Source organism: Meleagris gallopavo, chromosome 14 (assembly GCF_905368555.1).
Source record: "Meleagris gallopavo chromosome 14, MGAL_WU_HG_1.1, whole genome shotgun sequence".
Classification (NCBI taxonomy): domain Eukaryota; kingdom Metazoa; phylum Chordata; class Aves; order Galliformes; family Phasianidae; genus Meleagris; species Meleagris gallopavo.
Genome location: NC_139417.1, coordinates 18,562,700 through 18,613,399, shown reverse-complemented (window position 1 = coordinate 18,613,399; position 50,700 = coordinate 18,562,700). Strand labels below are relative to the sequence as shown.

The following is a 50,700-nucleotide window of genomic DNA, read 5'->3' as shown; positions in this document are numbered from 1 at the left end:
ATATCCAACCTAAACCTCCCATGTCTCAGTTTAAAACCATTCCCCTTGTCCTATCACCACCCACCCTCACAAACAGCCGTTCCCCTCCTGTTTATATGCGCCCTTCAAGCACTGGAAGGTCACAATGAGGTCTCCCTGCAGCCTTCTCTTCTCCAAGCTAAACAAGCCCAGTTCCCTCAACCTTTCTTCATAGGAGAGCTGCTCCAGCCCTCATGTGAAAACAAAACGATCCTTCATTATTTCTGGTGCTTGCTGGCAGACACATTGAGACATACATTGCTTGGAAGGACTCAGAGGATATACTGGGAAACCAGAAAGCTCCACTCCTGCCAACAGCTTATCCCACGCATCTCACCGGAGGGCGATGGCTGTAAAGGGCTGCAGGCATTGATGGAGGGATAAATGCACGGCCTCTGGGTTTTGGGTGAGATAAGGTGCCAAAGAAGCTCTTTGCTCTGACATTCATGCAGAAACGGGCTCTCTGCTCTGAATATTTTATACCTGTATGAAAAATAAAAAACATGTTCATTTTTTATGGACTTCTTAAGAACAAAAAGTATAGAAACTCTTCCAGCTGCTTAAAGCTGAAACCAACTCCAAACTTTGGTTCCCTGCCCCTTGGATTATGGCAATTTAAGTCTTATAAAGGAAGAATTGCTATTATCCCCTAATTGCTCGGCTCCTCCACGCTTTGTTCCTAATTGAAATGTACTGTGGCAACGTTCTGCCCGCATCAGTGCTGTGTTGTGCTGATGCCTCCTGTCCCCTGATGGAGTATTTCCTTAGATGAGAGGGAAGCAGTATGTTTAATAAAAGCGTCTGAGGCAGGGGCTGAATTTTTACTGCTTGCACCGAGGCTCCAGGTGCTGCTGTTTGCTCGGTCCAGCACAACAGTTTGGTCTGGTCCCTGTGCTGTCCCAGCAAAGCATGGAGCAGGGGATGGTTGGGTTTCACTTGTAAACCTGCAGGATGTGCAACAAGCTGAAATACGCAGCAAACTCACTCACCTGACCATAACATACAGTATTTCTGGTACATTTTATATATTTACCTGCCGTTAAAAATTGGGATGCACCTCGCCTGTGTTTAAATGGTAGAAGAGAATTCGTCTCTGAAACACCAATATCAGAGCTGTGATTTCAGTATGCTCTTTCATTAAATATACAATAGGAAACGAAACACAAGGGGTCCTGTGCTGCCTCTAACACTGGAGATAAGCAGCTAAGACAAGTCTGAGCATCATTTTCTCTCTCAAAGTGGCTCAGCTAGTGTGAGATGAAAGACAGGAGAACCTGGAACAGGAGAAAAGGGAAAAAATGGAGGTGTGGAGAAAAATTGAAAGTACTTTTAGGGATAAAAATGAAAAGGTGTGAATTCATGGGAAAAAGGCCCCACAGCTGTGGACACTCTGGGCTCTTCCTTCAGCAACCTGCGGTGAGAAGGAAAGGAAATGGCTGTTCCACACAGCACGGGAAGGTTAAGCACAGAAACAACTGCAGTGTTTTCAACCAAATGTTTTCACTGCAGAGCACGATGCCCAAATGGCTATTGTTTATGTGCAAAACCTGGCATAAAAATATGGCCAAAGCAATGAGACCAGGAGCCTGAATAATACTTTTCATTTTGAAATAAAAGGTTAAGATTCCAAACAGATATGATTTGAAGCCCTTTCAGTTGTCCAGCAAATGCAACCTGTTGCTTTAAGAAAAGCAACATTAAAGAAAAACCTGCTCTCCCAACTCTGGATGAAAGGTTATAAAAAACCAAATTCCTTATGACGAGTTTGTCAGAAATAAGTTTGAGGCCAAAATGTTCTTGCAGAAAGGACGGGCAGGTTGGTCAGCAGGAAGCCCAAAAGAAGGTGGGATATTGACCTTGCTTACATCAGCCCTTAGTGGGCTGTCACTGAGATGGCCTTGCTCCACAAACGTTAGAGATGCACTCAGCCCAGCCCAGTCAGAATGTGCTTTTTGTTGGTCCATTATGGGCACCTGAAATATTGTGCAGGACAGGAAAATGACTTCATTCAAAGGTTCCTGAGGGAACCAGAAGGAAACCAGAGATTCAATTTCTAAAAGCCAGAAAAGAACCCATTGTGATATTACCTTTGGCTATGAAAGATATAAATGAAAGTAAGTCCAGAAGGAGAACAATGGCATTCAAACATTCTTCCCCATTTTATGGCTGACATGTAAAGTGGTTCATTATGCTCCCCTGCCACGCAAAGCCTTCTGTGCCAGGAATCAGTAAAAGTTAAATGCCAAGGTACAAAATAGGCAATGTGGAATATGAAGCTCTATGGTAAATTAAAACCCTGGTGGGCTGCAACCTCACAGCAAATGACATAGGCATGTGAGGTGGACAAACATGCAGCAGCTGATGTTCTAACAGAAGAGCTGGGAGTAGAAAGTGTCTCAATTTAGTACCAGTTTGTACTATGTATGTACACATCAAAGTACTGAAAAGGTGATGGGAGATTTTACCATTGTTACTCAGGGGGTGAAGCAAATGTCCATACAGGCAAAGAGAGATATCACAGTGTTCTGGGACACAGAGCTGCCAAAGGGCTGAAAGGGGAGGACTGCACAAAGCCAGAAGGATGCATGCAAGATGCCAGCACCTCCTCCTGGAATACTTCAAAAACAAATATTTTAATTGCGTTGAATTTTGAAAGTATCTTAAAAGCGTATGAATCTGGGTATTTGCACAATGGAAGTAACGTCACGCCTTGCTAACCCAGTTCACCTGCATGCAGGCATCCCTCAGAGCAGTGCCAGCCTTCATGAACTTGGGAAGGTCCTTTCAGTGCTGTGTCATTGTCCTGCTCTGTGCTTGTCTGACCTCACCCAGGAGGATGGACCCTCCTCTGCACCCCTCTCAGTGCCCACCCAAACAAACACCCCGTGGCTGATCTCGCTGTGACCCGGTGTGCTCCCACACCAACAGGAATGTTGTGTCATATAAATTATCTTCTTGACTCCGGCCTGGTGGTTTTGCTTGGCTTGCTAGCTCGTTTTGCTTCGTCCTCATTTTGTGGTATCTATTAAATCAGTATGCAAGTAACATTTTCTGTCATACTAAAAGATTAGCTGTAAGAAATAGAGAAACAGAAAAGTTCCTTACTGCTGTACAGATTTATCATGTTCTGGGAGCACATTTGGCATTATAAAGGAGATCATATACATTCAGAAAAATGGTAATGAAATACAGCTTGGAAATGCTATAAAGGGTCTAGTTTTACCACAGCAAAAATGTAAGCAGGAGGAAAAAAATGATAGCTGATGGAATGACCGCTGCAGCTTCTGAGAATTATGCATGGTAAAGCAGGATCAGGCTTGAACAAATAACACATACCAGAAGGAGAACAGAAGATTAGAAATATGCCCATTTATCCATTTGCTGGCTTTTTCCATGAGGTGGCTTTAATATTTCTGCCAGTGCCCAGCACTTACGGAGACCAGGAGCAGAAATTCCATCCTCCTGCTGCCAAGGGCCCTGGGAAGCATAAGAAGCCCTGTCCTGGAACAGCCCATGGGACAGCTGGCCCAGACCCAGCACATCTCAGTGCATGGGATGCTGCTGTCCCTGCAGCTTTGGGGAAGAATGCAGGAGAAGGCAAATTCAATCAGTGCGAGCTGGGTTTGAGTGAAGGCTGGGGGAGACCTACATTTGAGTAACCCAACCAACATGTGAGCGTGATATATTCTGCACTAGTATTAGAATAATGAATAAAACATCCTAAAAATGTGAAAGTTTTGTAAAAAATATTTCAGAGGGTGCAGCTCGGGTAACAACAAAGGTAAATGACAGTATTATATTTGTCTATTTCCATCTTAAGTAACCAAACAAATAGCTATTTAAAAGAAATTTAGGAAAAAACGTCACTTTTGCCCACACATGACTTGAATTCCTTGAATGAATCTGTCTATTCTGGCATGCACAAAGCAATAAGGCTTACATAAATGCCCTACATCATCCGAGTAGTCACTTTCTGATCTTCAAAATCCAACAGAATTATTTATAACTTTGTATGAAATATTCATGGAAAAGTGTCCATTGCCTGAAATTTCTGCTAAAGAGTAATTTAACTTGTTTTTTTTGCATTTCTTACTATCATAATAATTTAGGTCAGGCAAGAGCTAACAATATCATTTGTTTGACAAAAAATTACCTGCAACGGTCGTTATAATGACTTCAGATTTTTAGTGAGCTTTTTATACAGAGTGTGATATCAAATGGGCCCAATCCAAACCAGCTGAGACCAACAGCAATATTTCTACCCATTTTAGACTGGATGAAGCCTTACAAGCTATTTAATTGCACCAGCCACGTCAGTTCTTCAGCCCGTACCCAAAGCTGTTGCTAAAGGACATCACACTGTGCAATAGCATGTATGCTAATGTATAGCATTTCCTGTGGCTGCTAATAAAACAAAAAAATCTTGCCACATCTGCATCCCACTGCCTGCAGCCTGCGGAGAGATTCCCTCTGGTTTAAAGCCCTTGGGATGATGAACAAACACAAAGGTATGGGGGAAACACAGCTGGCACTCTTAGGCTGAATGCTGTAAGTGATAACATGGAATAATCTCAAGTGGGCTGAATTAAGGAATCTTTATGTGAAAATATTTTACACTAGCTTCCATTTCACTTCCTGGCTGAATAAAGAATACATTTTCCCCCATCTATTATATTTTATAGTAGGTTTTGGGTTTTTTTCTACTGAATATCATCATCCCTAACTCCGTATAGTAAATATGCAAAAGACCAGAAGCAACAGATGTTGGGGAATATTCAAATCCAAAATAACACATAGATATGCATACACAAACGTGTACACATAAGGTGCAAATGCGTGGGTACGTACGTACGTCTTACAAGGAAGAACTTTCTCCAGGAGGTTTCCCATTGCCACTTCCACTTTCAGTGGCTGTGAATTTATGACCAGCAGATGTCATAAAAACATCTCCATTCTCACTAGCTGGAGCTGCCCTCGTTCCCATTCTCCACGCAAGCCCTGATTTGCAGCTGCTTTTTCTTTCTGCAGAAGGACATCTCTGGAGTTAACTGGATACCATTAGTCTGGTGAGGTGTCTGTGAGGAAGGAAGGGAACCGAAATGTAGCAGGGAACGTTACCATACCCATTCATTTCCAGAACTTACCGCCGCATATAAAAGCACAGTGGTTTCAAGGCTCAGATTTCCAGTTCCCGCTCCCTCATTGCTCAAGTCAACTTTATCTTTTTGCATATTTCATACGTATTTATAATTAAAAGGCAGCATTTGCTGCTCAGAAAGTCCTGAAAGTTTTTGCTTATTGTATAGCTCATGGACGTAAAACTTGAAGAATAGTATATGTTTAGTTCAGCTGGTGAAAGCCATTTGCACCTGATTAAATGGAGCAACCTACCCCAATGTCAAGCAGGGGAACACGAAGAATAAAAAGTTACCTATTTTTCACATCAGGTTGTCATTACTGTTTTAAATAATGCATCTCCAAAAGAATTCTTATGGATAATTGAAAGGAAGAAATGTACTCAGCAAGCAGGTGTCCTCCCGTTGCTACCAAATAATTTAGGATGGCACATAATATTCTGACAGCATATATATGCATGTGCTTGTGTGTGTATATGTCAGCCAGAAATGTTCCTTGAAGACAAGGGCTCTCTGCAATGTGCAATATGGAACATCAAAGGCTCTCAGCCCCGAGGAAATCTCACTGAGATCAAAAATGGGACACTAAGAATCACACGGAAATATCATCTTTGTTGCTTAACAAAATGGGGGAAATTAGTTGTAAATTCCAACTCTGACTTCTCAGCTTCAACAAAACATGCTTAATGCAAATGCCTGGGAGCAGAAATTGTCCTGTGGACGAGGCATTGAGAAGGTTTAGGTTGCCAGAAGCCACATGTTCTGCATGTTTGAAAGCCTCTAGAGTCTGAGTCACTCTTCAGCTGCTCTGCGAGGAGGCCAGCTAGGAACCTGGGATTCCTGACATCAAGTGCAAAACAAGGTGAGTGTATGCAGGTAATACTTCTGAAAGGATGAGCCAAAAGTTAGCAGGGAAACTCCAGTCAGTGTGAGGTCACGACGTCAGACCTTCAGCAGCAGCGCACCGACTGCCCTCATGTTGTTTCACCGGCTCAGCCTCCAGGCCGTTCCCTTGGGCTTGGTTTCCATCACAGCCATTCAGCACTGCTCACCTTCCTTCCAAACACAGCAGGAGTTTTTGCAGTTCCCTCCTGCGGGCAGGAAAATGTGCACCAGGTGATGTTAATTACACTGAAATTGCATTCCCAATATTCTGATTCTCTTCTTTCTGCCTTCTATCCCCTTTCATCACCCAGAAACTCAAAACCACTCTCTCCAGTTACATGGAAACCTAAGCTCACTTTCTTGTGAATTTTTATAACAATTTTTAGTAGGACACTGTGATGCATAAAATCTACGGTTCCACCAAGTAACTTTACCTGTTCATATTCCACTAAAAGCCCAATTCAAAATCATGAGCCAATGGGTGGTAAAGGGACAAATCAAAGTTAGAATGTTCTCCTACCTGATGGAGAGGAAAAGAAGGAGGACAGCTCTGTTTTGACAAACTGTGAGGAGTTTGCAATTATTCGGGTTAAGAAACTGTATCATAAGAGAAACACATTACAACTCCTTATGTAAACAAATTTCTACCCATTCTCCCATCACCTTTTTTTTTTTTTTTTTTTTTTTTGCATGAGAGTAAATAGCCTCAGCATTGAACTCTGTTCAAAGAAAGAGTTACCATTAAATAAGCAAAGGCTTTCCAAAATATAAGAACAGTGTTCATGGTGATATTATGAATGCAGGAAAACAATTTCTAATTCAACAGTTCTACTCTCAGATGACCTCTGCGATGCATCCTCACATTGCTTTGAAATACAAGAAAGGGATATCTACCTGTTTGACAAACAGACTGAAGGAATCACAGCTGCCCCTCGCTGGAATGCTAAATGGGGAGTCAAAGAGATCAGAACCTCAGGAGACACAATTAAAACAAACAGGAAAATTCTTAGGTGGAGCACAACAGGCTTTTCCTTCTCTTTTCAGCATCCTACTCCCCTTCCACTGTATGTTCTGCATTCTTTGCAATGGATGGGAGTCTCTTTTTTTTTTAATTAGTTTCTTCTAATAGACGATGCAATATTTCTCCAGCAAAGCAGAACAAAAATCTGGATTTTTAGCTCAAAAAATCAGAAAAATCTGAAGTTGAGGTTTCTGCATAGCAGCGGTTGTGTGCAGCCCTGTGCTGATAAGAACCAATGCAGCTTTCTGGGAAGAAACAATGCACCAGGCTGGAGCATTAATTAAAGCATAGGAAACTCAACCTCCATAGAAAAACATCACTGTGCTCCAAAATTCCTCCAGCCCACCTTGCCAAAGTGCACAATGGTCTGAAAATGGTCATTTATAAAACCAGAAGAGAGGAGAGGAGGCTTCGGGGGAAAAGACACAGGTCACAGCAACAGAGCACAGAAGTGCTGTGGGGAGCAGAGTGCACAGGGGATGTACAACAGCTGCTCAGGATAGGTTTCTCTGGGTTTGGCCCCTTGGATTTAAACGTACCGGTTGGGCTGGAGAGATCAGAACACAGTTTCAAAATGCACACGTTATTTCATGGTCCCTACACACTCTAAAATTCCTTTGTTTGCAGGATAACAAGGTGTATTTGAATGCCCCTCAGACCAAAGCATCTCTTTGCAGTACAGCATCACTGCAAGCCCCAGATAAGATTTAGCTTTCCTTCCCCATCAGAAGTAAGGTGCTGGGCCAGAGCAGCACACCGGGTGTCTCTGTGCTCCCCCCTGCCCAGCTTCCCTATGGAGCACCAGGGAAGAGCTGATGAGGTGCCAAGCAAGTAGGAGTCAGCAGGTTGATGCTGAAAATAAGAAAAGAATGCGTTGTCAGCCCCGCCTGACACTGCACTGCCTTCCATTTACTTCTCCTGAGTGAGGAGACCATTACTGAGGCAGAGCTGTGAGCCCCGTTACTGAGCCAGAACTGAAGCAGAACATGTGGCATCCCAGGCATGGGGTCCAGCATTGCACGAGACACCCTGCATACACACCTCAAGGCAACTCCTTCTGAGAGCACCCACAGTACCAAGATGCATGTGATCAGCTCATCCTGGGGCAAGCATCACACTTTTCAGGTGCCCTTCCTGAAATCTCCTGGCGCCGTCAGCTCAGCTTTCTGCCTCCATCTCCACTTAAAGAAGGCAAAAATTGACCGAATGAGCATCCCAAAGAGCTGAGCAGAGTGTGGGAGGAGAGAGCAGTGAGCCCCAGCTCCTGGCACATCAACACCGTGTGGGAGAGGAGACAGCAAGTCTGTGCCTCAGCCTGGGTCAGGTCTGGAACTGCAAGGGCAGCAAAATGCAGCTTTGTCTCCAAGAAATAGAGGGCACAGAATAGACACAAAGAACAGAAACAGCATATCCAAAAAAAAAAAAAGAAAAGAAAAAAAGTGTCTCATTAAGCCAAGAGGAGAGAAAACCAGTGACAAATGCACTAGGCTGAAAGGAGATAATGGAAAATGTAAAGAGTATGTACGTTACATGCAGGACTTTGTAATTCTTTACGCCACTGAGTTTGCACTGTTTGGGTGAAACAAAAGAAACCCCCAGTGAGCGCTGCTTTATCTGCATGGTATGGGGAGAAGGCAGCCTTGTGAGCACAGACTTCAGGCTCTGAGACTCCCAACTACATAAAACAAAAAGGGAAAGGAAAAGAAAAGGAGATCAGACTGCGAAATATGACATTATTAAACAATATTATGATACTTCATAGCGTAAAAACACTAAAAAGCAGAATTATTGGGATGTGAGAGTTCTTTCCGCAGATAAATACCTGCTATGGCATTACCTGGTCCAGGGGGAGAAAGCTCTTGCTTGGATAGTTTTTCTAATTTACTCAATTCCTCCCAGTGGGACTTTGGTTTAAAAGAGGTGGGAGCTGCCATAGTACCACGCTGAGAATCTGATCTGTTCTCCCAGGATGTGGAAAAGATGCACCACAGAATGGGGATGAATTGCAATAAATCACCTAAGACATCCCACAGAATGAGTGAAAGATTCTCAGCCAAACAAAAATCATAATCACAGCCGTGTTTTGAGGAGCCCAGATGTCTGGGAATGACCTGGAATTAGCTGTGAATAACTCCTGTAGATCCAACATCCACCTGAACAAAAGTGAATCTAAATAAAGAAATAAAATGTTTTCCTAACAGCTTTTGAAATTTATTTGAAGAAGGTCTCAGCTAAAATAAAACATTCTTAAAGGGAAGTGGAAGACTAGAATGCTTAATACTGGAACAGTCTAAGCATGAGGGAATGACACAGCAGCTCATTAGGAATGGTTCACAGAACAATCTTATCAGCAAAAAAGATTTTCTCCCTATATTTTAAGAAAGTATCCATTTAATAGGAAAATTAATTCAGAGCGTTGGCTAAATGAACCCTGGAGACTTGGCGGAGTTACAGCAAACTTATAGGGTTCTCAAGTCCCAGTTTCTGCCCCAGATGAATCTGTCATGACTCACAGGGGAATCTTGACCCCGTAGCTCTCCCCCGTCAGCCCAGCACAGTGGGTTGATGTCTCCCAGAGTCCCCACTGGGCATCCCATCCAGATCTACGGATTGCTAAATGGAGTGATGGTGCACGATCCCTGCACAGCCTCAGCACCCAGCACACAGCCGTGCTGCTGGAGAATGGAAACAGAGACTTCACATCTTCATTGGTACTGCCACCACTTCATCCCAGAAAAGTGTGGATGGTTTCTGTTTGAGAAACACGTGGAATTTTGCTGTAAGTCCTCTTTTTGGGCAGCGCAGCAGTTTTTAATAATCTGCCATCTGATTTTTTCTAGAACTGAAATAACCGCATTCGTTTGAAATTGAAAGCTGAAACATTTCATTTTCTTTCTTAAATATGGGCTTTTGTGCTAGTGATGGGAAAGGCTCCAAAGGGTTTGCAAGTCAGGTTTTCATTTAGATAAGCTTGCCTTGGCCAGAGTAGTTATTTCAGCTTATCCTCAGCATCACAAGAGTCTCCGCTCAGCTGCCCAGGGCTGGAATCCTCCTAAGGAGGGCTCTCCTCATGGGTGTCAGCACATCTAAAACATGTGACACATACAGTGAGATTGTCCTTTCTACACAGAAATGCACAAAGGCACTGTAAAATTCTTCTTTCTCAATACTTATCAACCCCACTTTAATCCAAAATTGCTTTGACAATAATATTTCCAACGTCTCCTTTCATGAAAGCTGCTATTTTTAACCAACACAGCAGAATTTGATCCAAAGTTAATTAAAGTGATAGGAAACAGAATAATTTGATTACTATAATTTATGACAACCCGTAAAGGAGCCAAAGTCTGTATCTGTGTTTGCATTAGCATCAAGAAGAAGAGTGATCTACTCACTGCGCTGATTTTCTATTTAGCACTTCCTTCAGGAACTTACCCAGCTCTTGCATGCGTTCCATATGTCCATATGTCTGCCTTCACAGTGACTTCTGCAGGAGAAATGATGTACTGACTATGCCTGTAAATTCTGCTGTTGGCCACTGCTAACCCTGGTTTGCGAAGGGGGATCAAGTTGTTAGCCCAAAAATAGACAGAAGTTAGGAAGAAAACAAACCAAGCAAAACCAAAGAAACAAAACCCAAAGCAGAGGATCTCCAGTTCCTTCAGCCTATTCCAGGATTTGCTCGTGTTGGCAATCTGGGTCCCCCATATCCCTATGTTTCAAATAACACACAAAGTGTGCAGCCTTGTAGCACAAAGATCCATGATTTAATTATGCTTCGTTAAGCAAAGTTCAACGCTCAGAGATGGAAGCTACAAATAAATATGCAGTCCCCTGGACAGAAACTGGTGAGGCATACAATAAACATGTAATAAATCCCAAAGCCGTTTGACAAGCCAGAAGAAAGTCAATCTTGTGTAAAAGGTACACATTTAGTCCTGGATTATCATCAGTCTTCTGGATTCTGCAATCTTCAAAGATTGCAGAATATAAATGGATGTGTTTTGGGCACATGTTTCACATGGCTCTTCTATTATCTGACCATGGTGGTCCTTGCTACACTGCTGGTCATTGGCCACCAGACAGAACTGCTGTAGGGAAAGCACTGCAACTCACAACTTTATGACACTGTTACCACTTGCTTTAAAAAACATGAAATATGTGAGGAATTGGAGGAAATTAAGCTCCTTAAATGCCATTCTACTTTTGTATTTGCATGTAAAAACACCTACTTGTAAAGACCTTCTTAAAAAATAAAAATTACTTCTGCAACATTTTTTCACAGATCGTGCTGCTTTCTGCACCCATTTTTATTTTAAAATCTTTATCATTATTATTCTAACATGAAAGGAAGAGTTGTTTTGTATTTAAGTGCTTTTATTGCTAAATCTCTCGTTTTAGGAAATCATATGTTTTCTGCCTGCAGCTGAGGGCTTGTTTTGTTTCACAATGCGCTTTGGAGAAACCTTTGGCTTCAAACCAAACTATACATATCAACATTTATATAAATCCTATGTATTATCCACTAAATCAATGAAAGCCCTTCTGCAATGGTTTATGGATAAGCTCTTTTGATCAAGAAACTTTCAAAAACTGCACATTTATATTCATCCAGTGCATTTACAACAGCTTTGTATTATTCATACAACAGCCATTGCAAAGTAGGTTTCCACCAGCACTACCTTTCCATGTGGCAGTTGTAGGGAAAATAAAAACAAAAAAAGCAGTTCTAGCCCACATAACTTTATGGTCAACCATATGGAAGCATTGTGTGCACTTCTTGGTGGACATTTCAGCTCATAAGAATGGAAGAGGAGATGGGGGCACAGGGCAACACTCACTGCTGCTTTCCTTCTGTGTCTGGTCCCACCTCCAGACCCCCAGGGCTGAGCCTTCTGCATTCAGTTCAGTGGGAGAAATTGGCTTCATTGTGCCACGTTGGGGTTTTTTGCAAACACAGCCTGGAAAGGAGCCAGGAAGCTTGCTGTGGAACTGGAGTGGTCATAAAAGGAGACAATTCAAATAAATTTCCCCAAAATCTTCTTGCATAGGTACTGATTCTAGTGGGTCAGCTGGGATTACATTATCTTAATTGCTTATTGCTGACCTTTTTGAAAGTCTCTAGTGATGCTGCTTGGCTTCGATACTGTTTGAGTTATAAGAGGTCATTGATCGTTTATGGAAATGGCTTCTGTAGTCAAATTGCATAAATGCTTTCAATTCCTGCTAATAGCAGAGAGCAAGATACACTTTTCTCCCCCAAACTACAAAGGCAATCCAACTCCCTTCGCATCCCATGGTTCTGAATTCTTTTGATTCACATCTAGTTTATTATAGATACTGCTGGCAGAAAAAAAAATAAAACAGCATTGAGATAACTGAAAATAGTCTTTAATTAACACGGAGACACTATTGAACTTGCAGCATAAGGAATGATGATGTGAACACAGTCCCATGCTCCAGCATAGAGGCAACAACATAACAGTAATTACAAGAGCACTTCCAATGGATCTGTACCTTCAAGGAATTTCTCAGGTAGGACATTTCCCAAAGTAACCTGCTTGGATTCTGAAGCTGGTCAAATTGAATTTGTCTCCAAGAATTAACGTAGAGGCAAATTTTCGTAGTACAGACAGCATTTATTTCTCCCTTCTCTTCCCAACTTCTCTGTGCTTTTTCACTTCCATCGTGTTACTGCCGCGTGTTAACATGGAAGCAATCTTCAAGCCAGCCCTCCATTTTAATTAAAGTGCGTCAGCAACGACTTTTTGTCGCAGAGCTGAAGTTCCTTTGGTGAAAGAGAATTCTACACAGCAAAAACAAAACGTGAGTTAACGTGACTCATTCCCAGCCTATTGATTTTGGTGCACTGCAAATAGCCAAGCACTCACGTTAGGGCTGAACACGGAGTGCTGAGGCCGTATGACACGTGAGCACTGATGGCACTTAGGAGCTGATGAAAGAATTCATTGCTTTGGCAGCAGTGTTGGTGGTTGGCTCCATCCTCGGTGGCATGGGGTAGCTGAGAGGCGCAGAAGAAATGCTGAAAATACGATGTTCCCTTCCCAGACATTGGTACATCCGAGATATTTCCACCAAGTGTTTCTGGAGGAAATGATCCCAGCCCTGTAGTTGCATGGAAGGGGCAGGGAAGGTAAAGGGTGCAGTGCTGGATGTCCGCTTTTAATCTCCAATTCCATTTGAAGTAATTACCCTGACAATAAGCAAGTGTAGTAACCCTGTTTTGCAGGAAGCTAGGGAGAAAACGTCCATAAAGAATTAGGACTTCCCTGAAATGAACTCCTGCTTTTTCCTCCATGTTCAAAACCACGTTTCTCTCTTATAGGAGGTCTCATTTCTCAGCAAAATCACAGCAATTACTGCTCATTCTTGGGTAAAGATTTCTGTTTTTATTGGCTGGTGCCAGTCATTATTTAAAAGTAGTTCTGGTTCACATCACCAAAAGTAATGGAAAGTTACCTTTAATGCCATCATTTACCATTTGTTCCTATTGTAACGGAACATCTGCTTGCTGATTCTTCTTGCAAGGTTAATGGTCACTGCAAAAAAAAAAAAAAAAGATGAATGCAATACACAGTGACTTCAGAGGGCAAGAAAATCCTCTCTTCATTCCTTTTAATTAAATGTTACAGAAATTAGAGGCTACCACATCTCACGGGCTGTCAGAGTGAAGCCCACAGTCCTAAAGATCAGACAAATGTAATAATTTAAATAAAAGCTGACTATGTTTCATCAATGAGAGTCAGTAGCCTTTGCAGGGAGAAAGGAATGCCTGTATTTCTGCTGCCTTCCCCCTGGCCTTTGGAGCAACACAACTCTGTGCAGAACTGTGTAATTGCTCATTGTTCTTCCAGCTCCTCCCGGACGATCCTCTTGGAAATAGCCTCTCTGAAAACAACATCTTTCAGCAAAAGCTCAAACGAAGATGCGGGGAGGAGGTTGTTCTTAAATCTATTGTGAAAGACAGAGATTTCGAAGTATTGATTTTTCATATTTCTGCTCTTCCCAGTCTTTTTGTCACAAACATCAAACGGAATGGCTCTACGCTTTGCTCATTTTAGCTGTGGTCTGGCCAGATTTCTGTAATCTTCTGAAAGCTTGAAAGCGTGAAAGGAACATCAAAATAAAAATTTACCCCAGAAACTTGTGCCCTGAATTTGCAAACAGTGTCCTGTAGAGTCAACATTCTTACATGGTGCTGTAAGTGCTAATTTAAGAGTATTTGTAAGTGATTACAGTGCAGAGAATAACTTCAAGTTCTTAATCAGCATAAACAGTTGTGGAAGGAACTCAAAAACTTCGCAGATGCCTACAAGTTATTCTGTTGGTTCCCTGAAGCCAACCAAGCATGCACTCATCTATTCCAAAGCCAGGCCTTCAGAATGCAAAGCTCACAGGTGTCTGCTTCACTTTTACACTTGCAGTAAAATCTGAAATGGAAAGATACAAAGGAGTGCAAAAACCTCAACTTACGACTTCTTTATGTGATGTGCTACAAAATTCCAACATTTCTTTTCTACTTCAGCCATTTAGTTTTGCTGGTGAAGGCTTTACCTCGCTTCCAAGACCAAATACAGAACAGAGAAAAAGTAAATAAATATAACAAAAAAGAAAAGAAACACAGCAGAATTTCAGCATAGAGACTGCAGCAAGTCCATCTGGCTGCCAGTGCCACAAGCTGTCCTTCATCAGTTCAGCAAAAAGATGCTACTGCGTGGCCAGCAATTGCTGGAAAGGCTGGCATAATGCACACAAAGCACCCTGGATCTATCCAAACTGCCATGGATGAGGATACCTGCTATAAAGCCCCAGTCTGATGGAAGTGATGCAGAACTGGGCTTCAATCAGAGCAGATTCATGACTTCACCATGGAAATTGCCCAGAGCTGAGCTGATGATATTCTTCAACCTGCAGTGCCCAGAGGATGCATTACTCCCCCAGACAAAACTCCAACTTGGAAGCTCACGCAGCCTGAAGAAGAGCAAAGCAGTTCTAGAAATTCAGTTTAAACAAGATAAAATCTGTCCCATTTGCAGTGCCAATTTCTACTTAAACATTCTTATTTCTCACAAAGGCAACAAGACCAAAATCTGGACCCAGAATTTCCATCAGCTCTTTGAATGCTAATCTAAGCTTCTAAAATATCCAAGTATATCTACAAGCAAAGCTCAGATTTGAAAAATAACCAGACTTGGCGTTAATATTTCTGCACTCTGAGCTCCAGCCCTCCCCCAGGCAGACCCCAGGGCCTCCATCTGGCCAACGCTCCATCACTGGAGGAATCACTCTTTGTCAGCAGAGCTGGGGCCAGGCTCATGCAGGGCACTCAGCACAGCTCATGATGGCCTCAATCCCAGAGATGGGATGCAGTACCTGAACTCAGGAGAAGTTTGGCCAACTTTTTTTCTGCCACACAACCAAGTTCTTGCCACATAAAGCAAGTTTTTGGAGATTTTACAGAACAACTAATAGAGCCAAAATCCTCAGTAATGTGTTTACAGTGTTGGCACAACCGAATGGGAAATCCAGTGACCAGCAAGTTGAAACGTTGCAGACAGTGAGATCAGCACACAGCAGCCAGCTTCAACAAATTGTGCTGTTATAGCCATGCTCTGCCGCAGTGAGATGTCAGAATTCCTACAGCATCACATGAGCTATTTAATACTGACTACTGTCTTACAACTTCTTTGGTATATTATGGGAATTTACAAGGTAAGTGGCAAGACAAGCCCCTTTGAGCAATGGTTAGCACCTGTGCTTCACATGCTTGGGCAGGATGTGGTAAGTGCAAACGGATTAAGGAAAGCCAGCACTGGTGTGCCCATTTGGACCGGATGCCCTTGATGTTGCAGCTGCTGACATCTCAGACATCGCCCCTGGTCACTCACTCATGAAAAGCAATCCTACTGCTGGAGCTGCAGTCAATCCCACAATTCATTTTCTGGCAGATACGTATTTTTTGCCACTTACGTGTGACATGCAGAACACAGGATCACATTGAAATGTTTTGCCCAGCTGAAATCTACGCGGTGCCCTTCGCAGCAAAACGGTTTAAAATTCTATTGGATATTTGGGAAAGACTAATTTTTCAGAGGCGACTGCTTCAAAAGAGGAGCTTGTCTTGCAGCCTTCTGATTGTTTTTGTTATGTACAGGTCTTATCTCCTAGCACTTCGTATTAGCAGTTATTTTAATTAAGCTTCCCAAAAAACTAATTTCAGGATTTTCATTTCATTGCTTTCATTCACTGAAGGAGTGCCAGACGATGCTTTTTAAAGATTTAGGAGCTTCTTTTAGATTGGTACACCAACATAAGTTGTGGAGCTACCCTAGGTAGTTCAGAGTTAATACAAACACTGACAAAAATTTAGGACTTTTTACAGCAACAAAAATCTCCAGGAATTTTATTATACAGGACAGTCACCTGCCTGGCAATTAACCAGTAATTAATTACTTTGAGAGACTCACTCGATTGCTCGAGAATGGGATGACTGCTCCCTTAGCATGTTAAGCAAAGACCAAGGCTTTGAAGTAGAGCAAGGCAACCTCATAAAACCTTCGCAAACGGTTCCTATGGCTTCAGGTTTGGGTCCTCAGCTCCAGCACCAATGGGCACGTGGCCATTTCCATTACTTACTGGAAAGATCTCTGTTGTCACTTCACTGTGGTGGTACTTGACAATACTGCTCTTGCACAGCAATCCCCATGTGCAGCATGCTTCACAAATAAAATACAACCCCTGCATTACTATTTTGCAAAGTAAATTACAGGATTCACATTTCCAGACAGGCTTTCACAGGGAGGAATTAACCTTCTGTATTTTGTTTTGTGTCAGCGGTTTTGCACATATAATCATTTATGAATGAAAAAGCATCGACTTTAACATTAAGATAAATTTGAGTGGACCGTTCGAAGGCTTTGGTAAGCAGGCAAGATATACATAAAACAAATATGTCATGTATCTTATTATTACTGAGCTTTTCTCCCTACTTATTTTGCATTTAATTCTCTCAAGTGAAACAAATAGGGCCAGAACATTCAATCTCTGGAAGTAAACCAATGTCCTTTTTATCAAGTAGAAAAAATAAGCTTTTAGATGAGCTATTCTCTGTAGAATAGTTCCTCCACGGGCAAATAAAATCAGTAGGAAAAGTGTGTTATTGAATCATCTTCATGGATGCAATATTCTTCCTTTTATATCTTCTATCTTAAAATATTTCAAAGTAATTCTAGAAATATACAGCGGATTTTTAAAATGATGAGTTAGATACTGACATTTCTATTTAGATTCTGACATTTATATCTGTTTTATTAACTCCAAGCATTTAAACTCCGTGTCCTCACCTTATCTCCTTTTGTTAAATAACATAAAAAAGGATTTTCTAGGGTTTAAGAGAAAACATTTGGTGGCAACAGGAACGTCATATTTGCTCTGACAGATTGTACAGACTAACAGAATGTCTGCATCTTTACTGGAAACTAGAAATTGCTGTTAAAACCCAGGAAAAACGCGTCAAAAGTAATTTTACCTGTGATAAACCAAGGTTAAATTATTAAATAGGTACATTTAACTCTACCTTTTACACACGCAGACACATTACTCTTTTTTGTGCTTAACATAAGTCACTCTTGGCCATCAGATTCTGGTGTCTTGCTGTCCTGTGGGACAACATGGGCAATAAAGACACATTCTGTCTTCCTGCGAGCCACGAAATGGCTCAATCCTGGCTCTTTGCCTTCTGGTCTGAAGAAAAGGACTCACACGACTCTGCTGGTCAGGAGCTGAAGCACATGGTCACAACGGCATCAGTAAAAACCCCCGGTCCCTACCTGGCTTCCTTGGTAAAAGCTCTCCCTCTCCAAAATACACACCCCTGCTTTATTACTGTTTCCAGCCACATTCTCTCTGACAGTGCTACCTGTGTACTCTCATGGAGCACTCAGCTGTGCTGCTGTTTGAAGGCAGGGGATGCTTTTTTCATTTTCAGACCTGTCAGAGGGTAAATTTGAATTTTGTTGTTTTTTTTTTTGTTGTTGTTGTTTTTATTTTTGTTTTTGTTTTTTAAGGTACCTCAATATTCAGTGTTACCACAACAGTCTTCTGCAGCTCTGGATGCTTTGGACCAAATTCAGTTTAGTCCAGTGCTTCTGGCCAGCTCTCCACCTCCTCTCCCTCCCTACACACTCCATGCCTTGGTCCTGGAGGTACCCAAGGACGCACTGAGGACTGTTCCTTGTGCAAATTTCACCTTTTGTTTTGAAGCCTCACCAATGCGAACACTGGCACATGCATCACTGAGCAATAGCCCCACTGCATTGAGTGGATACTACAAACATTTTAAGTGACTGCTTTGCCTTTGTGCTCAATTATACGACTTCAGCAGCAATAGCAACCACCAACCAGAGCAAATGGAAAGCAGAAATCAGAGGTGTGCATCGTGCAATTGTAGCAGAGATGGGAAACTGAGCCCAAGTGTCTCTCACCCTCCCCTTTCCCTCTCCTCCAGCTCAGACACTGCCATTGCAGCAGAGCAGGAGCCCCACAGGAGCAGCACACGGCTCTCCCTGCCCTTGACCACATGGTGCTGGCTCTGCCCGCAGCCACAGCAGCACTAAATTCTCTTTTCAGGCTACTTGGCAGAACTAATCTCTTTTAATCTGCCCTCTTTATGGCATTTCTTTGGCCTGACAAAACTCCAATTTATTGACTGTCAGGAAAGACCACAAGGCCTATATCTTTCTTCAGCACTTCACTTTCTTCAGCAGCATTGAGTGGCGAGGGAATGAAAGGTAAAGGAAGCATTTTTCCCCCTTAAGCTGCATAGGATTGGATAGCATTATGTCAACACTTAACATTAAAACAATAAGATACTTACATCTACCTGAAAAATTAAGGACTGTTTCCTTCAAGCAACATTCATCTTGATATAATCAAGAGAGAGAGTGGCACGGAAGAGGAGAGCTGGAAATAAATAACTTTTATACCAAAATCAACAGCTGCTTGTCTGCCTGCACCGGTAAGGACCAGGCTGGGCTGGGCATGGTTCTGTTTTGCCTCACTTTCTATAACACTTATTAGAGCCATCAGGATGTGAGTGGGTTTAGCACCCTCCATGTTTTTCAGGGAGAAAAGACAGAGACATCACATCAGGGCTGCATGACAGCTCCCTGGATTAGTCCCAGGGCTGTGGCTGTATTGATTCCCTCCCCAACACCATCTCTTGTGAAGAAGCGGCTGGATGGAGAGATCGAAAGGGAGAGGGACCTGAGAATTCATAGGACAGAAATAATTACCCTGCAGTCTGAAAATCTATTTCTTGTTTGGTTTTTGGTTTTGATTTTATTTTTATTTTTTACTAAATCTGGCAAGACTACATAACTAATTACCATATAAGCAATAAGATTAATTCTTAAAGGTCTTCAGTAAGATGTGCATGGGCATAATATTGTGAAGGGCAACAGATAAATATCAACAGCTTTGGCACAAACAGATGAGGAAATGAAGGTGACTGCTGCTGACCCAGCGATTCACTGAAGGTCACAGCCTGCAGCAGGAGCTCAAAGGGGCCCCCAATGCTTTCAGCACCGATTTGGAGCTTTAACCAGCTCATCTTTTCTCCCCTAATTCCCTGAACCAATTCTACCACTCATCACAGGATAGAAGCTGGAATTTAAATGCAGTTACATACCATGTTTAACATCTCACCCCGAAGGATTGAATGGAATTAACCCAAATAAAGTTATTCAAGTATTGCAGAGCCGGTACCTGAATGAGCAGTGTTTGAAGGCAACACCCTGCAATGGGGAGATCTTCTGTCTGCTCTGTGTTCCTGTTGCATCCATAAATCGTAAACACGAGGCAAAACTACTGCAAAGCCTCGATGAGGCTGGGAGTTGAAAACGATCTGTTTTGGTCTGCTGGTTTGAAAATGGTTTTCTTGATGAAACTCATGAGTCCACCGGAGACTGAGACACAGATGGATGAGCCGAGCATATGATAAACCTGCTGCAAGAGTTTGTAGTTAATTGCCCATCATCTTTTTTGTCTCACCATAAAAAATTTCACGCCCACCTTACACAGTAAAGGTAACCGGAGTGTCATAAACCATTTGTCTCCTGTGCTTTCTTTTCTGCATTATCCGATCGGTCTCGTAGTTAGAATGCTGTTGAGACAAGACAAATTTGCTGAGCCTTTTTACTGATGAAGAGCACTGCACCCTTTATCAAATGATCTCCATTCTCTAATGAGAAGAAACACCTTCCAAAGTCATTTGCATACTAATATCTTTATTTCTAAAACAATAAGCTGGCTGCAGCTCAGAGCCCTCCGTCAGAATAAAATGATTTCATTTGCATGAACAAAGCGTGGAGAGCTCACAAGGAAAACATGCCCCTTGCCAGGGAAATGGAGGGTACCCTACGCTCAGCAGAAGTAGCAGCTGGGGCCCGAGGCAGTGTGGGAGCACCCAGCATGGAGGGGTGGGGATCCCACCTAGAGGGACACCTGGTGGGCAAGCTACGGACAAGAGGCCTTAGAAAGGAGATCTGATGCCACAGATACCATCTGTGCTGCTAAAATGCATTTATCACTGCCTACATTTCTCCCTCTCTCTGGTTTTATTATTGCTTGGGCAGAAAATATTGCAGAAACAGGTCATTGCAGGGCAGAGCAGCAGTCCTCCTCTGAGCAATAGGAAAGACAAAAGGGTATCTAACAACAGCACTTCCAAACCTGCATTCAAAAGCCAACATTTTCACTTGGATGCCAAAAAGGCTGCACTTTCCTGCAGCACACAAACAGTGTCGGGGTCTCCTCCTGCCTTCCAGCACTGCTGTGCACCCACAAAGGGAAGAGAAAAATTACCTTCCCTGTACCACATCCATCCAGAGAAAGTGGAAACCCTCTCTGGATTCCAGCAGTGTTTGCCAGCCGGCTGTGTAGTAGCTCCCAGAAGATGCGGTGATGGCAGAGCTCCCCAGAAACCAGCTTTTCTTCAGCAACCAGACAATCTAAGGAGAAACAAGCCAAGTCTAATGAGCAGCTAAAGGAATTAGCCCGCATTTCCCAGAGATGCTTTAGAATTCACCATTTAAATCTTTGGCAAATAGGTTTTGCCTGCTGCTCTCTCTGCATTGATCCACATATCCTCCACAGCAGCAGCCAACAGAGGGGAGCAGGAGCACAGTGCCCATCACTCCGCTGCTGGCAGGGGCCCTGCTGAGCGCTGGGCATTGGAGGTGGCTGAATGGGAGCAGAATAGGAGAGGAGCAAGCTCTTCTGGCAGCCTCCATGCAGCCCATCCTCATGCACCAGCACTGGTGATCAAAGCAAGGCCTGTATTATTCATCCAAGACTGTGCCTGTTTTAAGCACTTGGGAATGACTAAAAATAGTCAACTGTTGAAGTAAGGCCTAGGTTTGAAATAATGCTGTTAGCATTCTTTCACATCGATCTCTTACGGGTTCCTGTGAAAGTGAATTACAGATTACTGAGGAGCCATTCCACATTATGTATGTTTTCTTCTGACTGTATTAAAACAAGCATTAAATTGAAGGTTTTTTTTCCCATATCTTTCAAAAGGCTGCCACCATATGGGGACTGGTTTTAATACAAGGATCATCTTTGGGTTTATTGCAACTAGGTCTTACTGCAGCATCCTCTCCTTGTATTAAATGGGACAGGACAGCAGGCCAGAGAAGGAGCCGTGATACCACACAAGCAATAATTACACATAAATTGTTCCATGCCATGAAGATCTTAGGGCTGTAATAAGCTTCTTCTTTAAAAATCTGTATTTACTTCAAAAACGTAATTTTTTCATTTGAGCTATAAGCAGTTCATTGTGCATTTGGAACAGTATAATCTGAACTCTTCTGTAGCTTGACTAAAACCACCAACACTCCACCTCCATTCTTTAAGAGATTTCTGTCACCAATCTACATTTTGCCCCTTTACAAACCTTAATATCCATAATGCAGTAGCACCTGTTGGACCTGCACACGATGGATAAGCAGAGAACTCCCTTGTGATGCTGCTCTTCAGCTTCCTTCTGCTCGCAGTCAGACTCAAAGGACTAACAGAGACAAAGCTGTGCCCTGCCTGGATGACCACAACCACAGAGTGGTCCCTCCTGCTCCCCTCACTGCCCTGATGTGGGCACTGCCCCACTGAGTAACATGCAGCCCTGTAGACGCCTCTCCAGTTAAAAACTTCTCTTTTACCTGAGCACTCATTTTACCGTTTGCATGGCTTCAAGATGGCATCCACCTCATCTGCATGAATTTGAAATTCAGAAAGGGCAATTAGAACGCATACAGGATGAGAAAACAAAGCAAGGGGAAGGAGCTCCTGCCACAGCCCTGGAGTAGGTGGGCAGCCAGGCAGGCAGGAGGCTGTGGCTGGACCTGCCAGGATGCTGCCAGCGAGCTCATGTGCACCAGGCAGCCCTGGAACCACGCTGTGCTGAGAGCAAGGCCAAGTGCACGGGTCCTGTCAGCAGATACAGCCGCTTGCTCCAAATGAGACACGGAAGGGCCACCGCCTGTCCTCATCCAGATGGTGGCAGAGCATTGCTGAAACCCAACCGAGAGGTGCTCACCTGGCGCAGCTCAGCACCAGCAAACATCTCCGTGTCTGTGCTGAGCAAACATCCCTGTCTGGGCTCTGTGCACCTCTGCTGTTTGCACAGCACTGCTTCAAAGTACGACTTGCCAGCCTGCATCATGCCAAAAACCCAGATAATCCAGCTACTGGCAGCATCCCAGTGCTAATACATTTTCAAAGCAGAAACTCGTACAGTTGTTTGATACAGAAACCACCCTGTGTATACAGCAATTTATGAGGAAGCACAGTTTTTGGGAAACAGATTTCCCCTTCTCTTTTAAATGCTGTCCCAACAGAGTCCCAGTAATTTTCCTATGATTAGGAAGATATGCCTTTTGAACCAAGAACAAGGCCTTACATGTGAGGAAAAAAGTAACCTCTCCTCTTCCTTGGAGCAATCATGGAGCTACCCACAGCACCAAGTGGTCAGAGCACCAGAAGAATAAAAATGATGGCTTACTCTGACAAGTGAATTTCTGATGCCATAAACTTATCAATGGGAAAGTGTTGGGTTTTTTCTTCCTGTTTTTTTTTTTTTTTTTTTCTCAGAATGTTGTTGGAAATAAGATACTTCTAATCTTACCAAGTATCCTTCTAGCTTAAATATTTTAAATGAATATAGGAGCAGATGTTTACTTGATATATATAAATAAATACATTCTCTATGCTTCAATGGATCTATATTGATCCTTGCTGCTGAGAATCTGGGCTATAGATTTTAAGTTAGTCTTCCTCTGGCCCAGAGGATACTTTAAATTCTTTTATCCTAATAAGCCTTTTAGAAGGACTTGACTTTTACACCCTCCAGCTTTTCCATATGTAAGGAAATTTATACTTCTACCCTTTACCGCCTGCAGTCAAAGGAAAGCAATAGTGTTGGTATGAGGGTCATTTTTTTAAGCGTTTCACACATTAATAGTTGAGAACTTGAACAGAAACCCCCAGGGCTGCAATCATTGTATGAATGGCCAGATTTAGTCCCCAGGGTGGAACGTGACCTCAACGCTGGATTTACAGCTAGGGTTGATAAGATGCTATTTGGAGCATGGAGTAAATCTTGGTGACATCTTTGCACAGAGAGCAGAACTGGTCTAGCCAAGGAGAAAGAAAAGCCACCAGTATCAGAAGAAAATAACATTTTTTGTAGTTAATGGCAAATAATTTCTCAGTACAGATATGGTACGTAATTAAATGATAAATCAAATTTTCACCAGAACGTGGCCAGGTGCAACTGCATTACGTAGAGCACACAAGCACATAGGTATGCCCACACAAACACCTTGGCAGAACTAAACAGAAGGATGCTGTTAGGCCCAGGGGGAATGGTTTTAAACTCAGACACGGGAGGTTTAGGGTGGATATTAGGAGGAAGTTTTTCCCCCAGAGGGTGGTGAGGCAGTGGAACAGGTTGCCCAAGGAGGCTGTGGATGCCCCATCCCTGGAGGCATTCAAGGCCAGGCTGGATGTGGCTCTGGGCAGCCTGGGCTGCTGGTTGGGGACCTGCACACAGCAGGGGTTGGAACTGGATGAGCACTGTGCTCCTTTGCAACCCAGGCCATTCTATGATTACATGATGCTCTGGGGGTTGGGCATGCTGTCCCAGCTCAGCACAAAACCCCACTTCACCGTGGGCAATTCCCTCCTTCCTGCAGCCATCCCTATCTGCAGCAGGAGATTTTCCCTGCAGCATGCTGTAACCTGCTGGCCCTTCAGGTGTCACCACCCAGCTCCAAGACCAGATTTTGTGCTCTATTTCCACATTCTGATCTGAGATTTTACTTGCCTCATCAATTCAGAATCTCCTTGATAAGCTGATGTGAAGCTTCAGATCGCTCCATCTCTAGAATAGCAGAAGTCCATAAAAGTAATAAATTAAATATATTTGTACCACTTTTTTGGTCTGGTCCCACCAGCTCCCCAGAAAGCCTGGCACCATCAAGGCACGCAGCCAGTGTCCTATGCCAGACGCTGAGGGAGAGGAGAGAAAGGAGGCGAAGGAGGAATTAAGAAGCATTGATATCTCACCTGGGTGCAGGCAGCTCCACTCAGAACAGAACACTGCTGTTCTGTGGCTGCAAAGTGTCACAGCACTCATAGACTCATGGACTTCATCTGTCCGCAGACCGTCCCAAGACAACTGGGAAGAGGTAAAGAAGATGGAGAAAAAAAGATTACAACTAAAATTCTATCATTAGCGACAACAGGTTTAAAAAGCACACTGAGCAATTGCTCGGCGTGTTCCCTTCGGGAGTGTGCAAAGCACTCTGTACCTTGATTGCTGCAAAACAACTGGAGCTTAAATGAGGTTTCATCTTTAGCAGAGGGTTCTTTTTCTGCCCATAAAACAAAATGCACCGCAGTTAAGAAATAATGTTTTCTCAGCCCTGAATATTATAGTGAACTGATTATTTTTATTGCTTACCTTGTAAAAAATCTACTCTGCGATTAGGTAGCAGCATTGTTACCAAATAAATAAGCAGGTAGGATGCTGCAGGAACTCTGAGGTGCAAAACACTCATACAGTTACGTGCCCAAACAACATCAGAATGCACTGTAACTGCTCACAGAAGTTTTATAATGTGAGAATCATCCCCTATTTGCATGTGCAATTACTACAGTTGCATAAGTAATTACATAAATTGTCCAACTATAACAAAACTGTTTTCTGAATCAGCTAAAAGAAAAAAAGCAACAAAACACATTTCTCCTTGCTGTAATAGAAATGCTATTTGCATACAGAGGAAAATAAGATTTCTGTTTCCTGGGATATGCAATTAAGTTACCTTGGGGTACTTGGCTTCTCTGTTTCTGAATGGAGTATAAGAGATTCTGTGGTATAAAAAAATAATGCTTGGGACAGTTTTACAGCTTTGCTCTTAGCAGTAATATTTCCTCTTGGCCCACTGCAGTTACTGCACGGTTCTTCCATTGCCATCAGAGAAATTAGTTTGCATTTACAATTAAGAGGATGTAATCTCGGGGCACTGGCTTGTTCAATGGCGTTCTTTTCTTGTACAAGCACTTGGATCACAAGGCATCGCATTGACTTCATTTCTCAGAAAACTGAAACATGCAAAGAAATGAAGAATCCCATTCTAGAATTATATTTCTGGAATTTACCAACATCTGCTCCTCTTAACAGAACAACAGGTGGGAGGAAATCCCTCAGTCTACTCATCAGCAATTTAAACTTGTGAAGTGATAACATCCAAATGTGCTGCAATAACCAGAAAAACCACAAACAAGGCAGGAAATCAGACCCAAAAAAATCATCCCATCCAGAGAGTAAATGAGGCTGAGAAATCCCAATATTCGGGACCAAAGCTGCAGAGGGTTTCTACTGACCAGGCAGCACGCCATGCTGGCAGATGGAAGCCTGCATGTTCCTTTGTAACCGAGATGCCACCCGTATGCAGCCCAATACAGTGGGGCATCTGGAGCTCCCACATGGGAATGCTGGAATCCCCATCACAACCGTGCTCCCACAGCTGCACATAGCCAGCATTCTGTCTCTGAGCCTCTATTAAACCCCATATGTTAAAAAAGAAAAGGACTTCTACCTGCTGTGAGAGGGGAATGTCTATGATGGAGCAATCCAAACCCAACCCCCTGCAGCTCTGAGCAGCACAGCAGTGCAGCACCCAGTGAGCCATCCCCTCCCTCGGGAGCAGATGGAGAAGGGATGCTGTGCGAGGAAGGGCTCACTGTGGGTGGAATCTGTATGCCAGTTAAACTCAGGCTCCTATTGGATTACGTTGGCCTGCCAACAGAAGATGCACTCTGTCATTGACACTCCAATTTAAGAAGAAAAAAGGGCTTTTGCACCTTCTGGAGGAATAAACAGAGAAGATACACAGGCAACCTCTCATCTGGAGGCACCATGTATTCAAACCATCAAAGGTTTCAGCCAGATCAAAGGCTTTTCTTTTTTTAAAAGACCTTCTGTTTTACAGTGGGAGGTTTAAATCGCTGTGACCACACACTGCAGCCTCCTCCATAGCTGGTCTATGGCTGGTGGAGGTTCCAAGCACTTCAAGGAGGGAAATTTGCACTGTAGCTCTGGCCAAGAGCTATCAGAGGAGCAGTTTGCTTATGGTGAGAGCCTTCTTGTGCCCTCTTCAGAACGGGGCTCAAGCCCCAGCCTATGGTTGAAGCAATGCCCACAGTGCTTGAAGATGTATTTCGTGATTCTTGGGACAATTGCTCCAGGCAGAATGGGCTCCTTTGGCTGCAGGCTCCTTTGTCAGGGAAGGTTTTGCTATAATGTCACTGTGAGCAATAGGATGTCACAGCATGGCTGCTTAGCACAGCGCTTATTGCAGAGCTTCTCACATATCTCCTTAGAGCTCAGGACATATCACCTTATCTATGAAATATCTTTTGTGTGCAAACAGGGTAAAAAAGAGAAGAGAGCACTGAATCCTCCCTGATTCAGAATGAGAGCAAATCTGCACTCAGCAAAGTGCTATGGGAATTAAATGCACAACTGCACATGGGCTGCACAGCCAAAGCAATTGGGATTATCAGAGGTTTGCTTGGGAGCAGCCGGTCGTGTGGGGCAGATGAGTGCAGGCAAACCTCTCACAGTGCCAGCAGCCCATGAGTATAAGCACTTAAACACCTGAAATGCATAAAAGCTTAAGGCACAAATCGGCTTCCCTTGTGTTCAGAAGGAGCTGGATTTTCCAGGTGCTTCTTCAGGTGCCTGAACACTTCCAAAGCCAGACCTATAGGAAGCCAAGCAAGGGAATACAGAAGGGGAACTCAGTCCTAGCATTTAACTCCTTTTTCCTTCAGATCTCAGGTGCTCTCAGCCAAGCTTCATGTCCCACACCATTCAAACACATCAGTTAACGATGTTATAATTGGTTCCTCAGTGTCACAACACTTAAAAGGCAGAGGCTATAGAAACCATTCAGAGCTCTGGGACAAAATTAAAGTTACCTTTTTTTTTTTTTTAAGTTTTGAATTCACCTTACATGTAGAAATACAGAAGGGGAGATATTTAATTAAATAACAGAGGTTCTCCAGACCTTAAACCTTTTGCTTTGACCAAATTGACGGAATAAAGTTATTATTGAAACCTTTTCCAACACATTACTGGAGCCTTCCACTGTCCATGAGCAGCTACAAGTTCATAGCTCAGTGGACTCAAACAGCACGACCATTTGACACCCAACCTACCCTCCCTCCTATTTTGAACACTTGGCTCCTAAAACAATTGTCCATATTTTTTCCCTTTACAAGTGCTTATCTTCATGGCCCTGATTCAAGGGATGCTCTTCTTTCCAATGAAGTTTGCATTATTCACCAAAATTTCAAAGTAAGCTCATGCACAACTCATCCAACTCATCGACCATACATTCAAAGGCACAAGACAATAGATATATACACCTACAGACATTCAATACAGTTTTCTCATATTTTATTATTAAAGTTAACCAAGAATTAAAAATAAATGAAAAAAACAACAGCAACAACAACAATGAAAAAACCAACACATGCACCTAAGGCACACCTTTCTGATTCTAAATCTAGAAAGAAAGAATTCAGTTCACAGGAACTGCAGCACAAACTATGCCGTTCATTCAGAGGTTGTGCTACAGACTGGGACATCTCTTTGCCAACTGTTTTCTGCAGTGGGGCTGAAGACATCTGCAGTCTTACAACATTTTTTGCTGCAGAAAGCAAAGGCAAGAAATTTCTATTCCATGCAAAAGCAGAAGGGACTTAAAAATCCATCCCTGACATTTCCAAAGAAAAAAGGTTACACTGTGGGATTGAATGTGGTACAAGTACCCTATACAGCAGCTTGCTCTTGTGAGCAAGTTCAGAACTGATAAAAGCAATAGAAGACTTCTGCATTCAAATGCTGAGGATTACTGATTTGGGAAACTGCAGAAAATAACTCATTCCTACCCATATTGTGATACCTCCAGAACAGGAGTCCAGCAAGGCTCCAGCAGCATCTCCTTCTGCAGTGGCAGACACAAAGTTTGCTGCTAATGGATTCTTTCTCCATCACTTCATTGCAGCTGATCTGAAAAAGAAACAGTGCTTTAAAACCCACGTGGCTCCAATGCTTCATTTCAACTTTGAGATTCTGGGAAGAACCAAGTTTTAAATGCTCTGGAGACACTGACAGTGGTACTGTCATCCCAGGGCACACAAAAGAGTTCATGTAGCATGGATCATGCAGAAGATTCCCAATGAGAAATTACATTCATATTTGCCTTACGAGAGCTAAAACAAAGCACTCCAGAAGTTCCCATCATGCTGACAGATACCTGCAATTACTGCATTGAGCACTACTGCAAACCACGGCGTGGAGACACACAAGGGGCAAGCAGAGCAAGGACTGCTTCCCATCCCTGTTCCGTGATCCCCTGAAGGGCTGAGTGACACCTCCATCACCAGCCAGGGAACTGGAGGAGATGCTGCACATGGCTGTGGGTTTTCACAAACCTGTGTCCCCATGACAACTCTCCTGCTTCCTTGCAATGTCTTCTTAATGGCAATCTCTCATCCTCTTCCTCCCAAGCAGGCTGCAGCTCAGCTGCTGGCAGAGCTGGAAGAAACACATGCACCTCTCATTGACATATGTAATTTCTTACAGCATTTTCTTGCTTGGTTATAAATCCCTCCATGAGAAGTCCTTCCTTAACTTGCTTTTATCTGCAGAGCTACAGAGGGCAGTTGTGCAATATGTGTTTATAAAACCCTACTAAGCCAAGGACTTTATTTTCCTTCTTTATTTCTTGATGAAAGATTACATGGATGCCCACACTGTTAATAACTGCTCTGCATTCCCTATTCTAGCCCAAGGTCAATCTGACATGCAGCACTTCACAGAAAGTGCAAATATGACAAGGGAGCAATGGGAATTTTTTCCTTTATACCCTTTGCATTAAAAACAAAATTGTGCTCTTTTCTCGCTAGCAACATTATTCTTCAGTATATTCTTCAAGCAAGAAAAGTGAACACCACATATAAGCTAAATGCTTTCAGTAACTTATAAGTAACTGAAAGGAACAGGTAAACCTTGTTCAGAAATAACCTGGGAAATAAGAGGTCAGTGTGAAGCTTAGAAGGTTGGACTGCACTGGAGAGCTCTGAGGCAAACACAAAACAGTCGGATCGTTTCTGACTACACGCACAGCATCTCTGAGGATGCGACTTACAGACTTGCTCTCAGCAGAACTGAATGTTACCTCAGTTTGTTATTTGTAAAGAGGAACCAGTTTTAAATGCTATGCATTAAGAAATTACATCGACCGTTTCTTTTTTATTGTTCTCTGCCTTTTGAGCCCTCTTATGGAAAAAAAAAAACCAAACAGATTTCCTTTAATAAAACCAATTTATTTCACTCTGCCTGTTGAGAAGGAAAAAAGCTTTGTGCAGTTCCCAGCTGTGGCTTTGAGATACAGCCACGTCCTCCTTCTCCTCCCTACTTCTTGGCAACTTCTCCTTTATTAACATGTCTGTTTCCATAATTTTTCAAGGTTAAATTATCTCGGTTTAACAGTCTCACAGGGATGCGTTTGGGTACTTTGCAAAAGTAATGCACTGCTATGCACACTGCAATGGCAAACCCAAGTCATCTCCATTTCAGCACATGGCAGTTTTTTGTCCTCCTAATTGCTTTCAGCCATCCTTGGGCTAAGAGCTCATTGTCAAAAAGATCATCAGGAAAACTGAAGAGAAACCCAGGTGAGTCTCATGGGTCCATTGAAAGGAAGAAGTCCAACTCTCACACCCCACGTGAGGCTGATTATTTCTTCTATGCAGAAGAATTGCAGTGAAACAGAGCCCCATTATTTGTGGAGCAGTTGGCTTTGCACTGCTGCTAGCCCAGACAAATAGGACTCAGCCCATCTTCTTCCCTTTATCACCCAGCACGTATTAATTCTCTCATCAAATCTCAACAAAAATGATGAAAAACTGCATAACATAAGGCAAATCCAAAGCCCGGGTTGTCCCATTCAACAGCCTCTAAACACACATCTGCCTGTTTTGAATGCTAAAACTGGCACTAAGTCTTAAAACAAGAGGGAGAGGAAAAACCATCAGAGTTTTTTTATGCCAGATCTTTATTTTTTGTGGCTTCCAACAGTAACTACAGCCAACAAGAAAAAGGCACACTGCCTCAGCCCAGGCCAAAACAATCATTTGCAATAAGAAATAAAGAGACAAAACAAAGCTTTATAATGGATTGTAATGGGAACTTGCCCAAGCGAAATATCTGCTCACTGTTCTGTCTGACAGTCTTGTGTCGTGTATAAGTGCAAAATACAACATGCACAGAATGTGAGACAAAGTCCTATTACACTTATTTTTCAGTTGCAGCTGAAGAGCAAACAAAAAATAAAAGCAGGACACCTAATAAGTGGGGTTATTAGTGAGCTCGTTCTACAGTAAGGATCTCCAAATTGGTGTTCATGCAGATTAATGTTAACTTAGCACTCAGTCCTCTCCAGAAAATTGCCTGAATGTTTCACTGCTATTGCAGAACGTCAGCAGGGCAGGAGGGAGGCACCCGTGCTTTGTGATGGTTCTTTATGGGCTTGGCTGGTGTGCTGAGCCGCACACAGTCCTGCTCTGTAGGACAAACCCAGCGGTTCAAGCCATGTCTGGGGCAGCAATCTCTCTGGAAATTTCTTGCAAACAACAGAGAGAACAGAAAACACTCAGAGATGTTCATTTGCCTTTTTATGCTGCGTGTTGCTGCTTTTTTTTCCCTTAAAATTAGCACTTTAGCTACTACAGTCCATGTACTCAAGCAGCACTGCTCAATTTAACTAAGCATACAGAAACTCTTCTTGGTTCACTGTGATTTGCAATTTAACAATATGTATGCAAATGAAATTAGTGCTGGCAAAAATAATTACAGTTGCTCTTGGGAGGATTAATAACTAAAGTCTGCCCTGCTTATGGTAAGGTTTAATTTAATTCTGTTGCATATATTAAATGAAGAAACGAATTCTGTGTTCAATATTGTGTTTGGCAGTTAATATGTGCTCACATGAATGCTGATGCATTTAGATGGAGTGAAAAGGACCATGCTCACAGAAACGCTCATGTCCTATGGAGAGAGACAGATAGTGATAATTAGCTGGTGGTAATCACAGAGCCTTCTTCTGGAGATGCAGGAATCCTGCCATCCATCGCTGGGAAGTGACTGGGGCTGACTTCTGGCTGTGAGGTGTTATAACCTTGTATAAGTTGTCCCCTGCAGCTATGAGTCCTTAATAACAGCACAACCACTGCTCTATGCAACGTTCATATGAACAAATCAGATTTCGAGTGTGGCTATAAAAACCTCCCACCTTTTTGGCCCAGCACAGCATGGAAGTGCTGGACAGAAGGGTGATACCCCACACTGATCACCTTGCCACAGGAAATCCCTCCTACACTGCAATGTAATTGTCTGGCTTTTTACAAGGCTTTTATGGGTTGGATTAACTTTACTGAAGCCAGTGGGCGTAACAGCTGCCTCACATTTGGATCAGCATCCAAATCAATCAACACCCCCTATAGTGCTAGAAGCTGAAGTCATAAGAGTCCCAACGAAAGTAGCAGACAACTGAAAAATGGGAGAGTTGTGCGGAGCTGGGGAGTGAAAATAGGGCTGGACATCACCCGCTGGAGGTGGGTCCATATCTGTTTGATATCTGCACTTTTGCTATTTAGTACACTTCATCTATGGATCTTGAAGACCAAAGTAATGTTATCTAACTAACTTGTAAATACTGTTCTAAAAATGGTGTTCGCTTTTAAACACTTAAAGCTTTCCTGTGTTTGACCAGAGAAGATCACACATTTCCAAGTTCTACTGCTGCTGCTGGAGATCATATGAAAACTTCCACCAAAACTTTTCTTTGTGTTGACCACACAAAAATGCCCCGAATCCAACACTTGGCCAAATCCAGATTTTACTCATTTCACTGGATAAATATGCCTCTCAGAGACACGTTATCATGCATACATACATCCATATAACTACATAATATACGTTCTACACTAGCACATAGATAGCTGTAGATGTTTAGTGTATATTAGCACATACAGAAATATCTGCAGCATGTCTCTGTCATTTGCTGTTATGCTGCTAAAGTTCTCATTGTCAGAGTGGATGGTTAGGAATCGGACATGATTTAATGGTGTCATTTAACTGCAACGAGACTACTTGCTTAAAACATGAAAAAGTAGGTTTAATGAGGATGTTAAAGTAAACTGTAGTATGGATATAACTGAGGACTGTTACCAAGAAAACCTTTAGTGTCGCAGGATTATGGTATTTTTTAGTACCTTATTAAAACATTTAGAATGAATATGAACATTTTTAGGGATGTCTTGCCACATAAATAACTGGACCATTACTTTCATACACTGTACACTATATAAAATGTTAATAAGCTTTCTAAAATAGCACTACATTATAGGAACAGATTTTATATTCCATTAAATATTTGGAGCCAAGATATCCACCATATTTTCAGTATTTTCTGCCCTTAAACCTCATATAAGAAGAAAGGGACATGGAACCATTGTTATGAATGTTGTGTTTCTGAAGAATCACCCAATGCACTTTTTCTTAGAATTTCCATTAATGCCATGTAAGATCAGCTATTCTTGTTCTGAAATGCTCTGAACACACACAGATCCTGTCTTCCATTGCTGATTCTTCTGGAACATTGTTTCATATAATCTGCAAATCTCTACCACACAACCAACTTTCTTCACCTAACCTCAGAAACACAAGCAGCCCAACCACTAAAGAATGGCTATAAACTGATGACTAAAATCAAGGCCTCGTATTTCATCATAGGTGAGGAAATACCTAGGATCCATTTCAAGGACCTGAATTTCTAGGGGTGATGGAAGTGCTCACATGGACAGCAACGCATTTTAGATGATGATTCTAATGCAGAAGACAAAAGAGTTGCAGCTGTACACCAGGAGAGGACATCACAACCACAAAGCAGTACGAGTAAATGCTAATAGCAACTCACTGTTTACAGATAATGGCCAACTTCATCAATATAAATCAAATCAAAATGACGAACGACCCAATGGTACTGAAAGCTGTGCTATAGCAGTGGCTCACAAGTGGGCTCAGCCCAAAATTTTCAACAAGAGAATTTGTCCAAGATCCTTGCTTCACAACAGTGTTTATCAGATAAGAGGCATGAGATATAGGCAGGTTTAAAAATGTTTGCCATCATTATCAGAAGTATGTAAAAAGCAAAACAATTCGAAGTTTGGGATCTCTCTTGTTTGAAAGAGCAAATGAAAGTCGTTGTACTTATCTGACACTCCAGAGAGGGTAAATAAATCAGATATAAAGCCCTACAGTAAGAGTTAAGTGTTTCCTCCCTACGATGCTATAATTTACAGAAACCTTTCAAGGTTGTGTAAGTCACTGGGGTTTGATTTAGGAGGATCCATAACCTGTTGAAACCAATGAAAAACTACAGATGATCTCAGCAACCTTTGGAATAATCTGTGCTAAACTGATGGAAAGTAAACTTTGTGATTTCCAACACTACATGGAACAAAGCCCAAACAACATTTTTTTCTTCAGAGACATTCCCACAGGACCAAGAACACATATTTGGACCACCGACAAGAAGCCCACATTCCTATTACCATGGACTTGCAATGCATTTATCAATTACCAGCAGTACCCTCTGAATACCATAGATAACATGCCGTGCACTTGGCTGCTGAACAGGTTGGAGGCAGATAAAGTACTTTAGAGATACAAATGATTATCACAGAATTATATATTGATCTATTAATAAGGGAAGGTAGGAATAGGAAGGAGAAAAATTATATAATACTGTTAGAAAACAACTCCGACCAACCCCTAAGCGTAACATACTTCCCTAAATTGCAAGGCAGCTTTTGCAAGGAGACTGTGAACAGACTCTGTGTGTCTCCATAAAGGGATAGTTTGTACCAGGTACTTACTCACTGGGTGCTGTAGATCAGCAGTTCCTCATTCCCACTACCACATTTTGGAGAAGGATGGTTCGCTAAGGTACACATTCAGCTGTGAGGTCATCATACAATGAAATGCTTCAGAAAAGAAAGAAATCTGTGGTTGGTTTTCTTTTCCCTGAAAAATAGAGAACATCACAGTCAACAAACTCATAGCCAATGAAGGGAGCTGATTTCACCATAGAAGTTGTCTTATTCTGTATCTGTTCGTAAAGAGTAATAAATCAATATGTAACATCGTGAATAAATATTAACATGTGAATATGGTGTATAGAGAGGGCATAGTGACAGAGAGCTGTGAACCGGTTTGTGAAAAACCATCTGTTGGCTGCAGTGTTGTTCAACACAATATTCGCTTCCTGCCAGACTGTGGTTGAAGACAAGCACAGGCTTCAGTGAGAAAACAGCATCAGGACAAACCCCAAATGTTGTTTTCAAAGTAGGAAATAGCATGTAATAGCATTCCATTAAACTGTCCATTTATTTTCTAGCTCACATTTGATGGAGACGTGATTGTTCACATTCAGTGGCCACAGAGCTAAGCAGCAAACACATGCAGTGCCTGTTGGTGATGGGGTGCAGGTGAGATCTAAGGCAGCTTTCCACCAGGCAGGAGGTGTGAAGTGAAGGTAGATGTCCCTTTACTGAACAGAAATGCAGCCTTCTCTTTCTGTTCTCATTTGTGATAGATTTGGAAAGCCTTTTGTATCCAGAAGAGTCTTGGCCCATTTTTTAAAGATCAAGAATGCTTTTGCTGATATCCTCTTTTATTGCCCTTTAAATCTCTCCATCGACACAAAGAGAGCATCTTGCCTGGGTCTGGGAGCACACCCAGGAGATGGGCACCGAAGGCATTTCTGCTGTTGTTATACACCCCCAGACTTGTTGGTTGAGGATCCGTACTACAGAAGGCAATAAAAACCAAGCAGCTAATAACTATACTGTCCTGAAAACATTAGGTTGAATTAAGATGAAAGATCATTTTATGTATACCACATTTGCATTCTCCTACCAGGCAACTCAAAAGATGGAAGGCTGAAGAAACAATATCTAACCTTCACTTTACCAAAGGACTAATCAGAGCGGTGAGAAAAATTGTCTGGTACACATGGTTTTGTTTAAGGACCGGGAGAGAATAAATGTATTTTTGATAGGATTTTTAAGAGGGTGGAAATGAGGTTTTTAGACACTGAAAAAGCATTACACAATTAGTGCACCATGAAAAGCTTATCTATGTAGCCAAGTTCAAATAATAAATTTAATTAAAGTTTAAAAGCTTAGGTAAAACCCATTAAACACTCGTAGCTTAATAAAATGTTACTTTTAGCATAAGTACAGCATTAACATTAACGGCAACATGGGAAACATCACCTAAAATGCTCAGACTTTAAGAGCATTCATCACATCTTCAGATCGATCAGACCTCGTGGTTACAGCAGCACGCTCCTCTGCAGATCAGCCCTCAAAATTAACGTGGGACTATTGCCTGGGGAGAGAAGAATTCAGGAAATGGGAACTGGTATTCGTTTCTATAAGAAATGACTTAGATAATGGATCCTGACCACAGACTGTCGTAATCTTGAATCAGAAGCAGCCCATTGGCTGAAGGATCCACTTCACTACTTCAGCACACGTAACTCACAGAGCAGCAGCCAGGCTCACACTTCTGCATCACGCAGTCACGGGGCTTCTTCCCAGCAGTGAGGAGTGAGTGGCAGATTTATTGCACGTCCTGCAGAAGTTAAACAAACGTGGAAACACCACGCAGCCTTACAAACAGCTTCCCTTGCTGAGTTCATTTCTCCAGACTCCTCATGGCACTGCAGGGATGTCAGAAGCAGCAATTAGTAGCAGCAGCAACACCCAGGGAGAAAGGCAACGGCTCTGGCCTGGGCCGTGGGGTGAACAAAGCAGTACAGCTCCCAGGGAAGCAATTGTACCAATGAGAAGCATCTGAACGTTGGCCTGGTAAAATAAAGCTCCTTCACATTCAGATATCAGGGCATCGGTGAAGGGCAGCACTGCTGGAAATTCATCTTATGAAAGAAGAAGGCTGTCAGACATTCAGAATGGTTTAGAACACCCAGCGTGCACCCACAGCACTGTATGAACGGGGGAGGTGTGAGAGAGTAGGCTGACAAAGACATGCACGACACAGGAGCTGAGGTGTTCTACAGACATGCCAGGGTGCAGACCTGCTCCTGGAGCTCCTTCCCTTGCCTTGCAGCTGGCGTTGGCCTGAGGGAGCAGAACGGCCTCCACTGCAGGAGCAGCTGCCTCTGCAGCCATCTCCACCCTCCTCTAATTTGAGTCCTTTTGCACGCACTGAAGGGCAAATAGCACTCTGTGTCTGTCAGAGATACAGGTTGACAACCCGTTACCAGCTAACAAGTCCCTGATTTTCCACCCTGAGCAAATTTTACTTAGCAGCACTGTATAACTACATGTCAGTAATGAAAAGCTTTTCCCAAAATGTATTTCTGCCAATGCAGAAAGACCATATTACAGAAATAATATGCAATTTCTGTGAATGGTTACTAATTGTGATATCGTTGTCAGGAATAATGAGACCTTCTAAATATAACAGCTTCCCTAGAACACACATGCTGCTTGCTCAGAAATAAATACTTCGGTGTTATACAAGAGCTAATACTCACAATTGTGGAGCATGCAAATCACAAACCTGAAGGAAGACAACAAACTGTGCTCCTTTTTCGTGTTTGAATAGGGAAAAGTCATCATCTAAACTTAATATTCTGTGAAATACTCTATGCTACTCAGCATATGTATGTCTGTGTGCAGTCCCTCCCCATACCATTGTGTGGGGCAAAGGGATGGCGATGCACTGACATAATGAATCTACATAAATGTAGCAGATACGTAGATATATCACAAAGCCTCTTTGCCATAACATGGAAATTCCCAAGTGACTGACTGGAAACCAGCAAGTAAAATAGGAAAGTTATTTGTGAGAAACATATTAGAATATAACTTCATGAAAACATTACTCCTCTTCGTTCTGGAAATTGCTCTAAATGTATCTGTGAATTAAGCATCTTGTGCCTTAATCGTTCTCTTTACTCACTAACCACTTAATATATTTTATTGATTACATTTTTGTAATTATAAAGCATTATAAACCAGAGTAGTGAGAGGCCTTTTACAGGAGTATTTACTCAGAGAAACGCACTGGGACAGGATTATGGAGCATCACAGCATAAGGCCTTAGCCCTTCAAATTACTTTTTCATGCAGTGCACTGCTGAGGATTTTTTTGATTTGTTCATCTAAAATATGTTTTGACACTACATCAGAGCAGAGCTTCCCAGTGATCTGTGAAAATCAGTCAGCATATTTTAAACAGAGAGGTCCAACAGTTTTGAAACTTATACTCCGGGTCAAACTGAATTTACAGCTGTGCTCGCAATGCTAAAAGTGGGGGTTGCCTTTTGAATTCTAAATGAAACATTCCTAACATAAAGACTACACATAAAGATCAAAAACTGCTTTAAATCTCCCTTTCCACACTTAGATTTCCCTTTTCAAAATCACATATGTATTGGAGAGAGAAAATTCCACCTGGTCACAACACTTCAGTACCTGCAGACCCACCCAAGCTGCGGCACGGAGGAGCAATGAGCCAAGCTGAGACCATGATATCATGCCACCCAGCACACGGCTGGGGTGGGACTGGATGATCTTTGAAGTCCCTTCCATCCCACCGTTTGATGATGCTATGACTGTCCTGAGAAGCCACACAAGTCACGGAGTCCAGGCTCTCTTTTCCTGCCATCCCTTCCCGTGGTGCCTCCTACATGACCATGCCATGCTTTTCCCAGCTGGAGCCAACTCCCACACTCAGCACTATGCCACACCACTCTGTGGGCTGCCCACCCCTTGGAGGACTCAGCCAGGCCAACGCCAGCTGCCAGGACCTCCCCACCTCCACCAGGGCTGTCAAAAGAAGTGATGATGGCAACACTTTAGTAGTGGGATGCTAATAGCTGCCTCCTCCAAGAGACAGAAATGAGATCTATGAGAGCCGTTAGTCCTTTCTGCCACGTCCTCCCTCCATCCCTGCCTTCCAAGGCACAAGGACATGATTCAGCTCTCCTGCCTCCAGTTCTGTGTTTAGCTGAGACAGAGAAGCACAACGGGAGACACTCACTGCTTCCCTAATTGCCCTCACAGTGAGAGCAGGCTGAAGCCCATTTGCTCTTCCATTCCATTTCTTGTAACGACACCCTCTGCGCATTTAATGTTGCCCTGAACAAACGCAGTAAGAAACAAAGACTTCCCTTCAGAGAGCTGAGATAAATAAATAAACAAATAAACACGTTCTGAGGGGAAGGAAAGCAAAACAAGCATGAAAACATATTTTTTTAGAGAAGTTTGTTAGTCACGGGAAATTTGGGGCTTTGTAACACTGCCAAGGTCAGAGGACTGGATAATAAATGTTTTTTCTACCCAGAGGTCTCAGAATGATACTCTGCACAAACATTTATATAACAGAACACTTTATTGCCTTTGTCTCTGTTTTCTTTTTCCGTTGCCCTCTTGGTTGTATGCAATACTTTCCAAACCATTAAGTATAATACATTTATCTAGATGTTTACCGCATTCCTAAAGGGAGAAAGCTTACATAATCCTTATCCTAAATGAGAGAAATACCTCCTGCAACAGCTTCCATTTATTCAATCTGATATTTAAATCGTATAAGTGTGAATAGCACTAAAACCTATATTGTTTTCTCCTCTAAAATCTCTATTTTCTCTGTGACCACCTACTGCTTTTTATTTTCCCCACACAGAGATGACTCAAAGGCAAGCTAGAAGGAACTTCAGCCTTACAGCAGGGGAAATGCAGAGAAGTGTGCTGCAGGAAGAACTGTGTCCCCGATGCAATCCCTGGAGCAGCTCAGCTATGTGCTGTACCCCACATCACCTGCCATCATTCACATGAGACACCCACCTTTGTCCTCCCAGAAATGTGTGGTGCCAGTGGTCCCCAGGTGGGCGATGTTTACAGGACATGATGCCACTTTGTGGCATGGCAAATATGAGAAAAACAGCCAAGAGATCACAGAATCAAAATGGCCAGGGTTGGAAGGGATGCCGAGGATCACAAATCTCCAACCCCCTGCCACATACAGGGCCACCAACCTCCCCGTTTAATACTAGACCAATGAGATGAAGAGCTCCCTTTTATTCCAATGCATTTTTAATCCCTATGAAATGGCTTCAAGAGTGCAAAGGTTAAATGTGGTCTTCAGCCATTGCAGCCAGGAGAACTTTGATCCATTACCTGCACTTGATAAGACACAATAAGAGGAACATCAGAAAGAAGAACATCCAGGCTGGATGTGGCTCTGGGCAGCCTGGTCTGATGGTTGGCGACCCTGCACCTATCAGGGGGGTTGAAATTAGGTGATCATTATAGTCCTTTTCAACCCAGGCCATTCTATGATTCAGTGATAAGAACACAACGGAATTATTTTACAACATTTCAAAGCCAATTTGAGACCAGATTAACGAATATCCAGAACAGTAAGCACGTGGGCACTGGCAGTCACATCTGCACTGTCTGCTTTGCAGTCCTTGGGCACACCAGTGAGCACAGAGCAATTCATTTTCAGCATCTTGCTTTTGCAGCACTCTGCATTCCCCCATGTGATTGGAGGGTCGGGTAAAAGAAAAAGCTGTCTGACTTCAATAGCTTTATGATGCAGCTTTTCTATGGGACAAGTGTTTGAAGTCAACAAGCATAAATCACGGAAAGCAGAAATCCAAATGACCTGGCACAAACTGCTGCTACATCCTTTGCATATCTCAAGTCTCCAAAGGAGCACGCATGTAAAGGCTTTTTGTACGCAGGAGACGTTTCAGATGTGTTGAAGAGAAACCCAAACATGTCAGTCCTCCACAGCCATTATCATTTTGATAATGAATGCCAACTATCATGAGAGAAGTGCCAAACCAGGCATCAGGAACTCCACTCCTCCACTGATTGGGGCATTTAAAGACTACAATGCATATGATTGCTAGCAAACAAAACAAGAATTTAGTGTGTAAAGGAAGGGGAACTGTATTTTTGAACATTAGTTTCTCACTTACATAACCTCCTTTATCTTTTATAGCAGTATTCTCAAAGATGTATCACCTCTAAAAGCACAAATGTTGGTACTCATCCACATTCAATATTAATTCACTTGCAAATCAGAAACCTCACAGCTTTCAGAACAAAATCTGATCCTGAGGTGTGTAACAACCTCAGCAGCACAGCCATAACGAAGCAGATAAAACACTTAATGTACATGTACTGTAGGCCATTACTACACACCACTTTACAAGCTCCAGTTGCACCTGCATTCCCTGTTTGACTCAGCAGCCTTCCATTGTGCTGCTGTACCTTGCTGCAGGCCAGCACTCCTCCTTTTTCCTCGCGGTGCCCTGACTAAATTCAGAGGCAATCTCGTAGTCCTCCTCCCCTGGCTGATGTGCAGCAGCCCAGGACACGTCAGCATCCCCAGCACAGTGCAGCGCCGGCCCCTCTTGGTGCTGGTGGCTGCTTTGGTAGGTGCTCAGCAGTGAGGAGAACATGGACAAATCCCGGAGCAACACCTTGTGCTGATCAGTTTGCAAAGTGCTACAGAGCTGGCTGTGGAAGCTGGGAAAGCATAGGTCTGAAGCCAGCAGAGACTTTATGTCTTGAGGTGCTTGGGGTTAGAAAGAGCAAAAAGGGTAATGAGTGGGCGTGGAGCCAAAGAAGGGTTCCTTTAATTGCTCATAAAAGGCTGGTCCAGCAGCTGGACTCAATGCTTCCTGTGGGTCTCTTCCAACTCAGGATATTCTGTGATTTGCTCTAATGTCAGCCTCAGGAGAGCGTTGACAGGCACATTTAGGCAGATGGTCTTAACTTAAAATGAGAACAACAAAATCTTCTCTTTAGCTCTTTGCTCAGTCTGTACCTTCAAAGCCTGAAACCATCTGACAGGGCCCTTGGCTGCTTTTAGAGGAACACAGCACACCTTATTAACTTATACTCCATTGTGCTTTTCTCTGAAAAAGAAAATCAAGCAAATGAAAACAGAAACAGAAAGGGAAGGAAAAAAAAACAACACAAAAATGAAGAAAGGAGTAGAAAACCACCAGCCTTCCTTCATAAGAGGCTGTGCTTCTTCCCTTCTCCTCTGATGCTTCCCTTTTTCTTTTCCTAAGCAGAGGTCAAATTCATTCTGTTAAATGAGCTCCTCTCAGCTTCACCGCAGCCCCAGCACCTCTGGAGTGACCCAGCAGCCCAGAGAAGGGTCCTTCTGCCTGCACAGAGCCCAGTAACGCATCATATTCACAGCTACCACTGCACTGAAGAGCACTGAACTCTCGGTGACTTTAGAGAGTCCTCCTACGCTAAATTATGCATACATTTTTGCACAACAATTTTCATCCTACAGTAGATCTCGAGGTAAACAGTGCAGACCTCAGATGAAAACACTGCCATCAATACCACGGGGAAGCACAGCACGAAGGGGCTGTGTTGGGTCAGCACCGCACATGGCTGGCCTGACATCCAAACATGAACTGCGTTCCGCCCAGTTGGGTCTTCCCTCACAGCCTATCCCATGGAAAGCACAGAGGTCTGAGGACCTTAGGATGAACTACTGGTGCTCTGCTTAACTGCGGATATTTCTGTTCCTCCAAACAGCGTCTGTCAACTTCATTAAGAATCTTTATATACTCAAAAGCCTCCTCTGCATGCCGCCTCATTGGGCTGTGCCAAACACTTACCAAAGAGCCATCATACAGCTCTGAAACACCCATTCCTTTGCCTTTCTCTGTCCTCTCACGCAGAGCAATTTTTAAACTAAATTACTCAGCGGTTAGAGCAATAAATATTGTCTCCTGGGACTAAAAAGGAAAAGACAGGAGAGGAGAGAGAGGGGGAAAAGTGTTGCTAGTCTTGGTCACTGCACGCCAAATTTCTTCTTGGAATAAATTCTTGCAACGGATCGTGTTGAAATGCCGACAGACTTTTAATTGGTGTTCTGCAGAGCCCACACACAGTCATGCAGCAATAATTTGGAAATGCCTTGTTTAAAATACATTTAGGCTATTCAAAGCAGATATTGATATTCACTTGTAGCGTGAGAGTGCCAACAACGCCTCGAAGGCATCTCTCAGCCACAGAATCTCTTTCAGCAGCAGGTGGGATGAAATGGTGACAAATGGGATGGAAGGCAGCACATATGAATAAACTATATAATATCCTATTTGTTTCCTCAACTTGGCTGCTCGCTTTGTTATTTTTCATAAGCTGGTAGTACTAAAGCAGCCAAAGCACAAACCCATTCCCACACCTCGGTCTTACTGAAGATTGGATGCAATTTCGTCTCAGTATTCTATCCCCAGGAAAGCAGAACGTGTCTGTGGGGACCCCATGAGAAAGCAGCACTGCTTTGAGCAGTAAGCACTGATGAATGAAATTCCAGCTTTATTTCAGCCTAGATTTGCAGGGGAGGAGAGGGTGGGATGGTATTAATGATAATACAATTGTAGTTTCAGAGGGAAGAAGGCTGCAAGCTGGGGGCTCCCTGGAAGCAGCCTCATAGCCCTCCCCAGTGAGCACAGTGTGTGTAAAGCACAGCCTCCCGCTGCACCTGGACCTGCACCACTCTTATGGCAGATCAGAACGTTTCCTGCAAGGACTGCTTCAAAGTGTGTCTTGTGTACATGCATCCAGTGAAGAGTGAAGTTAGATTTCTTTCTAAAACAGAGAGGTGCAGTAGCAAACTGAAAAACACCTGTGTTTCCAAAACTTGCCATTTACAAAACAGGTACTTTGATACACAGATCTCTTTTGTGAGGCTTGCAAAAGTGATTTGAAACATCAAACAGCATCTAATTAGGTGTATGAGCTCTGAGCAGAGACCCAACCCTGCACAGCTCAGCCTGGGTGGGCACCGTGCCATCCCTGTGTTGGCCTCGCTCCTGGCTGGGCAGCGCAGCAGCCCTTGTTCATCGTTTGTCATTGTGCTGCCTTATCTCATGTTGCTTCAGCTCTGAAATGAGACAATAAATATTTACCTCCCTCCCACAGATGAGGGAAGGCTTAATTAGCTAACGCCTCTCACCGCCGTGGGAGCTGAGCACTGTCGGTGCGCTGGGCTGCAGAGCTGTGGGTGCAGAGCCCACCATGGGGAACCTTGGTGACCTTGGGTAGGGGCTGAGGCCATGGCTGTGTGTCATGCCAAGGGGTTCAGCATCTAACAAAAAAAATAAAAATGAGATTACCACATTGTATACACTCGGGCAGGTACATAAACTCAAATACACGTCACCTTGGACATCGCATGTCCTTGGAGGTAAGGTAAGCCCTATTTTCTCTTCAGTTCAGAAATACCTAAAGAAATTAAAGCCTCTGTGCTCCTCGGCAGCTCTTGCGCTGTGCAGCCCTTCTGGATTCACTCCTGCCACCCCTACATAGCTGGAGGTTAAAGTCAGCAAACAGCTTCCTAATGGTGGGAAAGATCATTCAGGGATGTTGATTTAAATTTGGATACTGTTGTGTCCAGCAGAAAAAGGTCAGCAGATTTGCCTTTAGGTGTCCTCTCCTCTTAAGGGAGATGAGGCTTATTAATAATCACTTCATCTTTAGAGAGGAGATCAACTGATAATAGAGCTTATTTAATCTCAAGATATTGAGGTCTTACACAAACGACAATAATGAAGGGACTGGAGCCGGGGAACTATAGCAGCCTTTGCAGATACAACTAGATCAGAATTACAGCATTTTACCTTTCTACTGAATTTTCCTTTTCCATTTTTTCTGCAATCTGCCTATGCCGTCTTGCTACCCCACATCCCTCCTACCCAAGCACAGAGTGCACTTTCTCGTACAGGCTATCAATGCAGGGAAGCCTCCTGGGGATTCACTCAGCAGAGTTAATGAATAGCATTTCTTTCAGCTCCCAGAGGAAATGTTCATATTCTCAGATTTTTTTTTCAGGGTTGGGGAGAAACAATAGGGGGAGCATTGGCATCCTAACCATTTTTATAGGTGCACCGAAAAAAAAATTAAGCTGCAATGAAAATTAAGCATTTTTATGCATTTCCAAAAAAAGAGATTATAAATAATGCTCTTTGAATTCCAAGATGAAAAGTGACTGAACACAAGCAACAGCATTCTCCTGTCAAGCTGATCTTTTCATGAGTAGGGAGGGAAGCAGGGAGCATCCATCCTCTCTGTGGTGGATGCGCTGAACACCTCATCTTTAAGGGAAACATGGATATATTTTCATCCTCTTGAAACATATTAAAGTGGAAAGATCCTCGATACCCTCAACAATCTTCATCAAAAAGCAGGCAGGTGACAGAAAGGAAATCCTCAGTGGTGCAGCACACCGCTGGTACCCACGGCCTCCAACCCTCCTGAAACTGTTTAACGATGAAATGCATCACTATTAATTCCACTTCCAGAGTAATTAAATTGGAATTTATGACTCAAATATCCAAAAAAGCTATTTCACAGATGATTTGCAACCATGCTTAAGCAGAGGTATTCATAACATTCACCAATCCTTTGTATTTAGCATTCTGCAGTAGAACAGACACAAAATCCAGATTAATGCATTAATGTGCATTTAATCTACCCATTACTGAGGCATTCCATTTATATCTTTAAGGGTTAAAATACCTACAACCACTACACATGCTGGAAAAAATATCACACTTGCAGACCGAATATTAATTCTGCCTGAGAGTCGACATCACTTACGCTGTCTTTTACCATTATAGCTTTTAAGTCTCACTATAAGCATTTTATTACACTGCTCTACGTACATATGAAGTTCAATATAACTTACGTCTTCTGGAAGCAAAATTACATTTTAGTGTGGTTTCTACACATACAAAGTGTTCTTTCCTGTTGCTGTGATAGAACAACCACTTACCGGAGTGAATTTTGCCTGCGATGGGAAAAAGGATGGATTCCTCCCAAAAGACAGCACGACCTTATGAAGAGTTCAGCTAACCTGTTGCCTGTGTATTTACGGCCAACTTTAGAGAAACATTTTGTACTTTGCAGGATAATGCAGTCCTCTGCAGTAACAGCCATAGATGTAAATGACAAATACAACACAATCAAGTGAAAATCTATTTTGAATAGAAGACAAATTGCCCCAGACCTTGGTAATTATCTCTCTGGGATTCGTACTCAACTTTAAATTAATAATTGGTTTAATATCTCCTCTTTGAAATTTTCAATAATTAAATAACAGTCTCTTAAAAATTACATGCTTAAGCACATTTCAGAATCATTATTTAATAAAAACAAAGTTAGGTAAGCTGTGACTGGAAAAAAGAAAAAGCACATGTATTGTTCCTGAGAAGGCTTTCACAGCACAGAATCATCTCTGACAAGAGAAGTTCCTCGAGTGGTGTCACAAATGGCCTTTTGGTGCATACGATCCATCAAGAGGGGAAGAGATGTGAGGAGCACAAAGCTGAGCACCAGGAACCAGGTTCTTCCCTTCATGAAATAGCTCTCCTCTCAACCAGAAGGATGGGAAGTTTCTGGCTTCACATAGCCCTGAAAGCCCTTCTTGTTCCTCTTGCATGGAAAGCTTCCATGCTGTTCTGGGGAGATTGCAAGCTGAAGTCTAGCATTTCCCATTGACAGGGTGTTGCAGAAGGTATATGGGGAGGCAGGGGAGGGTGTTAAGTTGCAATAAATGTCTCGTACTAGCAAAAAGTAATTGCAAATCTCAAAAGCCAAAGTGGCAATATCATGCTAAAACATGACTTATAGGACTGACTTTTCCCCCTTCTCAGCTCTGCAAAATCAACGCAGAAAAATGTATCCTATATGAGATTGATTGTATAATATTTGCCTGTTCTCAATCCAGAAACCAATTACCAGGAATTATATTTTCAAAACAAGATAAAATAATTCAGCTCCTTGCCTTCCAAGATTTATAGGTAGCTTTAAACCTATCTTCTTGTCCATAACCTTCATTCAATAAAACAAAGGGAAGGCAGAGGGAAGGTAGCTCTTATATCTCACTATCCCCCTATAGACTCAGAGCCTCATCCTTCAGCTTATCTGTTGGTTACCGCATTACTCTCCTTCCTAAAAGTTTAATATTTTATTTAAAGAGCCAACCCAAAGCTACCCAGGGGCAGCTGCACCACCTTTTTGATTATAACAGGTCTAACAGACAGCACGTGCCCAACTCCAACAGAAGCCTACAGCCCCAACTCACCACCTGCTGCCCTGAGCACCACAGCTGAGCTGCTCGTAGTCATTTTAACCAGCACTTTTTTCTTCCTTCTTTTTCCAGTATATTTGCTCTCTTTCTGTATTCCCTTTCCTTACACTGAAGGCCAGCCTCACAGGACAGAGAGCATGATGTACTCAGCCCAGCTGCTCCCTTCCCCTCCCAGCCCAACACTGATCTTCATTTTCCTCACGGTGACTCAGAAGCATCTTCAGAGTTTTCACGGGTCATCTCCCACTCTCACTTACAAGAGAAAAGAGCACGAAGCAAATCTATTGCCAGCATTAACAGAACCACCACGTTACTCAGTGCCACCAGGCTGAGCACGAGGGGAGCTCACCACGCTGTGCTGCTGGGCACCACAAGGAGAGGCCTTGGCTGAACTACACGTTCCATTTTGCAGAGGCCATATTCTGTTGCCTCCATCCTTACCAGTGCCATCCAGTACCATTCCACATCACTCAGTTCAGTTTTGCACACGAGCTGTCCTGGCTTGCTCTGCTCCACATTATCCAACCCATCACATCACTCCTCTGTAAAACTGCACATCAGCTATTGCTATCCCTAAGTCTTCTTTAAGCTCTGCTTTCCTGATGAGGGTTTTATACTGAGCAGTACTCACTTTGTCCAAATACATATATCTATTCATATTTTAGGATTATTCATGGCACTGGTTGCTTTTTTGTATTTTTTCCTCATTGTGTTATTTTTCCTCCTCACACACTTCAGCAGTCTCTGAAGGGAGAAGAAGTAGAGAAGAAAGGTGAAAATGGGTTTTTTAGACCTATAGTAATCAATAAAAGCAATGTTACAGAAGCTAGAGTGTTCCCTACTGCATTGCCTCCCCTTGAAATATTGATACTGTTGTGGTGGAATTTTTTCCCCTTCTGCTTTCTGAAAATAGAGATAATATAAATGTTCCCATTACTAAGAAATATGTCACATCAAAATTAATGATATTCAGCCAATAACAATGCTGCTCTCCGGCTGTCAATTTAACTCTATTTCAGATAGCAATGCTTCCATTCATGCTCTATTCAGAGGCAGAGATGAATTAAGGCAATTCTTGCAGGTTATGCACCAATGAAGAAGTGTGCCCTAGATCTGAACAATTACCTGTGAGCCCGTTCCTTGCTCACTGCCTTCATACTCTGGTGCTGGGCAGGATCCTGACCCCAGGAGCAGTTCTGCAGGGGTGCTGCAGCTCACTGTTCCAGGGCACATCTGCAGAAAGAGGAGTGAAGCACTTTCCTCTTCTCGTTCATCAGAATGGATGAGAATCCACTGCATCAGTGCTTGATCATGAAATCTTGCTTTGCTACATTTTACGTCTTAAAATGAGAGCAATATCTCCAAAATAGCCTTTGACTCCAGTAAGAAAACTCTTTTTATTGAAATATTCAACAGAAAGTGAAGTACTTAAGACAACTCTGATAAGAGATTTTTTTGCTGGCTTTCCTTCTTTAAAAAGTGCTAGCCAAAGATCAGATCGTGTTAGCAGGTCCGCTACACTGAAACAAGGCCAAAATGCAGGTGTCTGTTACTAACTGCAAAGATGACATTAATTCCTTATTACAAAACAAAGGTTATAGAGAGACCAATGTTCAAGGGTGATTAACTGACTAATTCATTTCACATGAGCAATTTACCTTTCACTGAGCAACAGTGGATGAAGGGAATGTGAAATCAGGTTGAAGGCTGAAGTGCCCATAGTGGCACTGGCATGAGTCATACGTACTTGAGTGTACCAAGAACATGACTGTGCTCAGAAGTGATTACTGTCACCTGCACTTGTAATACTGAGATTCAACAGTAATGTTCATAAAACTCAGCTATCCGCTCGACGTAAGTGTTCCACAAAGCACCCAGTACTATTTGGGTGAGTGCCTAGGAATTTTGCTCCTGTTCATGTACTTCAGCAAATACTTCTGCAAATTACACTGGGTGCAAACATACCTTTAAATGGAAGTTCTGGTGTACCAGGCCTACTGAGAAGTTAGCCAATTCAGTAACTTTTAGTTCAATCTAAATCTCCTCCCAGAATAAGTTTCTCCCCACTAAGATTTTCCTGGTTTAAATGTTACTGTCCAAATTCTTTCCAGAATTTCAACTAAAAAAAAAAAAATCCCTTTTTAGGAAAGAGGTTCTCTCTTCCAGTTTCTACTCTACAGTTACCCTGCCTTAATTTTGGTCAGTGTTTCCTCCAGGCCTCTAGATGCGATGGGAATTCCTGATGATCCCTTTTACACTTCTCTTAAAAGCATAGCTTATGTATCTTTGAGCATTGTCAAGGAAACAGGCTTTCTCAGGTTTACCAGCGGAGGTTTCCGTCACCTACCAAGCAGGGTGCACAGGCTGAGTATGCCAATTAAAGCCTCAGGAAGGAGGCAGACAGACAGAGCAAATACATTCGATAATTACATTACATTTACTTTGTCACAGATATATTTGACTGAAAATCGTTTAAATTTTGGCTGGTTTAAAAGCGGTATTGATATGGAGAGGTGTAAAAATATCTTCTGTTTACCATGACTCATTGCTGTAACCTACATGGTACTGCAGGTATTTTGTATTTCCCTCTGTGGCGAAGAACTTGGCTGCCTTCTCACGTTTGTTGGAACTTCAGAGCAGTTGCAGTTCTGTGTTAAGAAGGTGAAGGCCTGCGGCAACTCCCTTAAATCAGTAGCATCACTCCAGGTTTAGACAGCATGAATGAAACCAGTACCTGTGCACGCAGCAGTCATCTCCTGGTCACAGCAAAACCAAAAAGCTGACCAACCTTCCCACCTGCTGTTCTGCAGGCACAGCCTTTACCAGTTACCAAGATACTTCAAAGGAAAAATATTGTTCTTGCAAGGTTATTATGAGAACATTGGGCATGATGTATTCAAAATGGAATAGAAAATATCGAATAGATCTGAAAGATAGGCTTCACAGAAATACATATAGAGATGGTATGGTTTATCAGTGCCTATCACAGTTTAATATTGGAAAGGGTGGCATTCCATTGGTACTCTACCGTGACAAACCATACCTTGTTACCTTACTTGGTGAGGAGAAAATGATGCATGTCATACCCAGACCTAAATTCAGCAAGCTTATTTAGGAGTCTCACTGCCTACACACACAAATGGGAATTACAAGTTTGCTGATGACTGAGTGGAGAATGTGGTGTAACTTACTTGATAGCTGCTACGTGATTGACCAGAGATCCACACACAGACAGGAAAGCAAAAGCTCTAAAACCAACGTGAATTGTGCCAGGCTTCTCTGCTACGCAGCTCATCCCTATTCATCTCTCACAAAAACAAAACATTTAACAAACGAAAACAAGGCAGGGAACGTGGTGAGTCTGCAGACTTATCCAACTTACTGGTTTGTTTTTTTTTGTTTTGTTTTTTCTCTGTAGATTGAAAAGATGAAGTGCAGAGAGAAAATTAAAGAGCCTCAAAGCAGAGGAAAGCTCCTTGTTCTGAAAAGCGTTTACTGAATGCCGTTCAACAGTCTTGGAGATGCTAATGCCGTAAGTATAGAGCCACATTAAGGCAGTCTTCGTGCAGACAAAGGCCAAAGTCTGCCAGAAGAAACGTTCCTGGCCCTGGTCACCAGCTGAGGTCCCACCTGTGCCCTGCCTCTGCCCAGAGCTTGGCGATCACTCACGTCTAACCTTATAAAAGAAACTTGGCTTGGCAAGACTTCAGAGAGTAGAACAAGGGCAGGCAATAATGGTAAAGACTACAGCCT

The 50,700-nt window shown here is 42.7% G+C and overlaps 1 protein-coding gene across 6 annotated transcripts; it reads right to left on the bottom strand.

The window, feature by feature from the left end:
- Positions 1-12,428: 12,428 nt before the first annotated feature.
- Positions 12,429-47,932, bottom strand: LOC104913207 (uncharacterized). 6 transcript variants are annotated; one of them, XR_014886387.1, is made up of 9 exons: positions 36,058-47,932; positions 34,657-34,804; positions 29,149-29,251; positions 28,603-28,723; positions 24,709-24,820; positions 20,944-21,089; positions 19,846-20,242; positions 12,951-16,796; positions 12,429-12,865 (listed from the first exon to the last, which is right to left on the bottom strand). XR_014886387.1 is itself a non-coding variant. In XM_085235959.1 (9 exons), the coding sequence occupies exons 4-7, from the start codon at positions 28,650-28,652 to the stop codon at positions 20,153-20,155; spliced, it is 384 nt and encodes a 127-aa protein (XP_085092085.1). In that variant the 5' UTR covers positions 28,653-28,723; positions 29,149-29,251; positions 34,657-34,804; positions 36,058-47,927; the 3' UTR covers positions 12,429-16,796; positions 19,846-20,082; position 20,152. The 6 variants fall into 6 exon arrangements, 2 of the variants coding, with proteins under 2 accessions (XP_085092085.1, XP_085092084.1); XR_014886384.1 differs by having other exon boundaries at positions 12,429-13,619; positions 14,394-16,796; XM_085235959.1 differs by having other exon boundaries at positions 12,429-16,796; positions 19,846-20,082; positions 20,152-20,242; positions 28,617-28,723; positions 36,058-47,927.
- Positions 47,933-50,700: the final 2,768 nt, after the last annotated feature.

Bases quoted from the DNA above. Each gene is read 5' to 3' on its own strand.
- LOC104913207 (XM_085235959.1), bottom strand. From the start codon at position 28,652: ATGCTGCTGGAGCCTTGCTGGACTCCTGTTCTGGAG. The intron at 24,821-28,616 runs GTATCACAATAT...ACCTCTTCCCAG, and splicing joins GCTGGACTCCTGTTCTGGAG to TTGTCTTGGGACGGTCTGCG. The intron at 20,243-20,943 runs GTAATTTTTCTC...TTGTCTCAACAG, and splicing joins ATGGATGTGGTACAGGGAAG to CATTCTAACTACGAGACCGA.